The 72089-nt window shown below is 40.7% G+C and overlaps 1 protein-coding gene across 1 annotated transcript; it reads right to left on the bottom strand.

Annotated features, from left to right (window-relative positions):
- Positions 1-23405: 23405 nt before the first annotated feature.
- On the bottom strand, positions 23406-70858 carry EHHADH (enoyl-CoA hydratase and 3-hydroxyacyl CoA dehydrogenase). The gene is made up of 7 exons (XM_032406993.1): positions 70713-70858; positions 64957-65060; positions 58002-58174; positions 54481-54592; positions 46248-46352; positions 34528-34869; positions 23406-26574 (listed from the first exon to the last, which is right to left on the bottom strand). The coding sequence occupies exons 1-7, from the start codon at positions 70784-70786 to the stop codon at positions 25313-25315; spliced, it is 2172 nt and encodes a 723-aa protein (XP_032262884.1). The 5' UTR covers positions 70787-70858; the 3' UTR covers positions 23406-25312.
- Between the last annotated feature and the right edge of the window lie 1231 nt (positions 70859-72089).

Genomic DNA, 72089 nt, shown 5'->3' with positions numbered 1-72089 from the left:
ATTTGCAAAGTCCAGCTGCTTCTGTTGGGGCATGATACATGTTGGTGGGAATGCTGGGACTCCATTCGTTTGTAACCCCACAACACCAAAGCCAAACTACTGCTTCAGGAGGGGCTGGTTGCGGTAGGCAGCATCTAACATGGCCGCCAATGATCACCACCTCCTGATATTCACAGCCTGGATAATTCCTTCCGTTGAGTACACACTGGATTTAGCAACTCCATAAGTAGTGATGGAGTCACTTCTAAGATTAGGTTGCAAAGACTGTGGCTTCTGTTGCTTTCATCTCTCTCCTTCACTCTCTGAGATCTCACTCTGAGGGAGCCAACTGCCACATTGTGAGTGGTCCTCCGGAGAAGCCCACATGGGAAGGAACTGATATCTCTGGCCAACAGCCAGTAAGGACACGAAGACTGCCAGCAATCACATGAGTAAGCTTGGAAGCACATCCTCCCAGTTGAATCCTGAAATGAAACCACAATTCTAGCCAACACCTTGACTGGAGCCTTGTAAGAGACCTCGAGCCAGCTAAGCTACACCCAGATGGCTGACCCACAGAAATTGTGAGATAATAAGTACTTTGTTGTTTAAGGCTCTACATTGTGGGGGCACTTGTTATGCAGCAAGAGATAACTATTACAGACACCATGGCGGAATTCTGAGCACAGAGCAACAGGATCAAGTGTGCATTTTAAATGCTAACTCTGGAATGAGCAAGCAGGAGACATTTGTTGGGACAAGACCAGAGATAAGGCAGTGGCTGGCCCAGGAGGAAGGTGAAGAGGGCCTGAGCAGTGGGGGTGGGAAGGAGGGGAAGTAGTATAACTACTGAAGAGGTAAAATTAATAAAACTTGACATTATTTGGTTTTGGGAGTAAAGGAGTTTCAGGGACAATGCTGGCCATCAGCTGGGGAACAAAGAGGAAGGAACATGTTTAGAGAGAAGGGAAAAAAGTTTAATTTGGGATGTGTGGAGATCAAAGTGGCTGAGAGTCATCCTTATGGGCAACACTGTTACTTGGAGGCATGGTACAAAGAAGTCTGAAATAGGGTGCTCAACATGAGAACCCGTACTCAGGAAACTTTACTCCTAGGTGCTGCAAACTGCAGTGCCCTTGTGGGGTAAGGAAAGAACACAAAGGAGAGAAGAGTTCTGGGTATAAAGTAATAGGGAGCGGCAGGCTCTGTGTTGAAATGCAAGGTGCCTGCCTTCCTTAAAGTATCAAAGCCAAACATGTTTGAAACACTGCTGTCTGCGGAGCTGACATCCACTTCAAGAGAAGCTGGTTTTAACAGCATTCCTGAGGAAGATGTCACAACAGAGAGAAAAGGCATGAGCTTTGGAGTCAGGCGGCACTAAGTTCACTAAGTTCAAATCCCGTCTCCACCACTTACTCACTGGTGCCCCTGGGCAGGTTACTTATCCTCTCTCCGCCGGCATTTCCTCAGCTGCACACAGGGTTAAGAACACCAGTTTTAATGGAATTGTTGTGATTAAGTGACATAATGATTTTTAATGCAAAGGAAAGTTCCTGGCACAAAATAGGTACTTCAGGAATAGTAGTTGACATTACGATTGTGTTATAATAATGGCCATTATCCCTCCCTGAAGGGCACTCCAACATACAATGGATTGCCCACCATTCTGTGCAGAGAGCACAAGAGTCATGGCAGAGTGCCCACGCTAGAGCTCCGAGGACTCAGTGTCCAGGAGGGTGCGTGCGTATTGTGTGTGTGAGTTGCAACTACTTTAAGTAATGGAAAATTGAATGTCAGGAGGTACATGGTACAATAAGGGAAACCAAGAACAGAAGTCATGGTACATCCAGGCCTCCAGGAACTGGGATTTCAACCAAAGCAACCCTGGGACGATGGTAGCAGGATTTGACAGAGCTTCACCCCGGTGCTCCGGAAATAGGACTCTGCTATTCCCCATGTGTTGGTGCTCACGTCGCCGGTACGTTTGTTCTTTCTACTTTTTCTTTTTTCCACCTGATAGCTTCTCTTCTCTCATAGTGTCTGTTTCTTCCTAACTTTGACCCTATATAGTCCTAACCCCACCTCTTCTTTTCTACTGTAAATCCTTTCTAATTCAGTTCTTGAGAGGACCTACCTTCTCCTTTTCCCTTGCAGTTTGAACTGAGAATGAGGATCTGTTTCAACTACCATCTTAGCAGTCATCTACAGCTGAAGAAAGAGAAGGGGAAGTCATGCGATGTAAAACCCACCTAAACTTTAGCAGGACCCGTGGGTGGACCATTTCCTATAGAAGGGACTGCGGGCATGGAGGCACCATGATTGCCACGCCTGGTAGAGTGCATCTGTGAGCTTGTGTCCAGCACAGGCCAGGAGGCTGGAAGGCAGAGCAGATTTAAAAAAATAGGATACTGTTATTTTAGAAGTCAGTATGAGAGTATTATTCAGCCATAGAAGTGAAGGAAATCCTGCCATTTGTGACAACATGGGTGGACCTTGAGGGCATTATGCTAAGTGAAATAAACCAGACAGAGAAAGACAAATACTGTATGATCTCACTTATACGTGGAATCTAAAACAAACAAACACACACCCCTGAACTCACAGATGCAGAGAACATATTGGTGGTGGCCAGAGGCAGGAAGTGGGGAGGGAGAAGAAATGGGTGAAGGTGGTCAAAGGATACAAACTTCCAGGTATCAGGTAAGTAAGTCCTGGGGATGTAAGGTATGACACGGTGACTGTAGTTAATAATGCTGTATTGTATATTTGAAAGTTGCTAAGGTAGTAAATCTTAAAAACTCACACTGTAAAATAATTGGTAACTATGTGTGGTGATGGGTGTAAACTAGATTTATTGTGATCATTTCACAATATATACAAATATCAAGTATTAGGTTGTACATCTGGAACTAATATAATGTTATATGTCAATTATATCTCAAAAATAGTATTAGGGGCGCCTGGGTGGCTCAGTCGGTTAAGCATCAGCCTTCAGCTCTGGTTGTGATCCCATGGTCCTGGGATTGAGTCCTGTATCAGGCTCCCTCTCCCTCTGCCGCTCCCCTTTGCTTGTGCTCTCTCTCTCTCTCTCTCTCTGTGTCAAATAAATAAAATCTTTAAAAAAAATAGTCAGTATGAAATTAGTTGCAGGAAGATGTCATGCAACATTACAACACTGGAAGCTTCTTCCAGGAGTCCCGCTTTTTCCCCCTCTGCCAGCTGATCAGGTACAAAGAACTACCAATGCAGGTAGCTCCAAGTACCGTCTGCGGTGGATGCATTCAGGTTCTTTATACAGCTGTCTGGAAAATGAACCTCCGCTCTGCTCCAACGTCAAGGGCAAGGATAAGGCTTGTTTTCCTTCTCTGCTACTCAGTCCTGCTTGGTCTGGGTATGGAATCGGGGACATTACTGTCCTGAGCAGAGCTCATCCGGGGTGAAATAAGGGTAGGATCAAGTCTTTGCCCTCGCTGGCACTGGCTTTCCCCCAGGATGTTCGTTCTCTACTTCCCGAAGAGAGGGCCAATCCCCAGTGGCAGCTGTTGTGATTTCCAGAAAGCACAGAACTGGGGCTTCCCTACCCTTCTCGCATCTCCCATGGGTGTCCATCCAAACGTGTATGTGCCTGTTTGGAAGCTGACAGGGCTAATAGCTTAGAAAGTGACTGAGAGGAGAAATGTATGGATTCATAGATTGACAGAATTAGTTAAGTAAAACATCCCTTTTATTCCTTAGGAAAAGTGGAGGCACAGAAAAGTGACGAGGTGACTTGCCCAAGGTCATAAAACTACTCATTCCACAATCTATTCCTGTTGGAGAAGGAAATAGAAACCATATATTTCCAAGGCCCCTGCTCTTCCTTCCTCCTTAGAGGTGTGAAGACAAATGGACTTCTCCTTTTATGCATTTTAAATTTTGATTACTCCTTTTTGTTCTCTACCCACTGTTAGTTATTAGGGTGATGCTTCTATACAGACAAGGACCCAGCAATGCCCAAACCCTGCCTTTCCTGCTACCTCCCTCCCCTCCTCCCACCAGGCTCCAAGGAAGCTAAGCACAATAAATAATACAGATTGTGAAACAAAATACCTCTTTATTAACATGACCCAGGCACCCATACCCCAATGTAGAGCTCGCTGATAAAAAAAAAAAGTAAGTGAGGCCTTCTTCTTCTTGGGATTTCTCTGCCCTCTGATCATATGCAAAGATGAGGAAATCTAAGAAACAGGTACTATATGGCCAGGTTTGCACAGTAGGCCTTCGCTTATTTGCTCACCCAAATGCATGGTAGGAGGAAAGTAGAAGAGAAGAAACTGGCTAAGCCTGATCCATCTAGAAGGGATACAGGAAGCACAAGAGAGGAGCACAGAAGTTCACACCCTTTAGCAAATATAGCCTAAATTAGTTACCTGGTGCTATGTAACCAATCACTCCAAAACTTAGTGGCTTAAAACAATAATCATGGGTTATCTCTGGCAGCTTCTGTGAGTTGGGAATTCAGAGAGGACATAGCAAGGATGGCTTTTCTGTGCTCCACAATTTCTGGAGTTTCCCCCGGAAGACTCAAAGACTGAGGACGGACCTGTCTGAAGGCACATTCACTCACTCACAGGTCTGGTGGTTAGCTGTCAGCCAGAACACTCCCATGTGGCCTTCCCATGTGGCTTCCCCAAAACATGGTAAGTGTCCTGAGAGAAAGCCACACAGAAGTCATAGTAACATCTGTGATCCCGCCTCTAAAGTCACGCAGCATCATTTCTGGGATATTTGAGCAGTTGAGGCAATTACGGACGTCTGCCTAGGGTCAGAGGGCTCCTTCTGTTCTCCAGAGACACCGCCTCACGATGAATCAGGTCAACCTCGTATCATAAGAAGACCACGAGAGAGGAGACATTTTAGGATAATACAATCTACCACATAGTCCAATCGATGTCTTGGTCTCTGACCATTCAGATTAGAAACTTCTTCCTTACTGAGTGGGAAGACAGGAAGAAAGGTGATCTGAGATAAGCATGGCTGGGAAGAGGCCTTACAATTGTATTTCTCACAGAACCACCACCCTTTCCCTACAGACATTACTTTAGAGACTCCTATTTCACTCTCTTTGTAACTCCCTTATCTTGGCCGGAACACAAATTCAAATAAACTGCCCAGTTTTGACTTCTGGATACCACTGGGTTGATGGGTAAGAGGCACATATGTGGATATTCAAGAAGGACCCCTGCCCAGTCAGTCCCCTTCCAAACCAAACCAAACCAAACCAAACCTAACAATTTGTTATACTGTCTGAGAAATCCATGTCAGTTAATTTATCTTAATACTGTACCAACTGCTAAATTCAAACCCAGTAGAAGTTCTCTCTTATTAATCATGTATACCTTAATGGAAGTTCATGTGGGTTTGAACCGGGGGGAGGGGGAGGGAGGGGAAAAGAGAAGAGTTGAGAAGCTGGTAAGAATAAGGTAGAGGAGAAAGGAAAGCAGGAGTAGAAGCTATATTATCTGGAACTTGCTGTATTACAGTTCACCATGGTCCAGTTCTTGAAAGCATCTTACAGGGTTTTCCAGCTGTAAGCCCACAATATTGGCTTGGGGACCACAGATCCTCCTCCACCTCCAGAGACCAATCCTGGAGACCAGGTTTCCCCTTCATCCTACCCTTCATCAGAAATGCTTCTTTCCTCTGAGTACCCCTACAGAAGGAACTAAGCAATTCATATTTTTTAAATTAAAAATAGTAACAATAACTATCATACTAATAATTATTAAGAGCTATGTGCCACATACTATGTTAAGTATTCATATTATCTTCAAATAATCTTTACAAAAATAATCTAAAAGGGGCACCTGGGTGGCTCAGTCGGTTAAGTATCTGCCTTCGGCTCGGGTCATGATCCCAGGGTCCTGGGATTGAGCCCTGCATCGGGCTCCCTGCTCAGTGGGGAGCCTGCTTCTCCCTCTGCCTGCCACTCCCCCTGCTTGTGCTCTCTCTCTCTCTCTGACAAATAAGTAAATAAATATATCTTAAAAAATATACATAAGTAATATAAAAAAACAAAACCAAGTTAATATATTAAGAGTAAAAAGTGTCTTTTTGTGTAAATGATTATTCTCAATCAAAACAAGAGAAAATATGAATTAATAAGAAAGATATAATATACTCCCAAATATGTGCTTGCTTACAAAAATATAAAACACTGTGACAAATCAAATAACTGGAAAAGAAATACAAGCAGTTACCCCACAAAGATGCCTGATCCTGATGGGTTTATGAAAATTTTCCAAACTTTCAAAAGAACAACAAAAAAAATCCCTATGTTACATAAACTGTAAATGTGTGTTTGCGTATGTTGTAGGTCTTATTTTATGAAGTGAAAATGATTGATTTCAAAATTTGAATAGGAAACTAAAATCAAATTATAGGGCAATCTCATCAATAAATAAAAACATTAAGATTTTATGTTAGCAAAAAGGGAGAAAAATACATGTTCTAGTCACTATGTTTAATTCTAGAAATGCAAAACTGGTACAAAGAAGTAAAACTAATATAGCACATCACATTAACAGAAAAATGGGAATAGATCTACATGATTTATCCAAAGAGATTTTAATAAGTTGTTGCCTATAATTCTCTTCCCTTCCTGATGAGAACTTTGAAAATCAGGTGTTGATAATTTAGAGATTGCTTTCTGTCACATGGAATTTAGTTCAGTAATTCATCAGAAAGGTAGATTCCTGGTCAGCATTGTTTAAAACCATTTCTCTTCTATGAGAATACAGCCTTTACTCAAGGATGTGGAGGAAGGGGGACTGGTAAGAAGAAAAATATCAGCGCCTTGGGGCAGGGGCCCTCATATTTACAGACTGTGGCACTAGGGAGCTAGGATCCAAGGAGAGACCAATTCAAGAGGCTCACACATACAAAATAATTTAGCAATGCCCAGGAAAAGGGAGTAGGAATAAATGCTTCTAAATGTCCAAATGATATGCTTTTTAATTTATTTTTTGCTTATTTTGATTTGAACTGCCTCCAAGCTATTTTTTTTTTTTTTTTTTAAGATTTTATTTATTTGACAGAGAGAAAGATAGCGAGAGCAGGAACACAAGCAGGGGGAGTGAGAGAGGGAAAAGCAGGCTTCCCACTGAGCAGGGAGCCTGATGCGGAGCTCGATCTCAGGACCCAGGGATCATGATCTGAGCTGAAGGCAGATGCTTAACTACTGAGCCACCCAGGCACCCCCCAAACTATTTTTTTTAAAGATTTATTTATTTTGGAGAGAGGAGGGGGAAGGAGGGAGAGAATGAGAGCGAGCACGTCGTGGGGGAGGGGCAGAGGCGGAGAGAGTCCCAAGCCAACTCCGTGCGGAACCCAGGGAGGGGCTCCATCCCACAACCCAGAGGCCACCTGAGCCAAAACCAAGAGTCAGATGCTCAACTGACTGGGCCACCCAGGCACCTGGCCTCCAAACTATTTTTATCTTCAGCCACTCCTTTTTTTTTTTTTAAGATTTTATTTATTTATTTGGCAGAGAGAGAGCACAAGCAGGGGGAGCAGCAGGTAGAGGGAGAAGCAGGCTCCCCATTGAGCAAGAAGCCCCATGTGGGGCTCGATCCCAGGACCCGGGGATCATGACCCCAGCCGAAGGCAGACGCCCAACCAACTGAGCCAGAGGCACCCCAATCTTCAGCCATTCCAAACAGGAAACTAAGGCAACATTAGCTATGTTGGATTTCCAGTCTAAACATGATGGAGTATGTACTAAAAATAAAGAGTCCGATTTTATTCTTAAAGAAGAAACACACTGGTTTTCTCAAATCAGGATCTCTTGTTCTAGAAATGTCATCAATAACTATTTAAGAAGAAAATATTATGTTTAAATATTAGAAAGGAAGAAACAAGAGTATCTCTTTTACAGATGGCACGATTGCAGACCTAGGAATCGAAGGAAATGAACTAAAAATTATTGAAAGTAATGAGTTCAGCTGCAGAACTGACACTAAAAATTTTGTATGTATGTATATATTGTATTGTATTATATACATATACATGTCAGTATGTATACTGATACATAACAAGGAAATACAATAAAAAATGGATTTCTATTGTTGCTCTTACAACAAAAGCAGGTTAAATGCACAGGGATTGACTTAACTTGTGGCGAGGTTTATTCAGAAAAATTATAGAGAGCGTTAATAAATTGAGTGCTATGCCTGCTCTTGATGAGGAAAGTAAATACAATGGTATGTCCAAGGCTAGTATGTAGATTTCTCAAAGCCTCACAGGGTAAGGTGCCTAATAAATGAAGAGTACGATTCCTCTGGTTTAATAACAAGAAAAATGCCAAAGAATGCTTATTTTAAACAACACAATGGTTACAGACTTACCCTACTTTATAGTTTGCTTTAGTAAAATTTTGAAACATAGTGCATGCCTCTAAGCCTTTGTGCAGGACTGCTCCCTTTCTTGTCTTCTTCTGGATGGTGACTTTACCCTTTATGACCCAGGTAACTCCTCCAGGAAGCCTTCCTTGATACATCCTAGCTGAACCAAAAGCCCTCTTCCAAGCATCCTAGCAACCTACCCGTGCGTTTCTCCCCGACTAGGTTGCAAATTCCTTGTGGACAGGAGACTACCTAGCTCTTGGCCATCTTTGTTCCTAGCACAGTGTGGGCCCATGGTAGTCCTAAGAAAGGTCTTGTGCCATCTGCTGTGGTCTGTCTCACTGCTGGCCACTAGTTTTGACATCACTCTGTCCTACTGAAGCTGTTCAGACAAATCTAGATGGTGGTTCTCAGCCCTGATGCATATGGGAATCCCCTGGGGAGTTTATAAAACTACCAGTGACAGGGCCCCACCCAAAGCCAATTAAGTCAGAATCTCTGGGGGTGAACCCAAGTATCAGTATTTTTTTAGAGCTCCCCAGATTGATCTGCCTGCGCTGCCAGAGTTGAGAACCATCAGTTTAGGACAGACTTCAGAGCTTCAGAGCCAGACTAAGAGCTGCCCTTAATTCTGAGTCTGACCAGGCAGATGGGGAAGGGTACCCCTGCTGATATGGTTGCTATGCAGGGCTTGGGGGAGTCAGGAAGCATCTCAGCTTCCCCTCAGGGCCTCTCCCTCCACGCTCCTATCCCCATGAGGCTGAATGCTTACAGTTATCATTTTCACATGTTCTTGAAGGCTTGCTGTTGAAGCCCTTTCTCTGGAAACTGGCTTTGAAAGCTGCCCCACTTGGGCGCCTGGGTGGCTCAGTTGGTTAAGCGACTGCCTTCCGCTCAGGTCATGATCCTGGAGTCCCGGGATCGAGTCCCACATCGGGCTCCCTGCTCAGCAGGGGGTCTGCTTCTCCCACTGCCCTCTTCCCTCTTGTGCTCTCTGTCTCTCATTCTCTCTCTCTCAAATAAATAAATAAAATCTTAAAAAAAAAAAAAAAAGAAAGAAAGCTGCCCCACTCATTCACAGGCTTGCCTTTACTTCTGATCAGGGGGATGGGGCACTTCAGTTGGTCTTAGGTCCTCCCTTTGGAGTAGAAGGGTTGCATGATAGTCATGAGGAGGGTCCAAGGCGAGTCTGAAATAGATATAATTCTAGGGGCCCCCTCTTTAAGAAAAAGAATACACAATTACACATCACAAAATTGCTCCGGCCTTCCCAAAGTTTGATTTACTGTGGCATTCTCTATCAGAGACTTATCATTGAGAGCTCTCTTCACAACAAACAAGCAAAGATGTGTTATCCTAATTTTACAAATGAGGAAACCCTGGTCCAAAAGTGTGTGCTACTTATCCCAAGTCACACACGTGGAACTAGAATTCAATCCAGTTCTGGCTGGTTCCTTCCCCTAGACTCTTGCCACCACACCAGCAGATCTCAGCATCTACAGAGGTTGTATATGCCCCGGGGCCTGGGATTATCATAAGAGGCAGGCAAATCTATAAGTATACCAAATATTGTATGTACATGGAAAAATTAATGTGACTTGCGTATATGTGGAATGTTTCTTACCATGCATCGATGCTGTTATAGCTAATAAAATGGTATCATTTAAAAGCATGGGTGTTACTTAATAGCCTAAATCACAATCTCCTTTCTCAATCGAGAGATATGGAAAGTACAACTCTTACATGAGTACTTGCAAATTTTTTTTTTAATTTTAAATGTGACTCTGGTGCTGGAAAGGTCTGGATGCCCACTCTATGAATGGTGCAATGGTATAGCTCATGTTCCCTGGGTCTGCCATGGCCAGCCTCTTTCCACAGGGTTCCATATTCGCAAATAGTGGTCTCTAAAATGAAAGAGTAGAAAACAGTCTGCTGGGGTAAAGGAATAATATATCTGAAATTCTATTTATATTTATTTTTACCCTTACCTTTAAAAATATCCATGTATGGGGGCTCCTGGGTGGTTCAGTCAGTTGAGCATCCAACTCTTGATTTCAGCTCAGGTCATGATCTCAGGGTCATGAGATCGAGCCCCACATCGGGCTCTGTACTCAGCGTGGAGTCTGCTTGAGATTCTCTCCCTCTCCCTCTGCCCCTCCCCATACTCAAGTTCTCTCTCTCAAAAAAATTTTTTTGAATATCCATGTATATTTATGCTTCATAAGGTATATACACATGTTTGTAATTATAAATAAGTACATATTGCATAACATAAAAGATAGCACAGACCCTGGGTTCAGACTGCCTTGGGTTTGCCTATGTATGTCCTTAGAAAAGAATCCTTTCTGTGCTTCAGTTTCCTCATCCATGAAACAGAGATAATAATACCTACTACTGAGAGTTGTTGTGAAAATTAAGGGAGTTAACACATGCAGAATATTTAGAACAGTGTCCTGCAATAGTAAGTGCTGTGGAAGTTTTTTTCTGTGATTAAAACTAAATTGAATTTAAATAAAGAATTTTTAAAAAATAATAAAATAAAAATTTGAAAAAACGTGCACTGCTTATTTCGCATATATTAAGGCATATTAAGGGTGCACCCTCTCGACCAAAAAAAAGGTGTGATCTTAAAAGTTTGGCAATTATGGCTCTAACAATTCGATTAACTACTGCAGAAACAAAGAAACAAATGAGTCTGGGGGAGCAGATCAGGACGCCGCCCCAAGCTGCCTGCTTAAGCCAGATTCTGGTTTTGGGATCTGGGCTAGCACTGCCAAATTGCTTAACAACACAGGAATGAAAAGAGAGCGCTCATATGCTGGGATTATTTCTTTGTGTTGTTCTCCTGCCTGGCAATGGGAGACAGGCTGCTACACAGAGCTTCCCTCTGATAACTGGGGGTGGAAAGACCAAATCACAAGGCTCCACTTACAGCAGCCTCCCACTCCCTCCAAGGAAGAAGAAAGGGGTCTGTATCCTGGGGCCATGCCCCTGCCAGCTGCCTGGCAGGACAGCTGCTGATCCCCTGCCCCGAGATCCCGTTTGTCTCATCTCCAGGCTGAGGCACCAGGAAGTGGGAACATCAGCTGCAGAGAAAAGAAGTAGATTGAGTTTTGCTTATGCTGTCTACTTTTCTTTCCTCCTTTGCTCTTCCCAATGACAATTTCACAGTCAGTATCCTCCCACAGCCTCAATGCCCTTAAGCCCAGAGATCTACTGGTCTGGCTCTCCTGACTCCCCGGATGCTGTCATCCAGATTCTCTTCTTCCTGAAGGAAAGTCCCTGGAGACCTTTACGAAGTCCCAACCCCCGCTCCAGGCTCCTCTTCTCCCTCTTTGGGTCTGCCTCTCTGTTACTCAGAGATTTATAACTTATGCAAATACATGTAGATGATTAGGCAAATGATTATGTAAATGATGCCTTTCCTTTTCTCCGTTCCCAGTTCTGGTAACACTAGGAGAAAGGAACAATAGTGATTAAATCCTGACATTCCAGACAAACATGGATAAACCTTGAGGGCATCATGCTAAGGGAAATAAGTCAGACACAGAAAGACAAATACTGTATGATCTCACTTACATGTGGAATCTAAAAAAACCAAACTCACAGAAGCAGAGAGTAGATTGATTGGTGGTTGCCAGGGGCTGGAGGGTGAGGGTGATCAAAGGATACAAACTTCAGTTATAAGATGAATAGATTCTGGGATCTAAAGTACAGCAAGGTGACTATAGTTAACAATACTGTACTATATACTTGAAAGTTACTAAGAGAATATATCTTGAATGTTCTTACTATACACACACAAAAGGTAATTATGTGAAGTGATGGATATCAACTAATATTATTGTGACAATCATTTTTTCAGATATACATAGATCATCACGTTGTACACCTTAAACTTATGTGACATTATATGTCTCTTATATCACAATAAAGCTGGAATAAATGATTAAAAGATGGGAAATAGGGGCGCCTGGGTGGCTCAGTCATTAAGCGTCTGCCTTCGGCTCAGGTCATGATCCCAGGGTCCTGGGATTGAGCCCCGCATCGGGCTCCCTGCTCAGCGGGAAGCCTGCTTCTCCCTCTCCCACTCCCCCTGCTTGTGTTCCCTCTCTCTCTCTCTGTGTCAAATAAATAAATAAAATCTTTAAAAAAAAAAAAAAGATGGGAAATAGAATCAATGCGTAAACAGTAAAGAAGCTGGAATTTTAATCTAGAAAATAAAAGGTAATGCTTTTTCACAACAAAATTTTTTTTCCACAGAGGATAAAATAAAGGAAGTCTTTGATCCTTAAATTTCCAAAAAAGCCTCAAATCCATAGCAAACTGTAGAATCTGACCACCTATACCCATTGCGTTTTCCCACTGAAAATGGTCTCTTAGGAAATGGTCAAGGGGACTAATTGCTGTGTTTTACCGTAGCTCATACTATTATATTTATGTATTATACACGGAAAAAATCCTGAATTTTCTGCCTAATAGAAACATAGAAAGAAACATAAATCCAACTGTTCAATTTCTATTTTAAAAACTCTTGCCCTTATTTTAAACAATAAAGCTGGCTTTTCATGAACCACAAGAATAAGTAACTGGGTTTTTAAGTTGAAATCGTATTATAATGCTCACTCTTGTGGATTGAACAACATCTACAATTCAGGAGGCCTGCTGAAGCTTCCAGGAAAGGTTTTTGGAAGCCAAGTACATGACGACTGCTGAAAATCTAATAATTTCAAATGCTGTTGCAGCTGAAATCCTATCTCCAATTTCCACCTACTCAGACTATTATTTATGAAACTGACCCACAACACATTCACACACAAGCTCTTGAAGCCCACAGAATGTTTTGCCTAAAGTTATAAAAACAAATGTTATTAGAAAACCATCCTTAAACATATGAATTATATCCTATTGCTTAGTTAAAAGTGAAACCCTAAATTGTATTTTTTTAGAAAACTTCTTAGCAGCACCATCTAGTGGGGAGTGCAGCAAAAAACCCAGTCTGAAGAGCTATTTCTTGGAATGATTTATTTAAATTTTACTTAATAAGGTTTGTTCCATCTTCCGACATAAGAGTCTAAATTATGAGATAGTCTTCAGGACCACTTGGATAATTGAAAATATAGTGATATAGCAAAACTTAGATTTTCTCCAACAGTTCAAATTTCAAATTTTCATATATTCTAATAACAAATATTCTAGAATTTTACATTTCTTTTTATGTAATGTTATTGTCTTAAATAAAGAGAATTTGTTAATTTTACCATAAAATGTCATTTGATTTTTAGTTCTTTTAAGCATTTTTAAATTTAAGTCACAAATTAGGAACAATTTTATTGGATCATGTGTTCTAAAGTTAGGGGTTGGGGGGCGCCTGGGTGGCTCAGTCAGTTCAGTGTCCAACTCTTGGTTTAGGCTCAGTTAATGATCTTGGGGTAATGGGATCAAGCCCAGAGCCCTGAGTTGGGCTCTGTGCTCAGTATGGAGTCTGCTTCGTCCTTCTCCCTCTCCCCGCCCCCCCCCCACCCCCACTGTGCTCACTCCAAAATAAATAAATAAAATCTTAAAAAAATAATAAAAATAAAGTTGGGGTGGGTAGACAAGGCAAGAGTTAGGTTACCAATGGAAATTTGGTTTTTACACCACCTTATGTTAAGCTGTGCTAGATACTTTTTAAACAGTTAATGAGCAATCTTTGTATCCAAAATGCTTGCTTTCCAGGAGCTTATATTTGGAGAGGGAGCAGAGAAAATAAGCAAAGGAACAAAGAAATATATAATATGTCAGATAGTAATTGGGCTATGGAGAAAATGCAGTGTCAAAGAGATAGGAAGCATAGGGGAAGGGAATTATTGCTATTGTATGTGGAATAGGCAGAGAAAGATCTAATAAGGTGACATTGAAACAGAAAAAAAAAAAAGAGAAGGAGCAACCTATGCAGATAGCTGAGGGAAGTGGGTTTCAGGTAGACAGAATAGGAAGTGCAAAGGCCCTGGGGTGGGAGCTTGCTTGACATATTCTGAGAACACCAAGGAGGCCAGGTTGGTTGGAACAGAATGAGCCAAGCAGAGAACTAGGAGAGCGGACAGAGAATATGGAGCTCTGTGGCATTGCAGAAAATCTCATTTTTATTCCAAATGAGATGGGAAACCACTGGAGAATTTTGAGTAGAAGAGTTGCTCTGGCAGGGGTGAGTTCAGTTAGAGCAACTGGCTGTTGTATCCATAAGGCCACAGTAAAACAAGGGCTGAAGCAAGGGGTCCAGTTAGGATGCTGTTGCCCTAGGTGAGAGATAACTATAGCTTGGCTCCAGGTGACAGCCGAGGAAGCAGTGATAAGTACTTGTATTCTGAGTATATTTGCAGGTAGAGCCACCAAGAATTGCTGATGGACTAGATATGGAGAGTGAGAAAGAGTCAGAAATGACCCTCAGGTTTATGATCTGAGTAAATGGCTGGATAGACTGCTACTTACTGAGAATGGGAAGGAAAAGCCTGTATGTGGGGGAGGGGGTTGACGGATAGCAAGAGCTCAATTTTAAACATGTTAAGTTCTGGACATCCATTGGACCTCCAAACGTAAATTTCCAAATAGACAAGACAAACAGGGGAGAGGTCCAGGCTAAAGGTGTGAATTTAGGAGTTTTCAGTGCGTAGATGATATTTAAAGTTGTGCAACTGAGATCACCAAGAGAGTAGGTGTACATAAACAAAAGAAGAGGTTTAAAGACTGAGCCCCAAGGCCTTCCAACATTTGGAGGTGAGGGAGATGAAGAACCAGCAGTGGAGACCAAGCAGGAGGCTAGTGAGGTGGAGGAAATCGAAAGAATGGTGGTATCTTGGAACTGGGTGAAGCAAGCTTTGTAAGGAAGAGGGAATGATCGATGACTCAAGTAGGATGAGAACCAGGACTGACCAATGGATTCAGCAACAGAAGAGCATTGGTGACTTTGACAAAGGCAGTATCGGTAGAGTGGTGGGGATACAAGCCTGACTGGAAGAGATTCAAGGTAGCACGAGAGGAAAACAATGGGAAACCAAGAGAATCATCAGTATAGAAGTTTTGCTATGAATGAAAGAAGTGTTGGTAGCTAGAAGGGGAGATAGGATCAAGATTTTTTAAGACAGGAGGAAGTTTTTTTTTTAATATACATTTTTAATGGAACAAATTATAGCTTGTTTATAGGCTGATTGGAAAGAAGCCTCAGAGAAAGGGAAATCGGAGCAGAAGAAAGGAAAGGATTGCTGGGAGAACGGATCTGAGTAGGTGAAAGGGGAGGGGATCTAGAGTCAAGTGGAGGAGTTGGGTTTTGACAGATAGCTCGTTCACAGAAATAGGAGGGAAGGCAGGATATATGAGCACAGATGCAGGGAAGTGGGTAGATGTGTTGATGGCTGCCTGTGGAAGCTCTCTTCTGACTGCTTCTATTTTCTCTGTGAAGGAAGCAAAGACATCAGCTGAGAAGGAGGATGGAGAAGGAAGTGATGGAAGGCAGAAGAATAGGAGGTCTGCAGAGTTAATGCACTGAAACCCACATCCTTCCACCGGACTGTATCACTAATAAAGGTGATATTAGGCACACATAGTTACTTCTGATTCACTCCTCAATTTATTCTGAAGCTGACTGGTGAAGCCATTCATTAGAGACCCCCTTTGAGGACCCTAAGAATTTAGGTCAAGAAGACAAAGGAATACTCAGAGAACATTTTGAGACTAGAGGAGATTCCGCTGACACAAATTGTGACTTGAGTCCCTTGAGGACTCAGGCGAAGGATTTGGAAAGCTGAGGGAGACTAGGCATCAGGTCAGGAGATGTACAGAGCGTATGGGGGTGAGAGTTCAGGGATGAAGTGAGAAATAGCTGGGAGTTTGGGCTTTTGGCAGTGAATGACCAAAACAGGGATAAGGTACGATGAGAGCAATGTGAAAACATGGCGAAGCTGTGTATGGATGCTGTGGTGCACTGCCCGGGTCCCGCCTTTCAGTGCCAAGACACTTGTTCCCTCAGCTCCTGGGAGTGTTGGCTGCTGGTAGAGGCCAGCGACCTGAATTTCTCCAAGGATATTGACCTCGGCTGAAAGTAGATGCCTTGTTCAAGGCCGTGCCTCGCTAGGGGCAACCCACATTCAGAAGCAAGGTGGGCATACAAAGCCCAACTCCTTTACCTCAAATTCAGGGGGCCTGACGAAGCTTTGCTGCACCTGCCTAGCAGTTCAACTCCTCCTTCGGTTCAGTCTTGCTTTCTTCACTCCTGTACAGGTATTGTTCCCAAGAGCACTCAGCAGCAGACCTTCTGCATGGAAATCTCTACTCCAGAGTCTCTTTCCTGGGGATCGTGGCCTATGACAGTTGCTAACAGAACTGGTCCCTGGAAGCAAACTCTAAAATGGGATTTTGGAGCTGCATTACAAACCAGGCAATTGGCAATGAAAACATCATCACTGGTGGAAAGTGGAATATCGAAAGCTTGTAGTGTGCTGTAATTGTGAAAAAGTTAAAACTTTCATCAGTGCAGGGCTCCACGCTGGGCATAGAGCCTACTTAAAAACAAAAAACAAAAAACAAAAAGACCAAACAACTTTCATCAGTGGAGAAGTTGAAGTGGGATACCCATAGAAGGTAATGAGGGCAATATCTCAGGCATTTGAGAGGTTTATAGGAAGTTGTAATTACATGGAGTCAGATGGCCATTGCTGGGGGGCCATTCTCTGTGCAGACAGAGAAACACAATTAAAGGTGTAAGGTCATTAATTACCAATGTAAGATGAACAGAGAATGTCAGAGGCCTCCCCTGGCAGCGTGTGGGAAACTCATCTACTGTAGTCACAGGGCAGAAAACACAGAGGATCAAGCCCAGGATTAAATTATAAGGGAAATGGAGTTCCAGAGAGGGTTAGTTTCTCATGGCAATTCTGCTTTGCCAAAGTTAGGGCTGTGATTGGGAAGAAGTGTGACCCTGTGACTTGGAATGGGGACATCTGGGTCAATGAATTTGAAAATATCAAATTCTGGGGAGGAGGCTCACTTCTCCTTGCTAAAGACCTGTGACTACTCAACCCTCCCCCCACTTGCTCTAAGACAAGTTAGAGGCTTCTGTTCTGCAGAACACATGCCTAGCTCAGGAAATATCTTCCCTCCTGGCCAGCAGAACAATAATTACAGTTAAGTCACAAGATAACCCGTTCAGGGCAGTGTTGAGACGAAGGAAGGAAACATTTTATATTCCCAAGGAGCTACAAGACTAGCCAACAGGTATCAGTAGAAACCAGGGAGTACATTTAGGAGTGTGCCAGATAAGGGTGGGGGGGCAGACATAAACTTTGGTAGAGAGAGCTGATTGATACGGAAGCACTCTCCATAATAGAGAATTTAGTGCGCAGGTAAAGACTCAGGACACATTAGTAATACACTGCTAAGTTGGCTCTTGGAGGCTTGGAGAAAATGACAGCATAATTAGTGAAGCAGAGACACCAGGACTGGTGGATGGCAGATGGTGGAAGAAGGAATCAAAAGACTCAAGAGAAGTGACTTGAGGTGAAAATATATATGGGCAATGGCAAATTGCCAAATGGTGGGATGGTTAGTTGGGGCCTAGAAGGAGAAGTATGGGAAGATAGGGGGCAGCAAAAACTGGGGAATTGAGGGATGGACCTATGGGAATGGGCACAAAGTGTGAAGAGCTGTGCGTCACATATTAATGTCATCCAGAAGACCTCTACCACAGAAGACGAATTAAACAAACAAGTAGGTAGAGTGGCCAGGCTGGCTGCCATCAATGAGCCAGTGCCCTTGACCGCCTTAGAGCAGGCACAAATAGCCTGTAAACAGAGTGGGTTGTAAGGATGGAGGTCATGCATGAGCCCGAAAGAATGGGCTCCTGCTCGCCAAGGCTAATGTAGCTGCTGAATGTACAGCTAGCCCCAGGCACTGTCCGATCCTGAGACCAACCAGCCACTTGGTGGTAAGCCAATACACTGGAAACTCTTCAGTCAGCAGATCAGCGATTCATCGTGCCTGGAATTGACATATAGTCCATGTGTGGGTTTTCCTTTCCTGACTGCAGGATTCACTTTCCACGGACTTAGAGAGCATCTGACCCAGTGACACGAGAGCCCACAGAATATTGCATCAGATCAAAGGACACACTTTAAAAACTAAGGTGGTGTGGAAGTGGGCATATGAGCATGGATTCCCTACTCCAATTGCATACGAAACCACCCAGAAGCTATTGGCCTTCCTAATAAAATAACAGAGTATCTCTTTGAAGTTAGCCCTGAGGTGCCAGCTTGGAGAGGATATCCTGTGAATATGGGTTACTGGTCCTCCAGGATGCAATTCACACCCCATACCAATAACTGTTATGTGATGCTATGTTTCTAAGAGGCAGAATTCAAGGTTATAGGGACCAAAGAGAGGAAGTAGAAGTGGCCCCACTTACCATTACTGCCAGTGACCCACTTGGAGAATCTTGCTTCCAGTAGCAGCAACTAACTCTCTGAGATCTAGAAGTCTGTTCCTGGAAGGGAAACGCTTCCACCAGGGACACAGTAAGAGCCTTTGTACACTGCATGTGCCACTCAGTCACTTCTGGATTCTTTGTGCCGAGGAAAGGAGTCACCACTCTGGCATGGGTAATTGCTCCCAATCACAGGAGGAGGCGGACTACAGATAAAACATCATCAAGGCTAAATGGAAAATTTGACAAACGTCATTTAATTAACAAGCTTGATCTTACGAGAGAATCCCATATTCGTCAGAGAATGCACATTCTCTTCTAGCACACCCAAGATATTCATAAAAATTAGTGATATGTGAGATCAAAAGAAATCTATTAGACCAATACCAAAGATCTGATAGAGTATATGCATCCAAACATTTCTGATCATGGAGCTTCATTGTCATAGTTTGGGTTCCCTGGGAAGCAGACTCTGAGATGGAGATTAAGAAGTGCTCTTGGGATTAACACCTGTGAACGAGAGAGGAGGAAGTGGGAATGAGCAGAGGGAGAGGTTGCATTTCAATGCAGTAGCAATGAAGACCCCAGGCCAATATCACTGGGAGCTCTAGAGCTGTCTGTCAGCCCTTCGGAGTTGGGGCAAGAGGACCAGGCACTTATACTCCTGCACTGAGCAGTCATTGGATGCAAGCTCCATTTGGAAGAAGATGCGACCTTAAGCAAGGCAATCCCCAAAGAGGGCCATTTTTCTGGCAGCATTGTTAGCAGCTAGGAAAATAAATCTCTCATTCCTAAAGGAGGATCTGGGTAAAGGATCACATAAATTTTAGTATACATCTCTAATATGTAGGATGTTTATAAATTGTATAATTTCACTATTATATTGATATATATGCACATTATAAAACACAATAAAATAGAGATTTATAAATGGGGGCACCTGGGTGGCTTGGTTGGTTAGGCATCCGACTCTTGATTTCAGCTCAGGTCTTGATCTCAGGGTCCTGAGTTCAAATCCCACATTGGGCTTCACACTGGGCTTGGGCCTACTTAAAAAAAAAAAGAAAGAAAAGAAATTTTTAAATGATGAGTTGATGAAATAAATAATGTTAAAATATTTTGCTAATAGGTGATGGTTTTGTCCTATTATTAACTAATATAAGACACAATACACACTTAGGGCAAGCTTCATCATGAATGGTAGATTATAAATCAATATTCCTAATAATCTTCTTGATAATTTCAAAGCTTTTTGGTCAACTTCTTGCTGGATCTGACTAAATAATTCTACTTTGTAATGCGCCTGACAAAAAGCTGGTATCAGACCTACCAGCTCTGCAATTTTCTTGTTGTTTACCTTTGTTTGTATTATTTGCATTATCTTCAATTGTGCTTTCTTTCAAGGAGTCTTTTGTGAGGGTTAATTTAGTTAGATTAAATAATTAAGTCTAAATATCCACTTATCCCAGCATACGTAATCTGCAATTTTTCTCAACATGCTGACAGCAAATGAAAGAGGGAGGAAGCCTCTCTGTATGTTGGAATTTGCCCTCTCCCTGCAGGATACTTCATTCCTGACGTATGCCTGTCTGAGATGCAACCTGGTGAGGCCAACAGTGTCCATATATACGTGAAATATTAATAAAGATTAATTTCTTATTTTTTAGACAAAGATAAGTAGCAATCATTTCTAATATTTTCTGCCTGTACCTCTATGAATCATCTTTTACACTTCTTTGGGTAAAGGTGCCCCATTTTGGAGATCTCTGATCTACTGAGCAGAAAGTTCCTGTACTTCAGATTTATCACCACCCTTCTGGTCAGTGCTGAGAGATATTATTTGTTTAATTCAAGATATCTTTTCTTGAATTATTCTTCTTTTCCTTCGTGCCATTGTTGACCACCTTTCCTTCCCATAATGCAAACTTTCTTTGGGTGTTTTTGTCTCTCATTAAGTAGGAGTCATCTGAGGTTCAAATAGGACTGTGAGACTAATTCCTCCTAAATATTGATTTAAAGCCCTATTCTCAGGTTCTCATTTGGCATCTCCATGAACTGCCTACAACAATTCTACATGAAACATAACATAAAAATTTATGAGCAATTCAATATCAAGTTGAAAATCACATCACACTGGCAAATTTTTTTTCTTGAAATAAGAAATCCTGTTTAATGAGACTGGATTCTTGAGCCTGCCTGTGCATCAGAATTACCTATGGCACTGAGAAAAACACAAACAAACAAAAACAAAAACCCACTGATTCCTGGGCCCTACCTGTGATAATTAAAGACCTACAATAACACTGGCTTACTTACACATGATAGGAATTGATTTCTCTCTCACATAAGTGGCTGTTGGAAGGCAGAGTGGCAACTCTGCTCCAGGAGGTCTTTGGGGGACCAAGCTCTTTACGGCCCTCCATTCTGCTATCCCTAAGGCATTACCTTTGTCCTCATGGCCCAGGATAGTGGTTGGACTCCAGCTGTCACATCTGTGTTCCAGGCAGCAAAATGGAAGAAGGGACAAAAAAGAAATGGGCAAAGGAAGCACATCAGATGACTTCTAAGGGAGGTTCCCCAAAGCTGCTATGTGATGCTTCTATATACATCCCATTGTCTAGATCTCAGTCACGTTCACAACTGGATGCAAGAGAAGCTGACAAATATATTGTGTATTTTGAGCAGCCTAATGCTCAGCTAAAAAAATTTGAGAAATGTATTACTACAGAAGAAGAAAAACATTGGGGGACAGCCAACAGTCTCTGCCAAAATGTACAAATTAACAACTGTCTGGGCCTTGGCAGATTCCGGGAATCCAAGTGCAGTGATGGTTTGGTTGGAGAAGGTTTTGCCCTACCTACCCTAAGGATTTCACATTATGGTTAGAATTAGCAACTGTTTCCTCTTAGAGAAGGTGGAATAACTGTAACCATAGTGAAAGAGATAGATTGCATCAGCTCTGCTCTTGTCACCTTATCAGATGCATTCAGGCACTCATTCTGCTAGGCTATTTTAAGTTTGGTGAAAGAGAATAAATAAATATTACAATTGAAATGTCCTGGAACACTTTAGACAAGAATTAAAAAGCCCTGTTCATCTCTTATGTTCCTCTTTGTCAGAATGCTAGAAAAAAAAAAGTACTAAGATGAACAGACAAGATGAAATCTTTGTAAAATTTTGGTCTCATTAGAGACACCAATCTAAAGGGAAACTTTCTTTTTGTCAGCTAACTTTTGGTTATAAAGATACTTATAGCAATAAACAGGAAAGAGTTTTTGACTTGAAAACAATACTGGGTGTTGCACAACTCTAGGGGGTGCTATTCACATTATTTTTATGTGAATGCCCACCTCTTGGAACACAGTATGAGTGGTGTCCTTCAGAGTTGTATAATGCTGCTGTCCTACGAGGAAGCAGTGCAACTTGTTTGTTAATCTCAAAATTATAAGCTGGCAAGATGAGCAGATGGCATTGATCATCTCAAGAATAGTCAAAGACTATTCTGTTCTTGCAGAAGGCTGTTTGTAGTCCAGAGAACTTCTTTTCTATTATTCTCATCAATGGCCACCAAGAAGGGTCAGCCAATCTAGTAAGCCTACAATATTTCTGATTTTTAGGTGTCTAAAGACAAATGTAAGACCCAAGAAATTTCAGGTTCCTAACTGCTGTGGGGTATGATTTGCATACACAATTCTGAAACATCATTAATCAGGGGAGTTTAGGATCCCACACTTTATCACTCTCATGCACACCTGTTCTTGCTGGAAGTGAATAAGTAGATAGCAACCACAGCTGCACGGTGGCTTTACTGATTTAAGGAACATCGTTAGTCTCATCTATAAAGCTGGAGAATTACGGCAAAGCTTCAAGAGTGCTTCTAATATATAGTTCTCGTCAGAGTCAATTACCATTAGAACACATTTTTAAAATGTCATTCTGAGGCTGTTTTTTTTTTTTTAAAAAAAAGACAGGCAGTTTTAAAGTTATCAATAACAACAACAAAAGAAGCCTTTGAAGCAAGTACATTTTCAAGGATGAAATAGAATATCCTGGACAGATTTCATCATATTATCCACTGTTGTATGTAGGACCCAAGAAATTTAAATTAGTTTTGCCTCTTTGATATAAAACAAGAATAAATGAACTCCTATTTCTTCTTCCCATATTATATAGAGAATATTAGTCCTTAAAACCTTTATTGGGTCACAGACACTTTTGAAAATATGACGTAAGACGTGGTACCTCTTCTAAGCAATATACTCATATACATATATACAAACATCAGCATCAGATTTCAGGGATTTTTGACTCACAAAATCTATTTATAGACACTCTAGTTTCAAAGGTCCACCCTAGAGGGTAGTGTAGGGTGAAAATGAGTTTTAAGAACTCAAAATAAAATCCACTCAGGGTCTAAAGAAGAAAAGGTGTGTGTGTGTGTGTGTGTGTGTGTGTGCGTGTGTGTGTGTGTGCGTGTGTGTGTGCGTGTGTGTGTGCGTGTGTGTGCAGGCGCATGCACAGGTCAGTCCTTTAACATTCATTTGAAGATAAGTCAATTTGCAGACAAAGTCACCACTTCCCAAATTTTTTTAAATTTTCTTTAATTTAAAGGACCAATTTATATAAAATCCAGCAATACACAATTTAAAAATGATTCTAAATTAAACTACAATTCAAGGCACACTCTAGAGTTTTTGTTTGTTTTTGTTTTTGATAATGGAAAACTTACACTATATTCATTCAAGATTCCTCTATCAGAACTTTTGCTAATTTTGCTTGGATTCACAGGTGAAAATACAGTGAAAATAGTTCATTTACATCACATTGGAGGACAAATTGAGCCCATTTGTTTATTTAATTATTTATTGACAATTCTGAGTTATAATTCACATACCATACGATTCGCCCATTTAAAATTATACAACTCAATGGTTTTTAGTAGATTCACAGAGTTATGTAACCATCACCACAGTAATTTCAGAACATCTTCATCAACCCAAAAAGAAACCTGTCCTCATTAGGTCCCTCCCCATTCCCTAGCTCCTAATGATTCCAGCCTTAGGCATCCTCTGATCTGCTTTCTGTCTTTATAGATTTGCCTATTTTATTTCACATAAATGTCCATACAACATATGGCCTTTTGTGATTGGTGTCTTTGATTTAGCATAATATTTTGAAGGCTCGTTATGTCATAGCATGTATCTATGCTTGCTTTATTTCGTTCTATGGCCAAATATTCTACCCTACGACTATTCCACACTTTGTTTATCCATTCATCTGTTGATGGAGCTTTAGGTTGTTTCCAGTTTGGGGCTATTATGAATAATACTGCTATAAACACTTGCGGACCAGTTTTTGTGTTGACCAGCCCCTCAACTTTTAACCCCACAAAAAAGTAAAAAGAGAAGAACTCTTATAACAAAACTATACAGAATCTGTTTTGCAGTAATTTCAGACTTTCCAAGATTCAACAATTTCCATACCCAGCATCACAGAGGCTCATCATGACAGAGAGACTGGCATCATGACTCTATCATAGAATCAGAGGAGGTTAGACATGTTTTCTAAGATAAGATCCCTTCCCACATGAAGTCAACAATTGCTACTTTCTGTTACTTCTCCATGCATAGAAAAGAATGATAGACATCCCCTGGTCCCCAGGAAGTTATCAACAAACATTACTGAGCCCCTTGCAAGCAGCAAGCACGACTGTGCACATGTAACTGCTCTGTGGACAGAAGTCATACGCCAAGTATGAGCTGCCAAGCTACTCTGAGTTCCCCATTCTAGTCTGAAGCACTTGACGCCCTCACTACTTCCCACCTGGGTTCTGCCTATAACATTAGCACTGTTATACCTTTGACACCCTGCCTTTCTTTCTGGTTACTCCTTCCGCCTCCCCGTGGGTGATGTTCCGTACTCACAGAGACCCTCCCTGCTGACTCGACCCTGCCAACTATCTCCACTCCACCTCTGAGACTATGGCCTAAGCTTCATCACAGCTTTCCCTGCTGAATTAATGCCCCTCTGGACTCTGGGTTTGCCAAGTGCTGGGCAAAATGCTCAGGAGGTGCACAGTGAATGTTTGTTGAGTAGAGGACCCGTAAGATTTCCTATCAGGGCCGTGTGTGTGAGGTGGAAAGGGGTCAGAATGAATTTGTGGCTTAGTGGCATTTATCAGTGATTAATTGTTGACATCTCCAATGATCAAAGCACTTGGAAACCTCAACTTAATCCTGAGTCTCTCTCCTTAGCTATTATGGTATTAATACAAGTTTATTCACTGGGATCAAAATGATTTTTCTGATAAAGACAGACTCAGAGGCATAGGAAGCACATTCCTAAAGATTTGACCCATTAGAATAATCAGACAGAAGACCCAAAGAGAAGGTTTAGCTGACCACTTATTTCTTTTGCTTTGTATTTCAGAGCAATCTTATTTTGGATCTTTGGATTTAATATCAATGAAATTCCATGAGGCATAACCTGGAAGGCTGAATCATAATCTACTGTTACGGGGTCCTGCTAAGCTTTGCCATTCTTTCAGAGGAGGGTTGCCCAGGGAAGCCAATTTTTTCAGATAGTCACAAGGCTCTAGTTGTGGAATATCAGGATTCTGCCTGTAATATTTTTGCAACTTCTCTAGCACTGTGGGCAACCCAACTGTGGAGGCGTAGAACATGGGCCCACCCCTGTGCCTTGGCCATCCATACCCATGTAAATAGACAACATCGATGTGCTCTGGAGTACCAGCCATCCCTTCTCCCAAGATACGGAATGCTTCATTGATGAGTGAATATAAGCAGCGCTCAAGGATCTCATCCTGACTAATGATACGTGCCTCAATGTGATACGTTTCTCTGTACCGTGACAGAAATTCAGAAAGCCAGGGGTCAGGTTTGTGAATCCTACCCAATGGCTTATCATATTGGTACCAACCCTTACCTGTCTTCTGGCCAAATCGTCCTGATTCACAGAGCATATCAGGAATTGGGCAATATCTCCCATTGCCTCGCTTTCGGGCAGGAGTTCCTAAAGGCAACATAGGTCCAGTAAGACCTTGCCCTTGTCGAGATTTCCAACCCACATCCAATCCAGCAAGATCTGACACTCTAAAAGGTCCCATTTTGAAACCAAACTCTTCCAGCACCTGATCGATCTCCTCTGGCTTACTGCCTTCTTCTAACAAGAAATACGTCTGATTGTAATAAGGCTTCAACATTCGATTGCCAACAAATCCAAAACAGTTACCTACAACTACTCCAATTTTTTTAATCTTTTTTGCTAAATTCATAACTGTGGCAATGGTAGTGGGGGAAGAGTACTGGCTGGGAATAATCTCTAACAACTTCATCACATGAGCTGGTGAGAAGAAGTGAGTGCCAATGACCAAGTGAGGGCGATGAGTGGAAGAAGCAATCTCATCAATGTCCAAGGCTGAAGTGTTGGTGCACAGAAAAGCTTCTGGCTTGCACACAGCTGACAGTTCAGCAAAGACCTGCTTCTTCAGGTTAATTTCCTCAAATACTGCTTCAATGACTAAATCCACACCACCAAGCTCCTTCATAGATGCAGTTAACCTGGGTTTTGGTCCTAACCAAGGGTGGCTGTTATGCTGCATTTTGGATGCTTCCTTTTCCAGGAGGGAGGTTATTATCTTATCGGCAGTCTCTAGCTGCTTCTTGTCCGAGTCCATAGCAATCACAGGGATCTTGGCCTTCGCAAGAGAAATGACAATGCCCCGGCCCATTGTTCCCAAGCCTGCAGATAAGAGTGAAGAAGAAAAAGAATGATTCAATGATATTGGGAACTGAAACATTACTCAGTAAATGGGAGGCTTCTGTGGCAATAGGACATTTAAAGAGATCAATTCAAGGAATACAAATGGATTGAATATTAGTTAAGATTAGGCACTGTGTTAAGTGCTCCAGAGGATGTGACATTGAGTAATATTCACGGACACGGACACACACACACACACACACACACACACTGTTAGAATTAATAAACAAGTTCAGCAGTGGTTGTATAATATAAGATCTATATACAAAAATCAATTGTATTTCTATATACAAGCAATGAACAATCAGAATATGAAGTTAAGAAAACAATTTTACTTATAATAGCATTAAAAAGAATAAAATACTTCAGAATAAATTTAAGAAAGAATTGTAAGACTTACACACTAAAAACCACAAAACATTGCTGAAATAAAGAAGACCTGATAAATAGAAAGACATCCCATGTTCATAGATCAGAAGACTTAATATTGTTAGTATGGCAATACTACACAAACTGATCTGCATCTCCAATGCAATCCCTACCAAAAGTTCAACTGGCTTTTTGCAGAAATTAACAAATTAAATTAAGCTGATCCTAAAATTCATACATAAATCAAGGAATCAAGAATAACCAAAACGATATTAAAAAAGAAGAACAAAGTTGGAGGATTCACTCTTCCCAATTTAAAAACTCATGACAAAGCTACAGTATTCAAGACAGTGTGGTATAAGGGTAGACCTATAGATCAATAATCTCATAACTTATGGCCAATTGATTTTTGACAAGGGTGCCAAGACAATTCAATATGGAAAGAACAGTCTTTTCAACAAATGATGCTGGGGCAACTGGATATCCACAGGCAAAAGAAATGATGCTGGACTCCTACTTCACACCATATACAAAAATTAATTCAAAATGGATCACAGACTGAAGTAACATCTAAAACCATAAAACTCTTATGAGTAAATCTCCATGATCTTGGATAAGGCAATGGTTTCTTTTTTTTTTAAATTTAACTCTTTTCTAAAATTTAAATTCAATTAATTAGCATATAATGTATTATTTGTTTCAGGGGTACAGGCCTGTGATTCATCAGTCTTATATAATACCCGGTGCTCATTACCACACATACCCTCCCCAATGTCCATCACCCAATTACTCCATCCCTCCCACCCTCCACCCCTCCAGCAACCCTCAGTTTGTTTCCTATGATTAAGAGTCTCTTATGGTTTATCTCCCTCTCTCGTTTTGTCTTGTTTCATTTTTTTCCTCTCTTCCCTTATAATCTTCTGCCTTGTTTCTTAAATTCTACATGTCAGTGAGATCATATGATAATTGTCTTTCTCTGATTGACTTATTTCACTTAGCATAATACCCTCAAGGCAATGGTTTCTTATGACAACAAAAACATAAGAAACAAAAGAAAAAAATAGATGAGTTAGACACCATCAAAATTAAAAAATTTTTGTGCTTCAAAGGACACCATAAAGAAAGTAAAAAGAACCCATGGAATCATATATCTAATAAGGGACTTGTATCAAAATATATAAAGAACTCTCACAACTCACAATAAAAATACAATTTAATTTAAACATTTCTCCAAAGAAAATATACAAATAGCTAATAAGCATATGTGAAGATGCATCATTAATCATGAAGGAAATGCAAATCAAAACCACCATGAGCTATAACTTCACACCCACTAGGAGAGATATCATTAAAAAGAGAGATGCAGAGGTGAGGAGGTAGTGAAATTAAAAACCTGACACATTGCTGAAGATTGTAAAATAGTGCAGCTGCTTTGGAAAACAATTTGGAAGTTCTTCAAAATGCTAAACATGGAATTACCATATGACCCAGCAATTCCACTCCTAGGTAAGTAGGTAAGCAGGTAAGTTTGTGTATATATATCCCCAAGAGAATTGCAGACATATGTCCACACAAAACTTTTACATAAATGTTCATAGCAGCAATATTCAAAATAGCCAAAAAGTAGAAAGAAGCTGAATGTCCATCAACTGATGAATGGATAAACAAAATGTATCCCTACAGTGGAATATCATTCAGCTATTAAAAGGAATGAAGTACTGATATGAATAAAGAATGAAGTCCTATAACATGGATGAACCTTAAAAACATTATGCTAAGTTAAAGAAGCTGGACACAAAAGGCCACATATTGTATGATTCTATTTATATGAAATGTCCAGAATAGGCAAATCCATGCAGGCAGAAAGTAGATTAGTGGTTGCCAGGGGCTGGGGGAAGGGTAATGAGGAATGACTGCTAATGGGCTTCTTTTTAGGGTGATGAAAATGTCCTAAAATTGATTGTGGTTGGGAGCCTGGGTGGCTCAGTTAGTTAAGCATACGACTTTGGCTCAGGTCATGATCTCAGGGTCCTGGGATCGAGCCCCGTGTCAGTCTCCGTGCTCAGCAGGGAGCCTGCTTCTCCCTCTCCCTCTGCCCTCCCCCTGCTCATGCTCTCTTTCTCTCTTATATAAATAAATAAAATCTTTAAAAAAAATTTTTAAATAAAAATAAAATTGATTGTGGCAATGGTTGCACAAGTTTGAAATACCTAAAAACTATTGAAGTGTATTCTTTTTTGGGGGACATTGTTACAATGCACTTAAACTTCTTTTGAATTGTGGTAAAATACACATAACATAAAATTTACCATCATAACCATCTTTTAAGTGTGCAGTTATCGGCATTTGTATATTGACATTATTGTGCAACCAGTACCACCATCCATCTCTATAACTCCTTTCATCTTGCAAAGCTGAAATTCCATACCCATTAAAAAATAACCCATCCCTGTCCTCCCTCCCCAACCCACTGCAATCATCATTCTACCTTCTATCTCTATGATTTGACTTCTCTGGGTACCTCACATAAGTGGAATCATATAGCACTTGTTCTTTTGTGACTAGCTTATTTCACTTAGCAGAATATCCTTAAGGTTTATTCATGTGGTAGCAGAATTTCTTATCTTTTTAAGGCTGAATAATATCCCATTGTATGTATATTCCACATTTTGTTTATCTATTCATCTGTCAGTGGACACTTGAGTTGCTTCTACTTCTAGGCTATTATGAATGATGCTGCTATGAACATGAGTGTACAAATATCTGTTTGAGTCCCTGCTTTCAATTCTTTTGGGTGCATACCCGGAAGTGGAATTGCTGGATCATACAGTAATTCTATTTTTAATTTTGTGAGGAACTGCCATACTGTTTTCCATAGAAGTTACTCTATTTTACACTGAACTGTGAATTTTATTGTATATGAGTTTCATCTCAATAAAGTTGTTATAAAGAATATGAGTAGTATCAACCTTCAGTGAGCTTTTAATCTAGAGGCGGGAAGAAGAAAAGTTCACAAATATCCATTCTATAAGGTAAAGGAAGTGATATGAGAAGTTCAAATTTCTTTGATGAGTCAAAGGAAAGAGATTATTTTTGGTTGGATGAATCAAGAAAAGCTTCAAGATAAAGTTATTTGTAGAAATATTTGAGGAAAGATCATATTGAAATAGGTGAAACTGGGGAAGTTGAACCAACCAGACTGGGGAAGGGAAAAGGAAAGTATTACTTTAGGCAAAGGCAAGAAGAACAGAAAATGTAGACAAATTATTTGATGACAAAGATGTCACTGTTACTTCCCCATACCATTTCATTTTTCTTCTGGGCGCATAGAAGACTATTCTGGACCCTCCGTATCCTGATAGGGCCTGTGACTAATTCTGGTCAATGAAATGGGAAAGGAGGGTGGTGTGGGATCACGACTGGCCTCCAGAATCTCCCACAAGACCTTCATTACTACCAGGATGTAGAGGATGCAGAGAACAACTGTAAGCCTTGGAGGAGACCCTTGAGCAAACTAGTGTCTGTGCGCCAAAGCCATCCTAATGCCTATTTTTGTACTGCCTGTGAGCTAAGAATGGTTTTGCATTTCAAATAGTTGAAAAAAACCCAAAAGAACAACATTTTGTGACACATGCAAATTATGTCAAATTCAAATTTCAGTCTCATAAATAAAGTTTTATTAGAATACAACCACATTAATTTGTTTCCATATTATCTGTGGCTGTTTTTGTGTGCAGAGTCGAGTAGCTGCAAAAGAGATCATATGACCCAGAAAGCCTAAAATATTTATTATCTGGCCTTTAAAAAAAGTTTCCTGCCCTTGTTCAGGAGAATGGCAGAGTCATTTAGTTAGAAAAAACCTTGTCCTAGAATGAACCTTACGGAGCAAGCAGGAAATAAATCTTTATTGTGTTAAACCACTGAGATTGTTATCTGTTACAGCAGCAAGTTATGTTACCTAATCAACCCATTGTGGTTGAAGCCACATATTTATTTTTAATATTTACATATTACTCTTCTATACTTCTCTCTGATTAGCTTTGGGGATTGGTTTGTTTTGTTTTGTTTTTTGGGAATTGGTTTTGAATATAGAATGTTATCAGTCATCAGAAATCCTTATTTCTCTGGAATATATTTAATTTTCAAATTGTATTAACTTATTTAATTTAATAAACATATTAAATTATTTAAAAACATTTCATTTTCCAAAATTAATAAACATCTGCATTTCACCCAGTAGCAAGAGGGCTGGATAGCTCTCTCTGCTATAGCAACTTGTATCCGAAACTTTAGCCTGGGTAAGTAGGAGGTAGAGCATGGGGTTCAAAAATGCTGGCCTCCCAGCTTTTGGTCCCAAGCTTCACATAAAATTTCTAACAGTATAGAAATTATAATCTCACAGAGACAATGAGGACTAACAAGATGCAATGTGAAAGTACTTTGTAAAGTGTCACGTAAGGTAGGTGAGATCTCAGAACCGACCACAGAGCAGTGAAGGAAAGGCACCTGCGAAGGTCGAGCGCAGCTCTTCAGCGCTCACCTCACGGAGCAGATCTGCTGAATGACCTGTGGGGCTACAAATCAACTTAGAATCCAAATCATAAAGTAGACCAGACTAAGGCTTTTTGCAAGTGTCCTAGCCATAATTTTAGATTCTCTTTAGCCCTATAAACGGACACATTTCATATAATCACCGAAACAAAAACATACATGAAAACACAATATATATTTATTTCAAAAAGTTCTTAGCTCCAGGGTGCCTGGGTGGCTCAAGTCAGTTGAGCGGCTGACTCTTGGTATTGGCTCAGGTCAGGATCTCAGGGTTCTGGGATCGAGCCCCACATACGGCTCTGCACTCAGTGGGGAGTCTGCTTGAGATTCTCTCCCTCTCTCTTTGCCCCTCCCCCTGCCCACACACGCTCTCTCTCCCCTCTTCTCTCTCACCCAAACAAATAAATAAATCGTAAAAAAAATAAACAGTTCTTAGCTCCCAATTTCTCTTCTCACAAACTTGTGGTCTCAAAGATCTCCAAAAAAACCCCAAGCTTTTCACTGTTGGTAATTATGTTTCCAAAGGTGCATATTATATTTATATTGAATTTAGTTTCCTAAGTTTTCCTCATTAAACACATAGAGGGGTAAGGGGTCTCGCTTCCCTAACAACTCATTGCCTTTAACTGCCATGGAATTAATTCTGGTCAAGAACCTCTTCTATTGACAGAAGTAAAGAAAGAATAAAGGATGCTTTCACTATTGGTTCTGTAGTTTTGGTCAACTGCGTCTTCTCCCTTTCGGATGGCTCTGAGAGCCCAGGCAAGGGGGGTGGACATGAACTTGCAGTGGTGCTGACCCGTTCTGAGAAGCCTGGAAATGGGCTCATGGAGGTGCACACCTGGGGTTTTGCCAGGGGGCAAAGTGAAAGGGCGATGAATCACGGAGTTCGAGGACCCTGACAAGACAGTGGCTGAAGGGATGACCCTGGAAGTGAAATTTGAAAAGAGAAGAAAGTAAAGATAAGGGGAGCCGATCAAGTAATGGATGTAGATGGAATAACCAAGGAAGAGATGTGGGAAGATACAAGGTTGTCGGGGAAAGGTCAGAGTTTCAATTTCAGACGTGGAGAAATATTCAAGGTAAAGCAAGACCTACGGAAAAGGCGTAAGTAGGGGTCATGGAAGGGAAGTGAGGTGAACGTCACCGGATCTGAGGAGGCAAAGGCACCGGAAAGCAACAGCGCTGGATGTATTGTCCACACAGGCGATGAAGGCAATCAAGGTGGCAGCAGGATTTGGGGGAAAGTGGATAACTGTGAGCCAGCCACAATTTTCGGCAAACGGGGGTGGGAGGGGTAATGACAGTAATGAGGAGGGAGACAGCGATCAGACCAGATGGCAGAACCACAGAGGAGTGTCCTGAAAGAGACAATGGTCTGAGAAGGGAACTGGGAAGTGGCACCGGGGCCGTGGACTGTGAGAGAAGCAGCAGTATTCTCCTAAGAGGCCTGCAGGAGGAGCGGGTGCCCAGAGTAAGCCGAGTCTCAGGCAGGAAGCAGATCAGGCTGTAGGAACGTTCCAGAGGGCACAGGGAGCCGCGGGAGGCTGCGTCACAATGATCACGTGCGCAGCAGTATGGGGATAGACGTGACAAAGGGGGAAATGACCAAACTCTCTCTCACTTTATTTGTATCCAAGTTATCTTCCATGGATTTTAAATGCTTCTTCAAATATTTTTCTGAACAATACGGGGTACACTTAAAAAAACAAAACTACAAACTTTTAGACATTTCATGCCAGACATGAATCTGAAATCTTTTTTAAAAGGCTCACAACAAGGAAATAGGGAAACTCTCAAACAATGGTTGATGAACACAATACTGATAAATTTCATCTTTGCTGTTATATTGCATTAATTATTCTTGGCTTGAAGGAACATAGGGAAGAAACAGAGTAAGTGCACAGCAACTAGAAACAAGTATTGGCGTTGCTGAAAAAAAGCACAAAAAAGAAACACTCAGAGTTCTCTGTCACACTCTCTGTTCACCTCCTTTAAAAATCACAAGTGAGTGGGGAGATGGGGTAACTGGGGGATGGGCATTAAGGAGGGCACATGATGGAATGAGCTCTGGGTGTTATATGCAACTGATGAATCCCTGAACTCTACCTTTGAAACTAATAATACACTATATGTTAATTAGTTGAATTTAAATAAAATAAAATTTTAAAAATCACAAGTGAACAGAGTCAATGCCAGAAAGAGCACAGTGTGACTGATAACAGAAGACTGAGAAGATGTAGAGTGGGGTCTTTCCCTCCAAACTGGGTTGGTGCTGGACAGCTGGGTGAGGGTTAAGAAAGTTGACACTTTCAGTAAACTATGGACCTCCTTCCTCAGAAGACCATATATAAGCTGACACATATAACATTTTGCTTACCATTTCAGGGGAGTTTAAAATCCACCAAAGACCATTCTTGGATCAAGACTAAGAACAAGGGAAGCTTAGGAAAGTAGCCCAAAGAAGCCAATCAGAGGGCTAGCTTCTGAGGAAAGAAGACGTTTTGTTTGTAAAAATTCCAGAGGGAAAAAGTAGGGAGGTCACTGTTTCAGGGTGCAGAGAGATTTGAGGACAGTGGTGTTGAATGAGAAGTGAATGAATCCAGGGAGCAGAAAAGGCAAAGAGCCTTCATTCCAAACACTTAGCTACAAGAGTGACAGACCATACTTGGAAATGTGGTACAAATAATAATCATTGCTGGGAAATCCAGGAGTGAGAGATTCATGCAGGGAAGAGGAGGCAATGAGTAAGGAAAAAATACCCAGAGTCTAGAGTCAGACAGACCTAGCGCCAGACCCTCACACCGCTTGTGTTTAGCTCACTCTTGAGGAGGTTGGTGTCTCTAGGCCTCACATGTAGAATGAAGATAACTCACAGGCTGGGGTGAAAACCAAGTTAGCCACACAAATAACATGCTTAGTATAGAGCCTGGTACCTGGTGGCCCTAAGCAAATGGCAGCACTTCCTATGTGCAGATTTGGAGAATGACTTTAACCCCACCACGTTCTTACCGACAACGCCAACCGAGGAGATGGGCTGTGCTGTTGCTGTTTTCCAGGATGCTCCCGAGGGGGTTGACCACTTACTGGCATTCCTCTCCGCAAAGAAAACATATTGCAGGGCTCTAGCCTGCCCTGATTTCTGAAGGTACATGAACAACTCCTCCTCCTTCTTGATGCCCACTTCATAGGGATACTGGACGGCAGCCTGGACTGCACGGACACACGTCTCCTGAGAAAGGCACCCAGGATGCTGCTTCCGCATCTTCAGAAGGGCTTCACTGAAAATGCTGTCCATGTTGGACAAGCTCTGAATTGGCTTGTTGCAGAGTCTACGGGATTCTAAAGGCTGATCTGGAAGGAAGAAGAAAGAAAAGCGGATCTTTGGAAATGTTACTTATACCAAGGGACTAGGAGTATGTAATAATAATAATAATAATAGACAACAACCTGCTCCAATTCAAAGCACAAAATTAAATACTATTCATCAAGATATTTTAACACTAACATCAAAATATCTGATGCACCTTAGTCTGGTAAGATAGAATTTAACAGATTCGACGCAATTTTCAAGTTACCTCATGTAGGCATAAAAGTTTCCTTTTCCTTCTGTTCCAAAGCCAAGACAGTGTTATAATAGATTAAATATTAAACTCTCAGTGAGTTTAAGGAAAATATTTCTGAGTTAAGAATATTTTAGATTCAAAATAATCTCAACTCCATTCCTGATAGTAACAAACACTTAAAAAGACCTAGAACAGAAGGGAGTGTTATATTGGTACAAGGGGAGACATACGAATCAGTGGAAGATAATTGAGAGTTCAGAAATAAGTCCTGGCACTTAGAGCCAACTGATTTTCAGCACAGGTGCCAAAACAATTCAATGAAAGGAGAGTTTTTTCAATAAACAGTGCTGAAATAACTAGATAGCTATATGCAAAAAAAAAAAAAAAAATTAGATCCTTACCTAGAACCACATATAAAAATTAACTCAAAAAATTGGATCATAGGGCACCTGGGTGGCTCAGTCGGTTAAGCGACTGCCTTCGGCTCAGGTCATGATCCCAGGGTCCTGGGATCAAGTCTCACATCGGGCTCCCTGCTCTGCGGGGAGCCTGCTTCTCCCTCTCCCACTCCCCCTGCTTGTGTTCCCTCTCTCGCTGTGTCTCTCTCTGTCAAATAAATAAATAAAATCTTTAAAAAAAAATTGGATCATAAATCAAAATGGAAGAGCTAAAACTATAAAAACTTCTAGAAGAAAACATAAGGAAAATCTTTAGGACCTTGGGTTAAGCAAAGTATTCTTAGCATGATTCATGAACGAAAAAAAAAAAATCAATAAACTGGATGTCATCAAAACTTAAGACTTTGTACTTCAAAGAATACCATTAAGAAAATGAAACGATAAACCATAGACTGGGAGAAAATATTTGTATGGTAGGCCGAGTAATGCTGCACGCCCCCAATGTCTACTTCCTAATCCCTAGAACCTATGAGTATATAACCTTACATTGCAAAGGGACTCTACAGATATGATTAATGGTAAAGAACTTGAGATGTGGAGATTATCCTTTCTTGTCTAGATGTTCCCAACCTAAACATAAGAGTCCTTAAAAGAGGAGACCCTTTCCCAGCTATGCTGAAAGAGACATTGATAATGAGGAAGGGTCAGAGAGACACAACATGGGGAAGATTTGACCTGTTGGTGATGATATGGCTTAGACGATGGAGGAAGGGGGCCAAGAATCAAGGAATTCAGTGGCCTCTGGGCCATTCCCTTGACTTAGAACCAGCAAGAACATGAGGACCTTGGTCTTACAACACAAGACAGTGAATTGTGCCAACCACCTGAGTGAGCAGGAAACAGATTCTCCCCTAGAGCCTCCAAAAGGAGTATGGCTGCAGAAACCTGCATTTTAGATCAGTGAGACCCAAACAGCAGACTTCTGACCTATAGATCTGTAAGATAATAAATTTGTGTCATTTAAACTACTAAGCTTCCAGTAATTTGTTATCAAAGCAATAGAAAACCAATACAATTTGTAAATCAAATATCCAATGCAGTATTTGCATCCAGAGTATTGAAAGAATTCTTGTGACTCAGTAATAAGAAGGCAAACCACTCAGTTTTTTAAATGGGCAAAAACTTGAGTAGCTATTTCACCAAAGAGGATATATGAATGGCTAATACATATGTGAAAAGGTGTTCAACAGCATTAGTCATTAAGGAAATGCAAATAAAAACCACAGTGATAAAAAAAAAACCATAGTGAATGTGGTGGGTTGTCTCTAAGTAATAGGGTGTCGTTTCTGAGATTAAGGTACAAAAAGACTCTGGCTTCAGTCTTGTTCACCCTCTCTTGCTCTCTCACTCGTTCATTCTGATGGAAGTCAGTTGCCACGTGTGAGCAGCCCTTTGGTGAAGTCCACGTGGCAAAGAACTGAAGGAGACATTCAGCCAACAGCCAGTGAGGGGCTAAGGCCCTCAGTCCAACAGACCACATGGAACTGAATCCTACTAACAACTACTTGAGTCAACTTGGAAGCAGATCCTTCCCCAGTCAAGCCTTGAGGTGGAAAGCCACAGATAATACCTTGAAGGCAATCTTATGTGGAATCCTAAACCAGAGAACCTAGTTCACCACGCTTATATTCCTGACCCACAGAGACTGCCAGGTAATAAATGTTTGATTTTAAGCAGTTAAATTTTGGAGTAATTTGTTATGTAGCTAGAGGTAACTAAGACAGACCCACTAGAATGACTATTATTGAAAAGACATCAATACCAGGTGTTGGTGATGATGTGGAGTAACTGGAATCCTCAGCCGTTGTTTGCGAAAATCTAAAACAGGACAGTACATCTACTTTGGAAAACAGTTTGGCAGTTCCTTAAAAAGATAAGCTTATTATTCAACCCAGCAATTTCACTCCAAGGAATCTACCTAAGAGAAATGAAGACATATGTCCCCATACACCTTATATACAAATATCCGTAACAGTATTATTCATACCAGCTCATCAACTGATGAAGGGATGAAGAAAATGTGGTAGAGCTATGCAGAATACTGTTCAGCAATAAAAATACTATCCGCAAATTACTGATACATGCTGCAATTCAAATGAGCCTCAAAAACATTATGCAAAGTGAAAAGAAGCCAGATCAAAAGATTACATATGATATGATGCCGTTCATGGTAAATGTCCAGAAAAGGCAAATCTGTAGAGACAGAAAGATCAGTGGTTGCCTAAGGCCGGGGGTGGAAGTGGGAGAAGTTGCAACAAAATATGAGGGAAATTTTGGGGGTGGTGACAAGTCCTAAAACTGACTCATGGTGATGGCTGTGCAACTCTATACAGTGAATCTACCTCATTAAAGCTATTTTTAAAAATGCCTAAAAATGAATTTATCAAGAAACATACAAGACCTTTAAGAAGATAACTATACCATTTTATTGAAGAACATATAAAGACTTTAATAAAGAGAGAGACTCCATGTTCCTGGATATAAACATTTCATAACATAAAAATATAAGTATTTTCCATATATATTATATATGAATTTCTAATCAAAATCCTTGTGGTTCTATATTTTTTAAAAAACTCAACAGGGGCGCCTCGCTGGCCCAGTTGGTAGAGTGTGTGACTCTTGATCTCAGGGCCATAAGCTTGAGCCCCACATCAGGCGTGGAACCTACTTAAAAAAATAATAATAATAAAAGTAAAAATAACTTAATGGAATTGAGTATAACTCAACAGAATGATGATTCTGAAGTTTGCATCAAAGGATAAATGTGTATGAGAAGCATTATCAAATAAGATGTGATATTAAACTTTAAATCTGTTATGTCCTGGTATAATGTTATCAGTCATAATTTTAAGATGTATGTCACAGAAATAACCAAATTCTTTTGCCAGTTGCAATATAATAAACTCTCTTGTCAATTGCATTAAAATAAATGCATTATCAGATCTTCAAATAAAAAGAATAAATGTGTAACAAATTATATTACCAAAACTGCTGTCTAAAACACTATGCCAGAAACTGTTTTTTTTAAAGTGTTACCATCTCTTCAAGAATACACCATTACATCAAAAATGTACACTTCAGTTAATTAGACAGAAAACCTACCAGAGGTTATAAAGCAGTTTCAGTATAAAAAGGCATATGAACATGAACCTGTCTGGTATTGGTGTGTTATAAAGTGTGCAAGGGAGACTGAGTAAGGTTTGGATTTAATCATGTACACATGTAAGTTTATCTTTGAGGCACTGCATAATCTCAAACTTTTTTTAACCTAGGAGGCAACAATACTTCCTAATGCCTGATAACTAAGTAGACTCGAAAATAATGGATTTTTATTTATTTATTTTTAAAGATTTTATTTATTTATTTGACAGAGAGAAAGAGGGAGAGAGAGAGCACAAGCAGTGGGAGCAGCAGGGAGAGGGAGAAGCAGACTCCCTGCCGAGCAAACAGCCAGATATGGGGCTCGATCCCAGGACCCTGGGATCATGACCTGAGCCGAAGGCAGACGTTTAACCGACTGAGCCACCCAGGCGTCCCCCAAAATAATGGATTTTTAAATTAATGCTTTCCCATATGATGTTGAGAACAGGAAAGGAGGGGAAGACAGTGGTTAGACATGTGGTCCCTGTGTGCCCTCCTATTGTTGGAAAGACATGAACTCTACCCAACAGGTTTCCAATGACTTGCTCAATTATCCAATGTGTTAGCCCAATCCTCAATTTCCAGGAAGGCAAGTTCAGCAGAAAAGGATGGAGCCCCTTCCAGGGCCTACAGCTGATTTAATTTCCTGGTGGCCCCAAAGGGAGGCAAGAGGGGACAAGTATGTGGAGGACGAAGTGCATGAGGAAAGGGGATGGAGCCGCCAATGCTGTGGCATGAACAGGCAGCTGGGGCAGTCTGTGCCGGGAACAGGGCATATCTTAGAGCTGAATCTCTGTCCTTGTGACACTACCAGAATTCCCATCTGATTAGGACTGATTCTCAACACCATAGTACACATCAAGAGTTATCCAAGGAATTTAAAAAGTTCAGATGCCCATGCCCCACTGGAGACCCAGCTAAGAATATTTAAGGGTGGGGCCTACACATGTGTATTTTTAAAACTTCAACACTTGATTTTGAGGTGTAGCTTCTGGAAAGTGCAAGAGCAGAGCATTAGGTCAGCCAGGATCTGGATCAAGGACAGCTGCAGCTCCTGGCAAACTCTGCCCTGGACCAGACACTGAAAAGGGAAGAAAGAAAGAAAAAAACAAAAAACAGAGAGAAAAGAAAAAAGGAAAGCCTGCTTAATTGTGTGCAGTAATTATTGCTGATCAGCATAATGCTATTATCCTGGGGATACTCAGAATCTATCCGACTGCAGATGGGCATTCTGGGAACTACCTGTGGTGCCTGTCCAGACCAGTCTAGGGCCAAGCTGAGCACATCCACTGGAGAATTGTGAGCCAGGCGCAAATACAGATGCTTTTTCCCTGCTTAATTTCCTATCTCTTTCCTGCTGCAGCTATAAAGGATGCTATTACCTTACAAATTCGTTCTATTGAACAAAATATATTCAGAATTTCCCCTTTGGGTCTACAGGTATGCTGTTTTCAACGTGTGTTTCTTATACACTTGGTTGTTTTAACGTCTTGGTGGTTTTAAATTCACTCAGCTGTACCTACAGAATAAGAGAGGCAGGTATGGGCAGGTCAGCACCAGCAAATGAGGTCAGCACCCAGGAAAATGAGGAGAAGAGGAACTAATTAGTGATTCAAATATGCTTATAATTGAATTCTTTCCTTGACCCATTCACATTTTTTTCTTAATTCTTTGAGGTATTGTAAGGCAGAAGAATACTCAAGTTTTGATTTAAAAAAAAAAAATAAGTGAATCACCCTCCTAAAGGAAGAATAGGAGGTGATTATTTTCCCTCTTTTCTTTCTGGTAAACTGACAGGAAGAGATTTTCTCTGCCTAGTTTAAAGAGAGGCATAACATGCAATTTACAGAAATGGTTACCTAAGGCATAAAGGATGGTTTCTTCTCCAGTTCTGATAAACAGTAAGTAAGCTGTGTTTGTCACAGAAGCTCTGCAAAGGACAGACAGGACAACTGTACTTTTTCAGTCTTGCAGGAGGTCACCCACAGAACTCTGGTATTACAAAAAAAGGCAGCTCAATTTAGACATGCGCTTAGGCCTTCTCTGTGAGGCAGGGTCACTCTGTTCTTGTGAAACGTGTATATAAAGGTTCACAGAGAGCAAAAATAAATTACAAAAAGCAAAAGATAAAATGGAGAGAAAGACGATGATACCATTAAGATTTGTTTAAAGTCACAAAATCAAAATGAACACACAGACCAAAGTCTGTAGGCAGAATTAGAATCACTAAAAATGGCTAACACGGTGTCATAACCATAACAGAACCAGGGTTTGTTACAGGGACAAAAACATCATTAGGTTCCTGAGTTGAGGCCCCCCAGCTGGATGTCTCCTGTGCCCATCTTTGAATAACAGCACATACTTTCAGCTTCATGCTAGAAACATGCACGTGGGAACGGGGAGTTCTTACTCAGTTTGGGAATAAGCAGGTTGCTGGCCAAATGCAAATGCAAATAAATAGCATTTTATGGGACCCTCTCCTCCCCAGTTGAGCCAAAGCAATCTGGTTTGACCAAGTAATTCTGAATTGCTCTGCTTAATCCATTGCACTGCAGTAGTCTGAGAAGCTTCATATAACAAGAGCACTGAGATGCATGACGCTAATTGACTTTCACAGTCAACTCTCCTCTCCAGGATGCATGTTAAATTGTAAGAGAAATTTGCAGCTAATTCCCAAATCATATATATATATATATATATATATATATATATATATATGTATATATCCATACTATGGAATACTATTAGGTATATATATACTGTGGAGCTTGAACTCACAACCCTGAAATCAAGACTTGAGCTAAGATCAAGAGTCAGATGCTCAACCAAATGAACCACCCAGGTACCCCCAAGTCATATTTTTAGATACATGCTAACCTCCTATAATCCCCTTCTATCCATAACTGGTTCTAAACTGCTGATTGCAACATTGACCATTGGAAATTCCCTTCCTTCTCCCCTTTCTTATTGGATGTGGAAACTAAGTAAGTTCCTTAATCTTTTCCCTGTTATCACATTTTATATATATATATACATATATATATATCTCCTTGTTATTATTATTATTGTTATTGTTTTTAAGTCAACATTTCAGCTGAAGAAGTTGATCAGGGGTTGGGGGTGAGGATGGGAGGGTGAGATGTAGGAATGGGGTGGGAATAGGCTTAATTAATGGCATATTTTTACAAATGGGAAAGGAGAACTCAATAATTTTACATGTATTTTAAAAATCAAAGTATAGGGGTACCTGAGTGGCTAAGTTGGTTAGGCAGCTGACTCTTGATTTCAGTTCAGGCCACGTTGGGCTCCGTGCTCAGCAGGGAGTCTGCTTGAGGATTCTCTCTCCCTCTCCCTTGCCCCTTCACCCACTCACACACACACTCTCTCTCTAAAATAAATAAATAAATTCTTTCCAAAAAATTGAGGTATAATTCACATACCATAAAAGTCACCATTTTAAAGTTTACAATTCAGTGGTTTTTAGTATACTCACAAATACCCATTATAAAATATAGATATATATTTATAAAAGATTTTTGTGGAGCCTCTCCTTCAAGTCAATCCATCATTTTGTTCTGCCAAATAACCACATACTAATAGCTATATTTAAAAACAAAGACCAAAAAGAAGAAGAAGGAGGAGAAGGGGAGGAAAGTCTAGAACAAACAGAAAGGAAAAGAACAAGACCTTCAATGAAAGTGAAAGGCAAAATGAACAAGTCTCTCTACGCTATGCATTTTGTAAGATAATAAGTGTCAAATGTACATATGATTCTATGAGATAGTCCTTTGTCACCCTGCACTATTTCTCTACCTTGTATCTCTGGCATTTACCGATTACAAAACAGCACCAAGGAATTGTAGGATTCCAAATAGTGGAACTCATTAAAAGCAACAACAGGGGCACCTGGGTGGCTCAGTCAGTTAAGCGTCCGACTCTTGATTTCGGCTCAGGTCATGGTGTCAGGGTCGTGAGACTGAGTGCCTCCTCAGGCTCTGTGCTGGGAGTGGAGCTTGTTTGAGATTCTCCCTCTGCCTCTGCCCTCCGCCCCTCCCCCCTGCCGCCAGCTCCCCTCCGCCCCCCCGCCCCCGGCTCATGTATTCGCTCTCTCTCTCTAAAAAAAAAAAAACAACAAATAAATAAAACCAAACAGGAAATTCCCAGAGTTTCCCAGGGGGATTCTAAGACTTAACCCCCAAAAGAGACACAGTGTGAGTGTGCATACACGGTGATGGGCAGAGAGAGAGGGAGAGAGAGAGAAGCAGACTCCCCGCTGAGCGCAGAGCCCTACTCCGGACTCTTGATCACACAACCCTGAGATCATGACCCGAGCTGAAATCAAGAGTCGGATGCTTAACTGACCGAGCCACCCAGGCACCCCAAAATAAACATTTTTTTAAAAAAAAAATCAAGAGTCTTCTTTAACTACCACCCAATACAAGCACTGACAAAATTTTTTTAGTTTATTTCCTTATGCAAATATGCATATGAAGACATATACATGCAACTGTGCATTTTCCTATCTGGTTGTTTTCTACAATATTACATGTAAGCATTTTCCCAAGTTCTTCAACTTTCTTTAAAAAATGGAAGTTTAAAAAAAAAAAATGGAAGTTTTAATGGCTGAATGGGGTTGCTTCATTGTGATCTACCACCTTTTATGTAACTAATCCCCTAAAATTAGAGTTTTGAGTTGTCTCCAATATTTTACAATGATATCCATACTATGGAATACTATTAGGTAATAAAAAAGAATGAAATATTATTACATGAAACAACATGGGTGAATTTCAAAAATACTATCCTAAGTGAAAGGAGTCAGCCACAAAAGGCTACCTGCTGTATTGTGATTCCAACTATATGCAATTCTGAAAAAGCAAAACTATATTAACAGAAAGTAGGTCAGTGATTATCTGTGGCCAAGGGGAAGGGAAGAGAATCTACAGGAAAGGGGCATGAAAATACTTTTTTTTTTTAGGGTAATAGAACTATGTAGTGATTGTGACAGTAGTTAGACAACCATAAACAATTACAAAAATTCTTCAAACTCTACACTTGAAATGGGTGGGTTTTACTGTGTGTAAATTATACCCAAATAAAGCTGGAAGAAATGAAAACAGAAGCAAAGATTACTTATGAAATTTCTTGAAAATAACTTATTTTCATTTTTGCATATTTCCTTTAAATTTTTGGCTATATTCATACTCTATATAGCTATAATTATAGAATTTATGTAAATTTATATTTTAGACATTTTTATACACAATTTTACATATTTCTGTATAGTCTTCATAATTACAATTTAAAATAGTTATATATAATTGTCAAAAGCTAAAAACCATTTCCCTACTGTTAACAGGTGAATTACCAAATTTTAAAGCAGATGATTCCAAAAAAAACAGAAAGAAAAAAAAAAAAAAAGCAAGTAATTCCTCCTCAATATTTGGATGCCACCAAGTGGACAAACTGTGCAATGTTGCAGAGACCGAGTAGGCCATTTTATAAATTTTATAAATAAAAAAATTAACTTAATGTTTAGTTTTCTAATTTAAAAATTATTTTTAAAGTCAAGTACATTTTTAAAATTAAAACAGACCATTTTACAATTTACTAGACTATGATCCTCATCTATCTCTTTTAGTTCCTTAACTCTCAAATCTCAATCTAGGGAAATCAGTTAAGAAAAGAACTTCCTCTGGAGACCTAGTTCTTTACAAACTAAAGCCATGGGTGTCAATGTTAGACATGAGTCTATCACCAGCCCTAAACCAAAAACTCTTGTACGCATCTCCAAACGCAAAGAGCCTTTGCTATCAGCCAATCGAGTGACTTCTAACACGACAATAAGCCCTCCCGGGAGGCCCAGTGAAATCAGAGACAAAAAGTTGGTGATGATTGTATGGAAGGCAGAGAACGATACCAGGAGGCTCATTCCCTTTTGGGCAAAGACTTGCTAATTCTCTATATGAGTCACAGGATCTTCTCTCTACAGTCCCTGGCTTCTCCAGTTCAAGCTTTTACGGTTGCATTGAAACCGCAACTGGCTAGAGCCACAAAAAGAAAGATTATTTCAGGGAAGTGTTTGGTCCCTGCCAGGGTCGACAAAAGGACGACTTTTTCAAAAGAATGCCTTTGAATGACACTGAGCCTTTGCCTACCACCAAGCCGAAAGAAGAGCCTGAAGCTCTACCTGTGACCCAACACTGCTCCCCATTATTTTTTCTGGCACTCTTTAACCCTCTCCATCTTGCTGCCAATCTCCATAAATTGAAAAGGAAAAGTTGAAAAGAGGAAAAAGGGAAAACGCTAGGAGTGCCACTCCCAAGGACTCTTAAAGGAATGAATGCCATGAATCCATAAAGTGAGAAACCAGTGAGAGAAAGAAAATACAGCTCACGAGACGTAACTATGGTTTCATTGTGGCAAATTAGAGAGGCTTGTTTCTTTCTTTTTTTTTCCCCCAAGATTTATTTATTTATTTGAGAGAAAGTAGGGTAAGGGGCAGAGGGAGAGAATTTTCAAGCAGACTCCCCGCTGGGAGTGCAGGCTGATCTCATGACCCTGAGATCATGACCTGAGCCAAAACCAAGAGTTGGATGTTCAACCTGTGCCTGAGCCCCCCAGGCACACTGAGAGTCTTGTTTCTGTTTGCTGAATTGTTTGTTTGCTTGTTTTCATTTTAATTATATTTCTTACAGAAAATACATTATTTCAATCCAAATTCAAAAGTACAAAAGGGTAAACAATGAAAAGTTTTCTTCCAAGAGCTTCCCTGGCTGACCAACCCCATTCCCAGAGGCAACCATTAACCATTTCTTGTGAATCTTTACAGAAATATTTTATATGTAGATGAACAGTTACATATATACATTCTCCCCATATAGACATTCAGGTCCATCCCCCTTTTCTTTTTGCATAAATGGTGAACCACTATACACAATGATGTATAGGTTTTTTATTTTATTTTATTTTATTTTTTAAAGATTTTTATTTATTTATTTGAGACAGAGAGAATGAGAGAGAGAGAGCACATGAGAGGGGGGAGGGTCAGAGGGAGAAGCAGGCTCCCCGCCGAGCAGGGAGCCCGATGTGGGACTCGATCCAGGGACTCCAGGATCATGACCTGAGCCGAAGGCAGTCGCCTAACCAACTGAGCCACCCAGGCGCCCTAGGTTTTTTATTTTAAAGATATTTATTTATTTGAGAGAGAGAATGAGAGAGAGAGAGAGCACGAGCGGGGTGAAGGGCAGAGGGAGAAGCAGACTCCCCACTGAGTAGGGAGCCAGATGCGGGACTCGATCCTGAGACTCTAGGATCATGACCTGAGCCGAAGGCAGACTCTTAACTGAGCCACCCAGGGCCCCGGGTGTATAGTGTTTTTCACTTAGTAATACAATATGTCGTGGCATTTATAACGTATTAATATGTAGAGTTTCTTATTCATTTTAAAGCTCCATCATATTTTATCACATGGATGTACCATAAGACATTTAAGGAATTCTTTATTAAAATGAAAGTTTAGCTTGCTTCCAATCTTGTGCTATTTTTATTATTATCTTCTTACCAGAAATTCTCTGGGCTAATTTGATTGCTTCTTCAACCGGGTCTGAGTTCACAATTTCATCTAGAATACCCAGCTTGAGGGCTTCATCTGCCAAAACATGTCTTCCTAAAACAAAACAAAACAAAAATCAAAGAACAATGTGAGGTTAAAGCAAAAGCATTACTCTCTCTAGTAGGGAAGGTTATCTGTCCTGGATACAAACATCTATTATTAAATGAAATAAATAAGCAACACACTGACTATTATAGTAGAAAGGTCACTGTATAGGTAACCAGAAAACTTAGTTCAAGCTTCAGCTCTACCTTCTACTACTATTTGTGTGATGATGAAGAATTATATGGGGACCACCCCTTCCTCCTAGGCAAATGGGAATAATTATGCTTACCTTGGTAATTCTGAGTATCAAGTGAGAATAACACATTTTCTTTATAGTCTATAAATCTCTATGGAAGCACTTTGTAAAGTATACATTTCTAGAGAAGAGATGATCAAGTTTTGAGACCAATAACAGAGATAGTAACAGCAGAGAGTAGCAGGATCTATCTTACACCAATATACACCGACACATATACCATCACTGATTACAAAAAAAAAAAAAAAAAGACAGTCCTGAAACATGAATATAGTTGGGTAAGCAGGGGAAAATTATTGATTAGGTTGACATTATTGAAGTTATAATCAAAATTACACGGGATAAATGGGGTGGACTTGTGTCATTTTTTGCCTACCCAGCATCTCTCTTCGTTTGTGGAGTTGCTATTGTGTGAGTTTTGGAGCCCTGCCTTTTACCACAGAAGCTAAAAGGGAAGCAGAAGTGATCAGACAATTGTTGCTTCAGATCCATGCAGGTAGGGTGTAGCCCGTGACCCCAAGTTTGGAGAAAGGAGTGCTCTACAGAGGGTTGTCAGCCTGGAGTGAGGACAAAAAGGAGCAGCTGGCGACATCTAGTGTCTGATGGCGGTGCTACCAGGAGCTGCTAATGGCCAGGGGTGGCCCTGGCCACCTCCACTATAGAATGGCAGCTGTTATGTAGGGTGTTATGAAGTTTGATGAGCATCACTCCTGAGTTCTTCATTGGGTGTAAATACGTAATTTAATCTGAATATTCTGAAGAAGCGAGTTAAGGGATACGAGCATCCCTTAACACAGGGTCAGAAGAAAGGAGACAGTAACACCTTACTTGCTTTCTTGCCAGTACCATCTTGCCTTGTGGAAAAGTGATCATCAAATCAGTCTTGAAGGTAACAGTGTCACAGTCCTTGCTGCTCATACAGTGTTAGTGGAGGTCATCTTTGAGACAAACCCTCCATTCCTGGTTCTTAGTAGTGCTTCAGAGAGTTACAGATGGGTTTTCTTGATCAGAGAGACAGTTCAATGATTTCTGGCAGGGGCCACTCTGCAACATTATTTGGGTGGTGTTCTAGAAGTGCCTTTGAAAACAGGCTCCCAGATTTCCCCCTGGGGCGAGGAGGGCAGTGAAGAGTGGATGAGTGGCTGCAGGGGTCAAGTCTCCTGTATATAAGATCACTTGGGGGCGCCTGGGTGGCTCAGATGGTTGGGTGTCTGCCTTTGGCTCAGGTCACGAACTCCAGGTCCTGGGACCGAGCCCCATGTCGGGCTCCCAGCTCAGTGGGGATTCTGCTTCCCTCCTTCCCCCTGCTTGTGCTCTCTCTCTCTCTCTCAAATGAATAAATAAAAAATCTTTTAAAATAATGAAGTGTTAACTCCATAGTTGGTGTTATGATTCTAGATATCAGCTTAGGCTATGTTTAGTAAGCCTGTTTTAATGTTTCCCTGACTCATTCTTAAGTTTGCAAGGGAGTCTAAAGTGGAGACCCTAAAAAAAAAAAAAATCACTCGGGTAAGGGGTGAATGAATCAGCCTGCCCAGGTTAAGGGCACCAACGGCAGATAAAATGGAAAATGGAAACCTGAATACAAAAAGGATCTTTGGGGCAACTGAGTAGATAATGTGAGCTACCCAGAGGATGTACTGCAAATTCCTTCAGCTGTAATGATTGCTTCTAGCCTGGATTTCACACAAGTGGAGGTGTATCACGACTGTTCTTACAAAGTCAGTGAGATTCTGGGTGCTTTGATTCTGTTTCAAGGGCCTAAAGACACAGCTCTGTATATACAACCCAAATCTTCAGGCTCAGATTTAAACTTGCTTTTTCTCTTGCTGCCCTCGGTGTAGACAACAACCCCTGTCCAATGGACTTTAATAAGAGCCCTGCCTAGAGCTACTATAAGGAGACCCAGGGTAACTGAAGCTGAGATTTCTCTTCTTCAAAGTGGGTAATCTCGATTTTTTTCCAATGTTCTTCATGGCTTCTTTTCCAACCTTTAGAAAATCTTTTTCAACATAGAATCCTTTCCAGATGTCATTTTAAAGTCCCCCTAAAATTGTACAGACAACTTAAAAAGATAGGTGTATGATTCTAATGTTAATTTTCTTCTAATTCACTGTGACCTTTTCTATGCAAATCAAAATCCATCATATCCTTACTGTTTGTACTTCTTTTCTTCATCAGGTTAAAAATAGTGATATTTCTATAAGCAGCAGTGCTTTGGAAAAGGCAATCCTTGTTCATTTCTTTTTTGTCAAAGAAGCCAGATTTCTTCTTGATTTCCCCCAAGATATGCTTGCCTTTGAGACTTAATGATGAAAACAGAGACACAAAATTCCTCAATATTTCCCCACATGCTTCAATTTAATAAACCGTAGACTTTACACTCATCTCACACTATTTTAATTTCCCCTATATTTTATTCTGCTTTGCTTCCTTCCTATTTGATCTTTTGCAGAATGAACTATCTTATGCGCTTTGAATTCTGTAGTATATTGGATTGTAAGCACCCTCTTATGAATTTTACATTAGATACTTAACATACTGTACATTCTTAAAAAGTGTACTTATCATACCATTGTAACTTAAGACAATTTCTAATTTAATTTATTGAAAGCAAGAAATTTAATACTTTTAGTTTTTCTAGCTACCCTTTCATACTCTGTACAGATTTATAACAACTCCCCAGCATTTAAAAGAAAAAAAGAAGCATTTTTATGCACATAGACTCATACTCTTTTCTAATTTGGGTCACATATACACAGTTTTGTATTGTGGTTTCTGTGTCAGAAAAAAATACGGATTTCAATTAGCAGTTCTCAAACTTTTTAATCTTAGGACCACTTTGCACTCCTAAAGATAATGGAGGACTCCAAAAAGCTTTTGTTTATGTGGATTATTTCTATCAATATTTATCGTATTACAAATTAAAACTGAGAGCTTTAAAAATGTTTCTTTATTAAATCACTTTAAAATAACAAGGATAAATGTCAATGTTAACATTAATGTTAATATGAATACATTTTAATGCAAAATAACTATATTTTCAAAATTTCAAAAGCTTAGTGAGAAGAGTGTCATTGTTTTACACTTTTGTAAATTTCTTTCATGTCTGGCTTAATGGAAGACAGCTGGGTTCTCATACCTGCTTCTGCATTCCGTCTGTTCTGACACCACATGGAATACAACCACCTCTGGAAAGTTCTTAGAGAATGAGAGTGGAAAAAGCACGTCACGTCCTATTGTTATGAAAGTAGCTCTGACTTCACGAACCGCCCCCAATGGTCTTAGGCATACCCAGGAGTCCCTGGACCACACTTTAAAACTTCTGATATAGATTACCATTTTAAAGATTGTATAGACGGGGCGCCTGGGTGGCTCAGTTGGTTAAGCGACTGCCTTCGGCTCAGGTCATGATCCTGGAGTCCCTGGATCGAGTCCCGCATCGGGCTCCCTGCTCAGCGGGGAGCCTGCTTCTCCCTCTAACCCTCCCCCCTCTCATGTACTCTCTCTCTCTCATTCTCGCTCTCTCAGATAAATAAATAAATCTTTAAAAAAAAAAAGATTGTATAGAATCTTAGAATAGGCTTATCATTTTAAAGACTGTATAGGATCCTACATTCATACAGTCTTTAAAATAATAATAACGTAGGGATAATAATGTATGACAAACGTATGGAACATTCATACGCTAGGATCGGGTATTATCTGATTTGATACACACTATCGCTGCCCCGGAGCCCTGGGTACTAGGATCATATATGAATGTTCCATATATTTAGCATTTATTTGTGGCTGGAGTGATTTTAGTTATTTTGAAAGTAATCTTTTGTTTTGTTTTTATCTTTTGGAAGCTTGCAGGATTCCATTTCCTGGAAGTTTAAAATCTTTACTAAAAATACATCAGGCAATTGATATCCCATCAGTTTTTCCCAAGAAAAACGGTGAGTTTGCTGAAATGTAATCTCTGGTTCTATTTCATATCTGAAGAGTTTCTTCTATTTTTTCCTTTGGTTACTGCTTCTCACCTTTTTGCTTCATGTTTTGGGAGCTCTTGTTATTCAAAGCAGAGACCTCGATTACATACCTTCTCTATCTTTTTGTTAAATTCTTCTGAATTTCAGAAATGTGTCTCTATCCTCCACGTTGCTGATGGAGTTGTCTGTTCGATTATGTCTTCTTTTTTTTGCTTCAAAAAGAAGTTATTTGGCCTAATGTTTTGATTTTAGACAGGGTGTTCTTATTTAACAAATACAATATTTTCTTTTCTAATTTAGATTATTTTCTAAAATTTTCATTTTCTTTCATCTTGTTTCACATTAATGCTTCACTCTTCTAATGCCACAGAATATTTTCATAGGTTTTGGGTTCAGTGTTAAATGTTTTTTTGTTTGTCTGTTGGTTTTGGTCACCAAATTATATTTGCTGATATATATTACTACTGCTTGGGAGCCCCGGCTACTAAAATTTACCCTCCACATCTTGTTCATATATAGAGAAAACTTACCTGGACTTAACCCACCTGAAAAGGCAGGTAGGATAAGGATGCCACTCACAACTTCTCCCTGACTATTCTAGGTGGTAAGAAGTATCTCCTCAAAGCCTAGCGCCTGAGGGTATCCCTGTCCTGGGAGTGACCATAAGGAAATTCATGGGCTGGAGCAAAGCTCGATGAGAACAGAGCAGAGACTTTCTATGCTATTCAGTGAACAAGAAGGACAAACCCTAAAAAAAGAAAGCAGAAGCAAGAGCAGGGCACTACAGTCCTTGTCATTTGATTGGACAGAGAACATCAGGGAATGAATCACAATGTGCTCAAGCATCTCTTTTGTGGTTACTGCAGAAGATTCAGCTGTTTTCGGGTAGCATTTTAAGGGAAGTGTGGAAAAGCAATGGTGGTTGTTGTAATTGCTCCACTTTCCAGAATTAGCTCTCTAATGGTTTCCAGAAGATCAGAAAAGGTTAGCTATTTACTTATTAATTTAATCTAACTCTGTTTACTTATTAACTTCCTATGGGCACAGTGCTTACCAAGCTGGTGTTTTTTTCAACATTAATATCAGCAGGGGCTCTTCAACATTCAATAACAATTTTTTTTAGCATACTCTGTTAGAAAAAAAAAAATTTCCAAACCAAACAGCAACAGTCTTAATAGCATCATTGTTAATAGGTACTGTACTAGTCTCCTCTACAAATTCCCACAAACGTAGCACCTTAAAACAACACACATTTCTTATCTTAGTTTAGGATAGCAGAAGTCTAAAATAGGTCAGCAGAACTGTCTGGGGGCTCTAAGGGAGAATCTGTTTCATGGTCTTTTCCTGCCTTTAGAGGCTGCCTGCAGTGCTTGGCTCGTGGCCATTTCCTCCATCTTCAGAGCCAGCTGGGTAGCATCTTCTCTCCTCTCTGACCTCCTGCCTCCCTCTTCTAAGGACTCTTGTGATGAATTGGGCCCACCTGAAAAATCCAGAATAATCTCCCATCTTAAGATTCTTAATTTGATCACATCTACAAAGTCCCTTTTGATTATTAGGTAATATATTCAGGAGTTCTGGGGATTAGGACATGGACATCTTTGGGGGGGGGGGGCATTATTCGGCCTGCTACAGTTACCATTCATTAAACGTCTTCTATGTGTCAGGTACTCCACCAGAAGAAAGTCATGTAATTGCATTATTCTTTAAAGCAACCGTGTGGTATTTTTACTGATTAGAAAATGGAGGCTGAGAGGAGATCAGAAAGAGCTCTGTCCTAAATCCCAGGCCAGTTTGTCCAACTGTCTCCTTGACATCTCCACTTGGATGTCTAATAGGCCTCTCAAACTTAACGTGTCCCAAAGTAAGCTCTTGTGATTCCTCCCTACAACCTGCCCCACCAGCAGCAATCCCCGGCTCAATAATGGTGCCACCCTCCCAGCTGCTCAGGCCACCGGAATCACTCCTTCTCCTCTTTCTCGCACATCTCACTTTTGATGGGTCACAAAATCCTGCTGGCTCTCCCCTCATAACACATGCAGAATTTGACCATGTCTCACCATGTACATGGCTACCACACAGGTCCCAGCTCTCCTCATCTCGCCCTTGGAATATTAGAGCAGGCTTCTGCCCTTACCTCCAGTTAATATATTTTCAACAGCCAGAGTGATCTTTTAAAAAAACATAAACGAGAGCACTTGACTCCCTGCTCAAAACACCAATGTCATTCTGCCTGATTTAGAAGAAGAGCCAAAGTTCGTTCTTTCATCTTCAAAGCCCTACACGATGCAACTTCATCCCCTACGTGTCTTCCCCTTACTCACTTCACTCCAGCTCTACCGACCTTCTTGCTTTTCTTTGACACTTCCAAGTACACTGCTGCCTCTGGGCTTTGCATTGGCTATTTTCTCCACGTGGAATATCTCCAGATATTGGCATAATAAGCCTCCTCACCTCTTTCAGGTCTTCTCCCAGATGTCATCTTGTAGGAAAGCCTTTTTAACCCCTCCATCCCTAACATTTTATATGAAAATATTACCCTTCTGTCCCTCACATTTTATATTCCCACTTTCTGTTTTATCTTTCTCTTTAGCACTTATGTCCATCTAACCTACTATATATGTGACTTACATAATAGGGACACATATGTGTGAGCATACAGTTGGGGTAGCTAGCCTCCAAAGGGACTACCAGGGAGTTTCACCTCTCAGGGTTCAAGCCCCCTCCCATGTCAGGAAAGACCTCTATAATCAATATCATATATACATTATGTATACATGTATATTATATATGTATGCATGTACATTTTACATATATGTGTGTGTGTATACGTATATACGTACACATATATGTATATACATATGTATGTGTGTGTATATGTGTGTATATATATACGTATATATGTGTGTGTGTATATATATACGTGTATATATACACATATATATCGCATATACATAATCAATCAGAAAAGATGGTGCAAGGCTCCAAAGCTAGGTCATAAAAGACATCGCAGCTTTCGCCTTGCTCTGTCTTGGATCACTCACTCCAGAGGAAGCCAGTCTCCATGTTGTGAAGACACTCAGGCAGCTCTAGGGGGAGGTCCATGTGGAGAAGAAATGAAGCCTCCTGCCAAGAGTCAGCACCCACTAGCCATCCATGTGAGGGAGCCAACTTTGAAGTAGATCCTTCAGCCCCACTCAAGTTTTCAGATGACTACAGCTCCAGTCAATGTCTTGACTACAACTTCATGAGAAACCCTGAGCTAGAATCCAACTAAGCTGGTCCCAAATTCCTGACCCATAGAAATAAAGAAAGAAGAAATATTGTCAATCAAAACGTGACTCTTTCTTCCTACCTTACCTCTACTGGAAATCTCTTTATAAGTCTTATGGTAGTTGGTAAATCTAGGGTGTCTAAATGTTTTCTAGTGTTGCATTGTTCACATTCCCTAGTGAGAAGGAACAACCTTTATTTGTAGCTAAAATCTTAATACTTGTGAAATGAAAAATTCAGTCATTTCCACACTAAAACCTGAAACCTTTCTGTGACAATTCTGGTTTTAATTCTTGTTTATATTACAATTTCTAAATTGGGTCTGAACATCATGCACCCTATGTGAATACCAGTGTCTGTGCATGGACACTCGAACTATAATAAAGCCTTACATATAATTGGCGCTTTGTATACACTTTCATTTAGAAGGCACTTACATGTGGTCTTCATGGTAACATCTGAGAAGCTCTCAGGGCAGGTACTCTTTCCATTTTACAGATGAGAAAATTGATCGTCAAAGAAGTTAAAGTATCCTCTTAAGATTAGTAGGGAATGGATGGTCAATATAGAATTTCTCTACATCCTAGTTCAGTTCCTCACATTGCTCTAGACGCTTGTTGGCAGGGTTTATACTGACCTGAGGTAATTAAGTCAAGTGCAGCAGGAACTCCAATGAGTCTGGGGAGAAGCTGGGTTCCTCTTGCACCAGGAAGGATTCCTAATGTGACTTCTGGGAAGCCAATTTGAGCCTATCAAAGTTTGAAGACATGAAGATCATAAGAGTGAGATGACTTGTAGAGTCAAGGCAAGCATTCCCCTGATTTCCCACACTCTCAAAAACGCTGTTCCATAATATTTGGCAAGAGTTTCTACAGGGCAAATTAGTGTACACTCTACTTAACAGCATAAACAGAGCTGTGCTGTCCCTAAGTCTTCATGTTGAAACACATCCCTAGCTTCTTACACACTTTTTCTCTGACTCCATTATGACCTGTGTGGGCCAAAAAAATGATATTCTCCAGAAACAGCTGTATGGAGCCCTAAAAGAGCCAGGCAGCCAAGAAATTAAAAAGACAACCCACAGAATAGGAGAGAATATTTGCTAATCATATATGTAGAATACATAAAGAACTTTGTCAACTCAGTAATAAAAAGACAATCCAATTAAAAAGGGGCAAAGCATCTGCATAGACATTTCTCCCTAGAAGAGATACAAAATGGCCAACAAGCACATGAAGAGATGTTCAATATCATTAGCCATCAGGAAAATTCAAATCAAAACCACAACAAGATACTACTTCACATCCAATAGGATGACTATAATAAAAAGATAGACAATAACAAGTGTTGGAGAGGAGGTGGAGAATACAAAACCCTCATACATTGTTAGTGGAAATATGAAATGGTACAGTCACTTTGAAAAACAATTTGGCAGTTCCTCAAAGTTTAAACATAGAGTCACCATATGACCCAGCAATTCTACTCCTGGATTTATACCCAAGAGAAATGAAAACACGCCCCCCCCCCCACACACACAAAAGGTACACACATTTTCATAGCATCATTATTCACAAAGGCCAAGAAAATGGAAACAACTCAAATGTCGATTAATTGACGAATGGAAAAAGAAAATGTCGTGTATCTATACAAGGGAATATTATTAGGCCATAGAAAGGAATGAAGTACTGATACAGGCTACCACATGGGTGAACCTTGCAAACATTATGCTAAGAGATAGAAGCCATAAAAGACAACATATTCTATGATTCCATTTATATGAAATGTCTAGAATGGGCAAACCCATAGAGACAGAAAGATTAGTGGTTGCCTAGGACTGGGGAGAGGGTAGATGGTGGGTTACTCCTAAAGGGTATGAATTTTCTCTTTGGGATAATAAAATGTTCTAAAATCAACTGTGGTAATGGGTACACAACTCTGTGAATATGCTAATATACCATTCAATTGTACACTTCAAATGAGTGCATTATATGGTATGTGAATTTTATCTCAGTAAAGCTACTGCAGAAAAATAATCAGGCAACAACCTCAGTCCAGACAAGAGGGTGAGCTTGAGTCCTTTATCACATGCCTCTCATGGCTATTTAAAGGGGGCTAAAGCTCGGGGCATCTGGGTGGCTCAGTTGGTTAAGTGTCCGGCTCTTGATTTTGGTTCAGGTCATGGTCTCAGGGTTGTGAGATCGAGCCCTACATCGGGCTCATGCTGGGTATGGAGCCTATTTGAGATTCTTTCCCTTTCCCTTGGTCTGCACTCCCCACCCCCCACCATCCCCCCTTCTCCCGCTCACACACACATGCTCTCTCCCTCTTTCCATAAAAAAAAAAAAAAAAAAAAAAAAAAAATAAAAGCTCTGTTAGTCATCTTCCAGGTACAGGATGGGAGGAGGAGAGTGCTTTAATGCAGACTGTCATTTACCCACATTGTGATGCCAACAGCTCCAAAATAAATATTTGAGCCTCTCTCACACAAAGCTTTCCTAACAGTCAGTCATGATTTTTTCCACCACTGTTCATCCCCATCCCCTGACTTATTATTGCTCATAACTTAGATCTGCCCTCAGTGTGCAGAAGGCATGGTAAGAGGGACACAGAAAAAGGAGCACTTAGGATATATGTCTTTATTCATAAGCCTTTATAAAAATTAAAATGCCCTAAGGAAATAGTTAAATAAATTATGGTATATCTATAAGACAAAATTATACAGTCATTTAAAATGATATTTTTAAAGGCTATTTACAATAAGATTAACAGCAAATTTCTCATCAGAAACCATGGAGGCCAAAAGGCAGTGGGATGACATATTCAAAGCACTGAAAGTAAAAACCTGTCAAACAAGAGCTCTATACCTGGCAAAACTAGCTTTTGAAAATGAAGGCAAATTAGGGGTGCCTGAGTGACTCAGTCGGTTAGGTGTCCGGTTAAGTGTCCGACTCTTGGTTTCAGCTCAGGTCATGATCTCACGGGTCATGAGATCGAGCCCAAGCAGGCCTCTGAGCTCAGTGGGGAGTCTGCTTCAAGATTCTCTCCCTCTGCCCCTCCCCTCACTCGTGCACACATGTGTGCATATGTGCTCTCTTTCTCTCTAAAATAAATATTTTTTTAAAAAAAATAGTAAAGGAAAAAAAAGCTGTAAGAAAAAAACTGTTAGGTAGGAAAAAGACCAGAAGAAAACAAAATAGAATGCTAATAGTGGTTATTTCTCAACTGTGAGTTTATGGGTGATTTTAGTTTACATCTTTGTAGTTTCCTGTATTTTCTAGTCTATTACAATGATCAATATTATCTTTATCATTAGAAAAACATGTTACTTACAAAAATGTTACCATTGTTAAGACTGGTATCACAGACCTCATCTACAGACCTAATAGCCCAAATTAAATCTATTTACAGAAACAAATGGATTTACAGTTTTGTGCTATTTTCGAATAGGAAATTGTCTTCTTAGGTACTGATAATCCCGAGGGACCACAAAACCGAAACATTTGAGATAGGGAATAAAATTTTAGGGGCACCTGGGTGGCTCAGTTGGTTGGGCGACTGCCTTTGGCTCAGGTCATGATCCCAGGTCAGGGTCCTGGGATGGAGCCCCACATGGGGCTCCCTGCTCAGTGCGGAGCCTGTTTCTCCCTCTCCCTGCTGCTCCCCCTACCTCTGCTCTCCTGCTCTCTCTTGTCAAATAAATAAAAATAAAATCTTAAAAAAATTTTTTTTTAAAAAAGTACACATACTCAGGATGATAGTCAAAATATTTTATACCTCATACTGCATGAACATGGCTCGGAGGAACCTGACCTGAGCCATACTACTGGAGCAGAGTCCTGGGGGCCCAGTACTGATCCAGGAGTTCCCCTTTAGGTGGTGGATCATGGGGAGACCCAAGGCACAGGGTTAGGGGAAGCAAAGGAACAGGCATGGGGCTCAGGCTAATAGCTATTTACCCATTGGAACGGACATATTTCACCAACTACTACCATTGCGCTGGTACATAGCAGCTGCAAAACCAATGGCTAAAAATAGATGAGTTGTCAACCAGTGAGCTAGCCCTTTAAAATGAACACCTCTGAGGCTTACACTGCATTTAGGTTTTGCCTTAAAGAAAAGTCCCCCACACCAAGCCCCATACGGAGCTTTAGCTGTTACCTCTGTGTGGGCAATCCTATAGTGACAGCCCAGGGCCAGCTCCAGTCCCCCTCCTAAAGCCAGGCCTTGAATAGCTGCCACCACGGGCTTCTCATTTCTCTGTATTTCATCTACTACATGTCCCAGTACGAAGTCAGACATTCTAGGTGTCCCGAAGCTGTGGATATCAGCACCTAAGGACACAGACAAGGAGAAAGAGAGCTGAGAAAGACGTGGGCTCTGTTACATAACAATAAGGCGACAGCTAACTCTCAAGGAATCTCAGACCTCTTAGGGCCCATGAAACATTTCATCCTTTAGTTGGACGCACAGTGAAGAAAAAACAGCCTGGAAAATGGAGAACAACCTGAGAGACAATCCCCAAATCTTTATCAGGAATCCTGTATCTTCTAAAATATGTCTTTCCATATGATAGGTAGCCACCTTCAAAAAAAATTAAGGGGTGCCTGGGTGGCATAGTTGGTTAAGTGTCTGACTCTTGGTTTCAGCTCAGGTCATGATCCTAGGGTCCTAGGATCGAGCCCCGCATTGGGCTCCTTGCTCAGCATGGAGTCTGCTTGAGATTCTCTCTCTCTCCCTCTCCCTCTGCCCCTCACACTTGTGCTCTCTCTCTAAAATAAATAAATAAAATCTTTAAAAAAATTTTTTTTTAATTAAAAAGCTCAGGGGCACCTGGGTTCAGTCGGTTGAGCGCCAACTCTTGGTTTCGGCTCAGGTCATGATCTCAGGGTCGTGAGATCCAGCCCCAGGTAGGGCTCCACACTCAGCAGAGTCGGCTTGAGACTCTCTCCCTCTCCCTCTTCCTCCTCCTATGCCCATCCCCCTGCTTACACGTGCACTCTCTCTCTCTCAAATAAATCAATATATAAAATCTTAAAAAAAAAAAAACAAAGGGGCGCCTGGGTGGCTCAGTTGGTTAAGCGACTGCCTTCGGCTCAGGTCATGATCCTGGAGTCCCTGGATCGAGTCCCGCATCGGGCTCCCTGCTCGGCGGGGAGCCTGCTTCTCCCTCTAACCCTTCCCCCTCTTGTGTGCTCTCTCTCTCTCTCTCTCTCATTCTGTCTCAACTAAATAAATAAAATCTTTAAAAAAAAAAAAAAAACAACAAAACATTAAAAAGCCCAGAGAAGGGAAATAGAGAATCTGAAGTTGAGCCAGCCCTTCCTATTTTTTTTGCATGGTATTCCTCACCAACCTTATTCACAGCAATTTAGACCCAGATCTTCATTAAGAGCATGAAGGCATTACAACATAAAACTTCAGCATGAAACACATACATATTTATGAGTTATATGTTCATCAACCAGCTTGGAATTATGTTTTCATAATAGATTTTTTTTGTGATCAAGGAAAGTAACAAAATTTATTGGTTTCCCTAATCATAAAAATAACACATGTGGGGCACCTGGGTGGCTCAGTTGGTTATCCGTCTGCCTTCGGCTCAGGTCATGGGGATGGAGCCCCGCATCAAGCTCCCTGCTCAGCAGGAAGCCTGCTTCTCCCTCTCCCTCTGCTGCTCCCTCTGCTTGTGCTCACTCTCTCTAATAAATAAATAAAATCTTAAAAAAAAAATACATGCATTACAGAAAATTTGAAAAATATCCAGAATAATAAAGAACATAAAGACCACCTCAAAAATCACCACACAGAGGGGCGCCTGGGTGGCTCAGTTGTTAAGCGTCTGCCTTCAGCTCAGGTCATGATCCCAGCGTCCTGGGATCGAGCCCCGCATCGGGCTCTCTGCTCGGCGGGAAGCCTGCTTCTCCCTCTCCCACTCCCCCTGCTTGTGTTCCCTCTTTCGCTGTGTTTCTCTCTGTCAAATAAATAAAATCTTTAAAAAAAAAAAAAATCACCACACAGAGATAACAATGTAATATTTTGGTGAATTCTTAGTTGTTTCCCAGTGCATATATATAAATGGCTTTGTGACCTTCAGTAAGTTATTTATTTAGCCTTTTAATCTCAATGAGATTATCCTAAATGACTTGAGAGAATTAAATGAAAGTTTATTATAATATATATTTAACAATATTGAGAGCATTCTATAACACCATTTTTCATATTTTCCTTTTTTCACATAACATTATAAATAATGAGCATTTTCCCTATAGCATTATCTATTCTTTAAAAACATTAAGCAAGGGTGTCTAGGTGGCTCAGTCGGTTAAGCCTCTGCCTTCGGCTCAGGTCATGACCCCAGGGTCCTGGGATCAAGTCCGAATCAGGCTCCTTGCTCAGCAGGGAGCCTGCTTCTCCCTCTACCTCTGCCGCTCCCCCGACTGTGTGCCCTTTCTCTCTGTCAAACAAATAAATAAAATCTTAAAAAAAAAAAAAAAGCAGCTCTTTCTGCCCATGGGTCCTGTCCCTGTGCTTTAATAAAACCACCCTTTTGCACCCAAATATATAAATAAATGAATAAATAAAAACATTAAGCTTGGTATAAGTTACAAAGTTAAAGCAATTATTTCATATTCAGCCTATTCATCTTTTTGTTTCTACCAGCTTCTTAACTAGCATTATGTTTTTTTCTTACCAATCCATTGTATTCACATTCTAATCTAGTGCTATTATTATTGTTATTATTTAGATTCCTTTTTGGCTTAAGAAAAACAAGATCTATTTCAGCCTGCATCTCAGGCCTATCAATCCTGTGACTTTAGATTTAAATGATTTTCATATCCTAAAGCAATTAGCACATATTGGATAAATACTTTACACCGTGCACTGTGCTAAGTAATTTCATATATTCTCTTACTTCATTTTCTTAACACCGAGATTAAGTGTATAACAATCCCCATTTCACAGGTCAGGAAGGCTTTGAGCCGTTAAGTGGCTAGTTCAAACATATGACCAGTTAATGATTGGTAGAATAAGGATTTGAACTCAGGCAGTTTAACTACATAGCCCACATTCTTAAATGTTATACTACATACATCCTTCTACTTGCAACATAAGGTTAGTATTATTATCCCATTTTACAGAAACCAAGGCACAGACAAGAGTACAGCGATTTCACTTTTTAACTGTGTATTTCTGGCCTATAGAAATGTAATTAATTTTTGGATATTGATTGTACATCCAGCAAAATTCTCATATTAATTCTAACAATTTTCTAATAGATTATTTTGATTTTTCTGCAAACACTATCATATCTTCTGGATAATGAAGTTTCATTTTTTCCTTTCCAATCCCTATACCTTTCATTTGTTTTTCTGGCCTTACTGGGCTGGCCAGGGCCTGGAACACAATGTCAAACAGAAATGGTGATAGCAGCTAGCCATGTCTTCTTCCTTTCTCATAAGGAAAGCTTTCAATTTACCATTTTATTTGATATTTGCTGTAGGTTTTCCAAAATGGATAAAGACATTTTCTTTCTATACCTAGTTTACCAGGAATTTTTATTTTTAATACATGTCAGATGTTATCAAGTGTTTTTTTCTGCATTTCTTGAAAAAAAAAATCACATGTTTTTTCTCTTTCAATCTTTCATATAGAATGAAAAACATTAATCTTCTAATGTTCAACCAATCTGGTATTTATGGGAAAAAGGTGATGTCTTCCACTTTTTATATGTTGTTAGATTCAATTTTATAATATATTGTTCAAGGTTTTTTATATCTAGGTTTATGAATGAAACTGGCCTTTCATTTTGTCTTTTTTTTTCATTGCAAATTTCATTCACAAATTTTGCTTTTTCATACTGGCCTTGACAGGTGTTGGTACCAAAGTTATGCTAGCCTCACCCAACGAATTGGGAAGTGTACTGGATTGAACCTATGACACTTACTTTATTGGAAATAGGGTCTTTGCAGATATAACTGAGTAATAATGAGGTCATACTGGATAAGGGTGATCTGTATAAGCTCAGGGAAATCTGGACACAGGGGAGAGGCCCATGGGAAGAGAGAGGCAGAGATAGGAGTGAGAGAGCAAGAAGCCAGGGAACACCAAGGGTTGCCAGCAACCACAGAAGCTAGAGAAGGCAAGGAAAGATTCTTCCCTAGAGTCTCCAGAGTAAGAATGGCCTGGCAGATATCTTGATTTTGAACTTCTGCCCTCCAGAACTACGAGAGAACAGATTTCTGTTGTTTTAAGTCACCTAGTTTAAGTCATTTGTTATCATAGCCCTAGGAAACTAATATGGGAAGTGTTCCCTCTTTTTTTACTACCTAAAACATTTGTGTAAAATTAGAATAATATTTTCCTTGACTTTTTAGTTAGAGCTTGCCAAGAGTCATCTGGGGCTGGAATTTACTTTGTGAAATTTTTGATTACTGACTCAATTTCTTTAATGGTTTTCTGTTTCCTCTTGAGTTACATTGGTAAGCCATAATATTTTCATAATATTTTTGTTATGTTTTTTAATGGCTACAAGATCTGCAGTGCAATCCCATTCACCATTCCTTATATACATTGTGCCTTCTCTTTTTTTCTTGATCAATCTCTCCAGAGGTTTGTCAATTTTACCAGTCTTTCAAAGAACTAAGTTTTTTTTTAATTTTATTTTATTATGTTATGTTAGTCACCATTCATTACATCATTAGTTTTTGATGTAGTGTTCCATGATTCATTGTTTGTGCATAACACCCAGTGTTCCATGCAGAACGTGCCCTCTTTAATACCCATCACCAGGCTAACCCATCCCCCCATCCCTTCCCCTCTAGAACCCTCAGTTTGTTTCTCAGGGTCCATAGTCTCTCATGGTTCGTCTCCCCCTTCAATTTCCCCCCTTCGTTTTTCCCTTCCTACTATCTTTCGAAGAACTAACTTTTGACATAATCTTGAATCACATTTGTTTCTATCTCATTAATTTCTCCTCCTCCTTATTCCCTTCCTCCTACTTCACTGGGTCTATTGCATGCTTGTTTTGTTAGTTCCTTGGTACAGATGCTTAGCTTTTGTATGTTTCAGTCTGTTTTCTGATAAATACCTTTATGGTTATAAATCTCCTGCGAAGTTTTGCTTTAGCTGTATCCCTCAAATTATATATGTTGCATTTTCACTATCATTTAGTTCAAAATATTTTCTAAATTCTATTATGATTTCTGCTTTGGCTCAGAGATTGTTAAGAAATGAATCTAATTTCTAAACATATGGGTATTTCTAGTTATATTTTTGTTATTGATTTCTAGTTTAATTGCATTGTTGTCAGAGAATGCATTCTAAGTGAAATTTATTGAGACAAGTTTTGTGGTCCAGTATCTGGTCAAATTTGTAAATGTTGCAGATTTAAGAAGAATGTATATTTTCCAATTGTTGAGTGCCTTGTTCTATATAAATCCATTAAGTCTAACAACTTCTAATGTTTTTCTAGGAGAATAATGTTTTTCTGTCCTTGAGCTCTAACTACATTCTCTCTTTTCTACCTCCTTTCTTACGAAGAAATATCAAGTTCTCCATAATTGGGAGCCCTCTCTCCATGCCGCAAAGTCACTATCTTGGGCTCCTGACCTCAAGTTTTCAAACAACAATTAAGCCATTTAATAACAGGTTAACATTTGGCACAGTATTTTAATCTCTCTCGGGCTCATCCTTCTCATCCGTAAATGGAGATGGTAGGATTTACTGAGGGTTAAAATACAATATGTGTAAAAATACTGTTTTCATTATTAATAAATAAATAACCTACACAACTGGCACATAGTAGGCAAGGTAAATGGCAATTATTATAATGACTGACATTTTTACTTTTTTAAAAAAGATTTTATTTATTTATTTATTTGACAGAGAGAGAGAGACAGCGAGAGAGGGAACACAAGCAGGGGGAGTGGGAGAGGGAGAAGCAGGCTTCCCGCGGAGCAGGGAGCCCGATGCGGGGCTCGATCCCAGGACCCTGGGATCATGACCTGAGCTGAAGGCAGACGCTTAACGACTGAGCCACTCAGGCGCCCCCATTTTTGCATTTCTTTATTGTCTTGATTCCAGTATCTATTTCTTCTCAGGTTTCAATTAACATGTATTAAATTCCCTTGGCTGCAGTAAGATCACATAGGCCCTCCTATCCACGTGACTTTTGTTAAAGGGCATAAACATATTTAATTGGGAAAAGAAAAGTTGTCACAAATACCACTGAATCCCCATTTCAGATTCTTTTGCCATATGTTTTCAATATTTTTGCATCTTCATGGAATAACCCAATAAAGATCACCATGGTCCCTGAGATGGGTGACCCTCAGAAGAAAAATGAATTCCATTTCAAATTTCTGTGTGAGATAAAAAATAACATTGACTGAACATCTTCTGATGCAGGCAGGCACTGCACTAGGGACTTCCAGATATATCTCACGTAACCTCACAAAAACCTGTTAAGATAGATATTACTACCTACTTTCTCTTTTTTTAAAGATTTTATTTGTTTATTTGAGAAACAGAGCAGAAAGAGAAAGAGAGAGAGAGAGTGAGCACGAGCGGGGGGCGGGAGGGGCAGAGGCAGAGCGAGAAGCAGACTTCCCTTGAGCAAGGAGCCCGATGTGGGGCTCAATGTGGGGCTCGATCCCAGGACCCCAGGATCATGACCTGAGCAGAAGGCAGGCACTTAACCGACTGAGCCACCCAGGCGGCCCTACTATCTACTTCTAAGTAGAGAAACTGAGGTTCAGGAGATTACAGGGATTTGCCCAAGCTCACATAGGGTGGAGGTATATGCAGAGCAGAGATGTACGAACACACCTGCTAGTGGTTAGTGTTAGTTAGTATATACTAGCAGGCATAACACCCATCAAGTCTGGCACTAAATGTCCTCCAAAGGCCCAATCCAATATAAAAGAGAGTAAGGTCAGAGTCTTCTCTGGGTCTCTTTGTGACTCTTTCTCTCTACAATGTTTCTCATTCCACTCAAGTCTCCCATATCCTTTACCCACCCTAAGGCATTACCCACAGAGATAGCGCATGCAGTATGGGTCTCAGTCTGTGGCTGGTTTCCGGAGACAGTGGGAGAGGGTGAGAGACTGGTTACCTGCAGAGAATTTGCCATCCGCTCCACAAATCACAATGGCTTTTACTGTATGGTCTGTTACAGCTTTCTGCAGTCCCTCTCGTATTCCATGGAGTACAGCCGTACTAAGAAAAAAAATACATGAGGCATTAGAATTTAATTTCTACCATCTCAGAGTTTCTTCCTTTTCTAACAATGAAAAATGAAACATACACACAATGGATAAAAACCCTAGTTACTTACTATTCAGTTTTCACTAATTTAATCAACTGATAATATATATGTTGGGGCGCCTGGGTGGCTCAGTTGGTTAAGAGTCTGCCTTCGGCTCAGGTCGTGATCCCAACGTCCTGGGATCAAGCCCCATGTCGGGGTTGGGCACCCTGCTGAGTGGGGACTCTGCTTCTCCCTCACCCTCTGCCCTTCCACTCCACTCATGCTCTCTCTCTCTCTCTCTCTCGCTCACTCTCACTGTCTCAGATAAATAAAAAATCTTTAAAAAAAATGTATATGTCAACTGTGAATTAAGCACGAAGCTAAATAAATGAATAAACTTTTTTTAAAAAGTATTTTCCTGAACTTTGCTGTAGCTTTGACCACTTAGAAGCAGTACTCATCAATTTTAAAATATTACTGTATATCCTCTATGTACTGGAAAAGGAGTTTACAACATCCTAGGAAATAATAAAATATCACACTAAGATGAATGGTGTAATAAAAGTACAAAAAAAGTGATGTGGACGTTCACAAAGAGAACTTACTTAACAATTTGTCATATTAGCAAAATACAAGAAAACTGAAATAGTCTAACAGAAACAACCTAAGAGATGTGTCAGGGGCTTCAAGTTACCCCAAATATCCAACCCTCCCCACTTTCTTCCAAGTATTAAGCATCTAGTTTTTAGCTGGATACATGACTGCCTAAAGTCAAGACTGCATTTTCCAGCCCGCTATGCAGTAAAGCCAGCGTACGGCATTAAGTTCTGGCCAATAAGATGGCTGCAACTTTGGCAAGAGTCCTTAAAGGATTGGGTATGCTTTTCTCTTTTCCTTTTCTGCCAGGAATGGGGATGTGAAGGCTAGATCATGAGCAGCCATCATGGACCAAGAGGTGGAAACCTTGTATTGAGGATGGCAGAGCAAGAGATAAACGGATGGGGTCCCTGATGATTGCAGAGCAGTCATACCACTCAAAGACACTGCTGTGAAAGAAATCAACTTCTTCTTGCTTAGTCCACTACTCTTTTGTGAGTTTTCTGTCTCTGACAGCCAAACCTAATACTAAGTTAGGAGGCAAAGGCAAGGTCTAGGAAAGAAAAGGCATATAACAGACTGCTAAGTTTCATTGATGAGGGAGTCATCCATAGAAGAGAGTCAAGATTGAATGATCTGCCGAAGGAAAAGAGAGCTGAGGGTAAATCCGCTGGATACACCCTCATTGAAGAAGTGGGAGAGGCTCAGCAGAGAGATTCGGTACCAAGGGAGCCCAAAGTCACACAGATCAAGAGAAGAGAATTTGCCAAGAAGTAGAGGATCACTAAGTGCAAGGGATAGTGAAGGAGGAGAACCTAGGAAACGTGATGAGGAATTGCTTAAAGGAAAAATGACAGAACCAGAGTCCAATCAATTTTGCATTGGAATTCTAAGCATTCTGGGTGAAGTGTCTGTTCTAGTATACAGGGTGAAAAAAAAAATCTTAAAACAAAACAAAACAAAACAACAACAAACTCCTAGAAAAGTCAGACTGTTCAGACCAGCAACTATGAATTAACACCTCAGGAAATAAAGGAGATACTGGTATATATTAACGCCCTTTCACCTCGTTACTTTTCATCATTTAACCTAGATGAAACCAAACAAACCCTCTTGGCTTTGACTGGTTAATTAGAAACCAAATCTGCTAAGAGTGCCTGGGCTCAGTTCGTTAAGCACCAACTCTTGATCTCGGCTCAGGTCCTGATCTCAGGGTCATGGGACTAAGTCCCCCAACACAGTCCCCCCCACCACATCCAGCCCCACATGGAGCCCCGAGTTGGCTCAGTGCTCAGCGGGGAGTCTGCTTGAGATACTGTCTCTCCCTCTCCCTCTCCCTCTGCCCCTCGCCCCGTGCTTGCTCACTCTCTCTCCCTCTCTAAAATAAATAAATCTTAAAAAAGAAGAAGAAGAAGAAAGAAAGAAAGAAACCAAATCTACTAATGAGATTTGGAACCATCCAGAATACTCAGAAGCCCAAAAGGCAAGTATTTCCTCTGGGTAAATAATGGCTGCAAAAGGAGCCAAAATCAGTGCCACTGAGGACAAGAAGCTGGCTTCCCCCATTTCAGCCAAACTCTACTCTTCTATTTCTTACGGTCTTGCTAATTTTGCAAAAATGAAACAAAGGGAAATGAAAATGGCTGTAAACAGATACAGCTTTACTAGATTCAAGCCAAGTAAAGGGACCACAGCCTTGTAGCAATGACAAGTTTACAGGGGCTAAGAAATTATTTTGTCCCCTTAATATTGTCCAGGTATGGAGAAATCTAGAGTAAAGATAACATTTTCATGGGTGCTGAGCAAAGCTCTTTAGCTTCTGTGACTTTAGGAGGTCTTTCTTGTGACAGTTTTTTTAAAACCAAAGGTCATCAAATCAAGTTTGTAGCTTGTGACCAGCACTTTTTAAAAGATTTTATTTATTTATTTATTTATTTATTTATTTATTTATTTGAGAGAGAGAGAGAAACAACATGAGAGGGGAGAGGGTCAGAGGGAGAAGCACGCTCCCTGCTGAGCCGGGAGCCTGATGTGGGACTTGATCCCAGAACTTTGGGATCATGACCTGAGCTGAAGACAGTCACTTAACCAACTGAGCCACCCAGGCGCCCCAGCATTTTTTTAATCAAAGAAATAAAAGAGAAGAGAAAAATAGAATATGACAAACTATATAACATGTAAGGATAAGGGTGGGGGTAGTTTTTTATTTGTTTTTATTTGTTTTTAGTAGGCTCCACCTCCAGCGCAGAGCCCAGTGCAAGGCTTGAAGTCACAACCTGCCCCCCAGATTCACCTGAGCTGAAATCAAGAGTCAGACGCTTAACAGACTGAGCCACCCAGGCGCCCCATAGGGATAAGTTTTGTTTCACAAAACTTTGTTTTCATTTATGTGTGTGTATGTGTGTATATCAAGTTGCTATGTAAAACATGGGATTTCTTACTGTATGGATTACAGTAAAAAAAAAAAAAAGTATGAAAGCCATTGTTCTGAGAGACAGGCCTAGTAATCAGACATGTCCTATACTTATAAAGAGGGTTGGCATTCATCTGAATGGAAGGAAACTTCGCTGGCTAAACTTTTTTGGGGGACAAAAAAAACTTCAAGTAAGAATCAGTGAGCTAGAAAGAAATAATTTCCCATATACAAGTAGGAAGGGGAAAATGAAGGAAAGAAAAGTATAAAGAAAAGAAATGGGGGGAGGCTGCCCGGCTGGCTCAGTCAGTGGTACATGAGACTCTTGATCTTGGGGTTGTGAGTTGGGGCCCCATGTTGGGTATGGAGATTACTTAAAAATAAAATCTTCTATTTTTTTAAAAGATTTTATTTATTCATTCGAGACACAGAGATACAGAGAGAGAGAGAGCATGAGCAGGGGGAGAGGCAGAGGGAGGGGGAGAAGCAGGCTCCGCGCTGAGCCAGGAGCCAGACGTGGGGCTCGATCCCAGGACCCTGGGATCATGACCTGAGCCGAAGGCAGACGCTTAACAATCTGAGCCACCCAGGTGCCCCAAAAATAAAATCTTTAAAAAAGAAAAAAAGACAAATATAGGCAACCTGTTAAACTTGATGAACATGCTGGGATACATACCTCTGTGTAAAATATAACTTCAGAATGGGTGCCTGGCTGGCTCAGTCAGTAGAGCATGCGGTTCTTGATCTTGGGGTCCTAAGTTCAAACCCCACATTGGGTGTAGAGATTACTCAAAAATAAAATCTTAAAAAATGTGTATATATAACTTCAGAAGAAGATAGAAGAAAGGGCGGGAAAGCATTCCCAAGTACAGAAAACTTGATGAAGCTGAAATAAACCCTGGGCAGCCAAGCCTGCTGGAGAGGCTTTCCATGATGGTAGCTAACACCTCCACAAGGACAGTTTATGATCTCCAGCATAGGTAAACTTCACCACAACGTTAGGAGGTGATACAAACATTTCTCTTGCAAGGGGGGAAAGGGCAGGCTAAATATGAGAAACGTTTAAAATCGCTATGAGAAAATATTTCTAGTTACGGGTATAAGACTGTGAAACTTTATTCCCAAGTTCGTGATGGGCATGGTTTCCTGTTATGAGCAGAGGCTGAGGCAGAGTCCTGATACCTAGTATCTCTAACTAAAACACAGACAAGTCCAAAATGGATATGTAATCATATCACTTATGTTTTTCTTCATCAAACCCGAAATAACAGATATTTTGGGGGTTTTTTTCTGTGAATGGCAAGAAAGTGGACATATTCTTGTATGATTTTATTCCTGCTCTTTTTTTGTATTATTAAATGCAATAACATTAAAAATAAGAAGTACATTAATACTCATGATAAAATCAAATCTGATGACACAGTTAAATTAGCAGATCTCCTCATTCCAGTCTCTTTTTCGACATACCGTAAGAATGTTGACCAAAGATCTTTCTCCCTGTTTTACATATTCTTTGTAAATTATAATTTCTGCTAATCCTACTCCCTGAGGATGGGTGGCTCTTTCCTGGGCTGATGGATCACTTCCCTTTTTACAAAGATATGTAAGAACCAAACCTATATAATTAAACATTTTTTAAATTAAAAACAGAAAGCCACCAGTTTTGAAAGCACGGCTTGTTAGGGGTGCCTGGGTGGCTCAGTCATTAAGCGTCTGCCTTCAGTTTGGGTCGTGATCCCAAAGGCCTGGGATCTAGCCCCGCATGGGGCTCCCTGCTTGGCCGGGAGCCTGCTTCTCCCTCTCCCTCTGCAGCTTCCCCTGCTTGTGCACTCTCTGTCTCTCTGTCTCTCTGTCAAATAAATAAATAAAAACTTTAAGAAAAAAGAAAGCACGGCTGTAAGTACAGGGCACACATCTGTGGGAAACCTTAACAAGGAAGGTGCTCCATGATGAAATAAAAGAAGATAAACTGCACATTCGTTATTCAGGAAATGCGACTTAACGGGCTTCCTCCGAACGTTACCTACCACTGAAACACCAAGGCCTTGAGTTTAGAACAGATCAGGAGAAAGAACTTTGCATTTCTGCGCCACACCACAATTCACCTATTCTCACTGCCTTGGCATGAATGAGGACCTTTGTTAATTTTTTTTTTTTTTTTACAAACGTGAAGCCACCTTCTCATCGGATTTTTAAATCTTTCAGTCACACACTGTTAGGGTGGCCTGGACTTGAGGTTGGGAAGTGAGGGATCAGGGTCCAGCCAGCATTGTACCTTTGGAACAGAACGTACACCCGAGGAGTCAAAGCTGCTAACGAGCAGAAGGGCTGAGCACGAAGCTGGCACGGACGACCCGGGTTCGAGCCCAGCCCGCCCACTTAGCAGCCATCTGTCTGCCTCTGAGCCTCAGTTTCCTCACCAGTGAAACAGGGATCAGAGCTCGCTGCGAACGTCAACCAAGCTAACCTAAGAGAAGGCCCTGGCATGCGCCGCGGTTCAATCTGTGCGGGTGTCTTTCTGCGTTTAAACCAGCAGGGGGGTCAAAGCCTCAGAGCAGGCAGGCGGCGAAGGGCCCACCGTCCCCCGGCCGCAGGCGACCAACCCCATTACCTGATGGCGTTGACCGGCGGGTTTCGGAGGCGGATCAGCGCCAGGCAGTTCCGCAGCCGCGTGTACTCGGCCATGTCTGCTCGGTCGCGAAGGTCGCCTCCGCCTCCCGCCGCTAGGCGATGGCGCGTTCCCCACGCGCGGGGCCGGCCCCGAGAGGAGGAGCGCCCGCTGGGCCAATGCGAGCCCGGCGCCGCCTCCCGCCGTCCCGGGGCCCGGGGCACCGCCGCCGGTCCTCCCACCCGCTTCTCCCCCTCCACGACCCCAGCACCGCGCTCTGCAGACGCTTGTGGTCTTCTCTGTGTTGGTTCCCATCATATCCTAGATCAGAGAGGACGGTGGAAAATGGGTGCAATTGCCAGCAAGTCGAAGTTTGCAACCCTGCCTTCTCTGGACAACTTCTGGGTTCACTAGGTTGGTGGAGCTGTCCTCATCAGTTTTCATCTTCATGATCCTTCTTAACCGGGATGGATACCTGGGGTCTTGCCAATTAGGTGATAAGACACATGCTTGGAACTTAAAATACATGCACCATGAATTTCACCTAAACCGGTATGGTACCAACCACTTACAGAATAGTAATTTTATCTGTCTTACTATAACGGTGCAACCTAGTGAAAGGTATGGGTATCTTGTCTGCCCCAACCTTCTCTTTTTTTCTTTTTAAACCCCCCCCCCAGTTTTGTTGATATATAATTGACATACATCACTATACAAGTCAAAGGTGTACAGCATAATGACTCACATAGATTGGAAAATGATTGCCGCAGTAAGTTTAGTTAACATTCTGGCATCTCATATAGATACAAAATAGACCAAAAACAAAAAACAAAAAACAAAACCCTCTCTTTTCTTCTTCTGTCATTCCTAAGGATTGTGATTTCTAATGCTTCATTCATTCATGAATTGAGCAGCTGTTAGGAGCTTGGCCTAGGCAGGAGACTAAAGATAAACCAGGCCCAGGCCCTTCCCTCCAAAAGTGCACCACTGAAACAAGGTTTTTCTAGATGGTATCAGCCTCTGGTGGTCCTCACAGTCCATCAAGTGGTCATAAGGCAGTCTGGAAGTTTCAGAGGAAAACAAAACGAAACAATGGAATGATTTTGTTCACTGATGTTTCACAAATCTCAGCAATGATTAGGGACTATTTTCATATTCTTTTACCTCTTGGAAATAAAAACAGGTTCCAAGTCTGAGGAAAGTAGGATTGCCTTGAAGCCCTGGGAACAAGCAGCAGTCTGAAGGTATCCAACCCATCACGAACAGCCCTCATTTCTAACGGCCAGCCAATCACAAACAATACAGTGCACGCCTCTCAGGGTCAACATTTGACAAAAACCAGCTCCTACAGGTGAGATCTCTGATGCCTCTGAAAATTTG

Source organism: Phoca vitulina, unplaced genomic scaffold, assembly GCF_004348235.1.
Source record: "Phoca vitulina isolate PV1807 unplaced genomic scaffold, GSC_HSeal_1.0 scaffold8, whole genome shotgun sequence".
Lineage (NCBI taxonomy): Eukaryota > Metazoa > Chordata > Mammalia > Carnivora > Phocidae > Phoca > Phoca vitulina.
This window is presented reverse-complemented; position numbering and strand designations above follow the sequence as displayed.

Excerpts from the sequence above, each read along its gene's own strand:
- EHHADH (XM_032406993.1), bottom strand. The coding sequence starts at position 70,786 with ATGGCCGAGTACACGCGGCTGCGGAACTGCCTGGCGCTGATCCGCCTC. Across the intron at positions 58,175-64,956 it reads GGATGGCAAATTCTCTGCAG|GTGCTGATATCCACAGCTTC; the intron begins GTAACCAGTCTC and ends CTGTGTCCTTAG. Across the intron at positions 46,353-54,480 it reads ACTTGACTTAATTACCTCAG|GAAGACATGTTTTGGCAGAT; the intron begins GTCAGTATAAAC and ends GTTTTGTTTTAG.